This window comes from Vombatus ursinus, unplaced genomic scaffold (assembly GCF_900497805.2).
Source record: "Vombatus ursinus unplaced genomic scaffold, bare-nosed wombat genome assembly UNPS02014735.1, whole genome shotgun sequence".
Lineage (NCBI taxonomy): Eukaryota > Metazoa > Chordata > Mammalia > Diprotodontia > Vombatidae > Vombatus > Vombatus ursinus.
The window spans coordinates 3,296,348-3,368,436 of NW_020954513.1; the positions used below are offsets into that span (position 1 = coordinate 3,296,348).

The 72,089-nt window shown below is 42.3% G+C and overlaps 1 protein-coding gene across 3 annotated transcripts; it reads right to left on the bottom strand.

Annotated features, from left to right (window-relative positions):
• Positions 1–16,292: 16,292 nt before the first annotated feature.
• On the bottom strand, positions 16,293–53,920 carry LAMP2 (lysosomal associated membrane protein 2). 3 transcript variants are annotated; one of them, XM_027861382.1, is made up of 9 exons: positions 53,725–53,920; positions 48,730–48,848; positions 47,671–47,884; positions 38,130–38,291; positions 36,824–37,005; positions 35,426–35,545; positions 32,206–32,269; positions 30,944–31,108; positions 16,293–17,225 (listed from the first exon to the last, which is right to left on the bottom strand). In XM_027861382.1, the coding sequence occupies exons 1-9, from the start codon at positions 53,798–53,800 to the stop codon at positions 17,083–17,085; spliced, it is 1,245 nt and encodes a 414-aa protein (XP_027717183.1). In that variant the 5' UTR covers positions 53,801–53,920; the 3' UTR covers positions 16,293–17,082. The 3 variants fall into 3 exon arrangements, with proteins under 3 accessions (XP_027717183.1, XP_027717185.1, XP_027717184.1); XM_027861384.1 differs by lacking the exon at positions 16,293–17,225 and adding an exon at positions 21,486–22,107; XM_027861383.1 differs by lacking the exon at positions 16,293–17,225 and adding an exon at positions 28,280–28,582.
• Positions 53,921–72,089: the final 18,169 nt, after the last annotated feature.

The following is a 72,089-nucleotide window of genomic DNA, read 5'->3' on the forward strand; positions in this document are numbered from 1 at the left end:
AAGAAGACTCAAATAAGAAAGACAGAAAGAAAGAAAGGAAGAAAGAAAGAAAGAAAGAAAGAAAGAAAGAAAGAAAGAAAGAAAGAAAAAGAAAAATAGCATGCTTCAGTCTATATTCAGACAGTATCAATTCTTTCTCTGGAGGCATATAGCATGCTTCATCATGAGTCCTTTGGGATTGTCTCGAATCATTGTATTGCTGAGAATAATTAAGTCATTCACAATTTTTCATTGTACAATATTGCTGTTACTGTGTAAAACATTTTCCCGGTTCTGCTTACTTCACCCTACATCAGTTCAGGTAAGACTTTTCAGATCCCTCTGGGATCATCCTGCTTGTCATTTCTTATAGCACAACAATACTCCATCATTATCATTTACCACAGCTTGTTTAGCCATTCCCCAATTGATGGGCATCCTCTCAATTTCCATTTCTTAGTCACCACAAAAAAGTTACTACAAATATTTTTGTACAAATAGGTCCTTTTCCCTTTTTTAAAATGTCTTTGGGATATAGACCTAGCAATGGTATTGCTGGATCGAAAGGTATGCACAGTTTGATAACTCTTTGGGCATTATTCCAAATTGTTCTGCAGAATGGCCAGACCTGTTCACAACTCCACCAATAGTGCATTTAGTGTCCCAGTTTTCCCACATTCCCTCCAACACTTATCATTTTCATTTTTTGTCATATTAGCCAATCTGATAGGTATGAGGTGGTACCTCAGAGTGGTTTGTATTTCCTAATAAATAGGGATTTAGAGCATTTTTTCATATGACTATCGATAACTTTGATTTCTTTGTTTGAAAACTGCCTGTTCATATACTTTAACCATTAATCAATTGGGGAATGGTTCATGTTCTAATAAATTTGACTCAGTCTTCTATATATTTGAGAAATGAGGCTTTTATCAGAGACACTATAAAAATCATTTCCCAGTTTTCTGCTTCCCTCTTAATTTTGATTGCATTGGTTTTGTTTGTGCAAAATTTTTTTAATTTAATATAATCAAAATTATCTATTTTACATTTTGTAAAGCTCTCTATATTTTGTTTGGTCCTAAGTTCTTTCCTTATCCATAGATCTTACAAATAAGCTATTCCATGCTTTCTTAATTTATTTATGGTATCACCCTTTATGCATAAATCACATACTCATTTTGACCTTCTCTTTGTATACTGTGTAAGATGTTAGTCTACACCTAGTTTTTACCATACTGTTTTCCAGTTTTCCCAGCAGTTTTTGTCAAATAATGAGTTTTTGTTCCAAAAACTTGGATCTTTGGGTTTATCATATACTAAATTACTATGGGTCATTTACTATAATGTAATTTGTACCTAATCTGTTCCACTGACCCACCACTCTATTTCTTAGCCAGTACCAGATTGTTTTGATAATTACTGCTTTATAATACAATTTGAGATCTAGTATAGCTAGACCACCTTCCTTCACATTTTTTTTCATTGATTCCCTTTATATCCTTGACCTTTTGTTTTTCCAGATGAATTTTGTTATTATTTTTTCTAGCTCTATAAAATCATTTTTGGTAGTTTGATTGGCATGGCACTGAATAAATAGATTAATTTAGATAGAATTATCATTTTTATTATATTGGCTCAGCCTACCCATGAGCAATTAATATTTTTCTAATTGTTTAGATCTGACTTTATTTATGTAATATTTAAAAAAGCAAAGCACTTTAACATGCTATCTAATTTGATCCCCTCAACAACCCTGTTATCCTCATTTTAATGGTAATAATATTATAGATGAAGACATTGAGTCCTAGAGAAGGCGAGTGAATTGACCAGGGTCACACAGCTAGTAAGTGTCTGAAACAAGATTCAAATTCAAGTCTTCCTGACTCTGAATCTAGTACTCTCACTACCACACCATCACCTAACTGTCCACTTGTTGGAGATAGGATTCATCATTTGGGTAAGATTTAGACTATGGTAGATGACCTCTGGGGTCCCTTCCAATTCTGTCTATGATTCTATGACTTATAAGAAAAACTTATAATTTTGTAGCAAAATTTATTTGTAAATATTTACTGTTTGACTACCTTTTTATTAGTTATGATTGTAATCCACAGTCCAGGGTTCCCCAAAGCTCTGGATTCACATAGAACACGTCTAATTCCAGAGGCTAAGCCAGAAGGGTCATTGCTCCCTTTGGGTTCAATGTCCATACATCTATTTCACTCCAGGGAAAAATCTCCCCCTCTCTTTATAGAAGATTCCATTCCCAAACTCTTGAATCTGGGGTTACTAAGAAGGCAACACCCAAGGTTGGCACTGCCCATGAAATCATTCTTCAGCTAGAAAACTAGATTTGGGGATCGATGCCTAGGAAATCCAAATACCCCCTCTTCTCTACACAAAAGACTGGGGGTCATGAACATTGTCCATGAGCTCCCCTTTTAGGCCACATGGGCAAGAACAAGCCAGCTACTGCAGGAACATTGCCCCAGATGCTGCCAACTCTTAGCTGGAAAAGTCGACTATCAGGAACTCTCTTCTCAAGCCAAGTGGGCAGACATGTGCGACTTGCCATATGCTTCTGCTTCAAGTCAACATTTGTTGCTCCGGGTGAGGAGGAGAAATCCCCTCCCTCTCAACCCTGATGCACTCCAGAAGAAAGGCACTAGGGAGAAGGAGAAAAAAGTCAGAAAATGGACTCTGGGCAGCCCTAGAGCCTGGAAACCGTTCAGGAGTCATTCTGGGAAACAAGGTCACCAAGGAGCATGTCCATATCCTTCAAGGGAAGAGGTATGCTCAATAAAATTGACCAGGCAGGAATTCCCCTGATCAATTCCTCCTTGCATGCAACAAAAAGCTATTTATCAGCTCTGAGGGAAGGAAAAAGAGGCACCTTGCAAGGCCACCTCAGAAAGGGAAAAGTCACATGATCCATCTGGGGAAAGAGTTCTTGGCACCTATACCTGGCCTGAAAAGGGAAACTACTGAGGTCCCTTCCAGTTCTAAATCTATGGCCCCATATGGGATGATAAATGGTATGTTAAGCATTATTTCTTCCGTTATTCATTAATAGCAAAATTTCTTGATTTATGTACCTATCTAGCTACCCAGATGTGGAGAGCGGGTTGATGGTTGCCTATGCCCAACACTAGCCCTTCACCATTCTGGCTGCCCTTCCCTGGATATGGTCCAGAATACCAATGCCCTTCCTAAAACATAGTCCTCACAACTGAATTGTTATTGGGGCAGAGAGTCATGATAGAGAGTTTACCTGGGTCTGGGTGTGGGAGTTTTGGGTCGGGGAGAGGAATAGGGAAAGGAAGTCATTCCCCCAAGAGACGTTTTAATGTTCAAAGTTCAATGATGGTTTATTAGTCTAAATTTAGGAAGTAATAGAATGTGTATGCATATTGGTTGTGGAAAATCAGGGTGGCAAGGTAGGGGAGGCAAAGGTCAAAGTAACCTAGATTGGGCCAAAGAGACCCCAAAGGTCATCTAGTCTAAACTTCTTAATTTACCGATAGGGAAACTGAGGCCCAAGGAGGCGAAGTGATTAGTCTACAGTCATAAACAGGATCACAGGATCCTAGATCTAGAGTTGGGAGGGACCTCAAAGGCCATCTTTCCAACCCCCTCATTTTACAGTTAAGGAAACTGAGGTCAGGAGAGGTTAAGTGATTTGCCCAAAGTCATACAAGTAATAAGAGACAGAGCAAGGCTATGGACCCAGGTCATCTGCCTCCAGAGCTAGCATTCTTATGTGCAGAGGATTTGTCCAATCGCTACTAGTTTAGTAGAAAAAGACCCTGGAGAATTTCTGTCGATGGCAAAGCTCCATATGAGACTTGCTCTGCTTGGCCTCAGAGAGCAGATCTAGGAGCAATGGATGGAAGTCAAAGAGGGGCAGACTTAGGCCTGACAGAAAGAACTCCCTGCGGGTGTGCTGGTGCACGCCTGCAGCCCTTGCTACCAAAGAGGGTGAGGTTGCCAGACAGCTTGAGATCAAGGATTCTGAACTACAGTAGGGCTAAAGCAAAGAGGGTGTCTACACTGGGTCTGGCCAGCACCAGTGTGATGAGCTCCTGGGAACAGGAGGCCATCTGGCTGCCTCTGGAGGAGTGAACTGGATCAGGTCAGAAACAGCACATGTCAAAGCTTGTGTGCTGATCGACAGTGGCATTAGTCTATGAGTGGCTGCTACATGTCCAGCTTGGGTGAGATGGGGAGATCTAGTCAAGAAGAGGAGGAGAGGAGAAGGGAGGGGAGGAAAGGGGAGGAGGAGGGAGAGGGGAAAGGAAAGGAGGGGGGAGAGGAAGGGGAGGGCAGGGGAAGGGAGGAGAGGAGAAGGGAGGGGAAGAGAAGAGGAGAGAGGAGAAGAAAGGAGAGAAGAAAGAAGAGGAAAAGAGAGGAGAGAAGGAAAGGGAAGAGGAGGGGAGGGGAGAGGAAAGAAGAGAAAGGAAAAGAAAAGAAAAACTTCCTAACAATTTGCACCGTCTGAAAGTGGAATGGACCACTTCAAGAGGTTGGTGAATGGTAAGCCCCACTGGAACTCTCTAAACATAGGCTGGAAGGGCACTCACTGGCTATGTTGTGGAGTGGCTATGTGTTCACTGTATGAATTGGACTAAATCAATCAGTCAGTCAACAAACGTTTATTAAGCCCTTACTATGTGCTAAGCATTGGGGATATAAAGAAAGCTAAAAACTTGGTCACTGCCCTCAAAGAGCTCACATTTTAATGGGGAGAAAGGGAGGGAAGAGAAAAACCTGGTGCAGGCAGCAGGTACGTGCAGGCTATCCATCCAGTGTATGCCAGCAGTCATCTCTGAGGGAAGGCATTAACAGATGGGAGAGTCAGTGAGATCTGAGCTGAGGTTTGCCGGATGAGCTTCCTTCTCCCTCTGAGATTCTGGGAGATTAGTCATTCTCCCTTCTTTTCAGCTGCCTTGCTTCCCCACACACACCCAAACTATTCCAGAAATGGTCTCTGAGATTGACCAGAGGGCCTGTGGCACCCAGGCAAAGCCTTCTTCCAGCAGAGGGTGGTATGGACTCCTGAATGGCTTACTGCATGCAGAAAAGATCTGGGCCCTGTCGCAGAGGACCCCAACATTGAGGACCAAGGGACTGAGGCCCAGAGGTGGAAGTCTGGCCTTTCTCTAAAAGTTGCCCATTTCAGGGGCAGTAGGTGGCGCAATGGATAGAGCACTGGCCCTGGATTCAGGAGAACCTGAGTTCAAATCCAGCCTCAGACACATAACACTTACTAGCTGTATGACCCTGGCCAAGTCACTTAACCCCATTGCCTAGCCAAAAAAAAAAAAGTTGCCTATTTCCTCTTGACTTTCTCCAGGCCGTGATAGTCCCACACGCCCTCATGGTTTGGGCCACTTGGGGTCCCAAAAGGAAGCTTTTCGTTTCCCTGAGACAAGGCTTGCAGCTCTGACACTGGGAGGGCCCCAAGAACCTGCTTTGGGAAGAATTGCTAACGGCCCTTGTGACATCACTGAAGCCACCTCAGAGCAGACCAGCTAGTTTCATGGGGGTAGGGGAAGGGCGCCACGCTGCCAACACTTTCATCTCAAGATTTGGCTTTTAATTAGATTAAACAACTTTTCTGGATCCTGCTGGGGAAGTGGGGTTTGGGGTTCCCTGTCTTTTAATGGTTCATCCTCCTCCACAGAAGTCCTGCCTTGATGCCTTATTATGGCACTTATCCTGGGGTCCTGAGGCTAGACCACAGCAGCAGGCCTGGCGAGTCCTAGCAATCCAATCAAATACTCACTAGGAGTCTGCTTGCTACAGCCTGTGTGTGTGTTGTCTGAGTACAAACCTTAGCTAAGCCCAGAGAGGCCTACCACCAAAAGACCGAGTGAGAGGCGATGCATTTTTCTGGCCACAACAATTTATGCAGATGAGCTGCTAACAGGGAGAGGGGCTGCAATCTGCATTAGGAAAAGGGGTGCCTCACACTTGAAATCACACAGACTTCAAGTAGAATTATGTAAACTAAAAGTAAAGGCATTTCTTTCATCCTTCTTACAAGACAATTCTGTAGAGAGAGACTGAGTCTTGACAAATCTATGGAGAGAGAAAGAGACAGACTCAGACAGACAGACAGAGGCAAATAGCAATGAGAGAGAGAAAGAGGGGAGGAGAGATAGAGACAGAGACAGAAAGAAGGGGGGAAGGTGAAAGAGAGACAGAGACAGAGAGGGGAGAGAGAAATAGAAACAGAGACAGACACAAAAAGAGAATGACACAGGGAGGGAGGAAGAGAGAGATGGGGGGAGGAGAGGGAAAGAGAGAGAGGGACGGAGAGGGACAGACAGAGACAGGAGAGAGACGGAGGATGGAGAGGGAAGAAGGAGAGAGAGAGACAGACACTGAGAGATACACAAAGAGAGAATGACACAGGAGGGATGAAGAGAGAGATGGGGGAAGAGAGAGAAATGGAGAGGGATAGAGATAGGAGAGGGAGAGAGACAGAGACAGAGACAGAGAGAGGCAGAGAAATACACAAAAAGAGAATGACACAGGGAGGGATGAAGAGAGAGATGGGGGGAGGAGAGGGAGAGAGAGAGAGGGATGGAGAGGGACAGACAGGCAAGAGAGAGACAGGATGGAGAGGGAAGGGGGAGAGAGACAGAGATACACAAAGAGAAAATGACACAGGGAGGGAGGAAGAGAGAGATGGGGGGAGGAGAGGGAAAGAGAGAGAAATGGAGAGTGATATAGGAGACAGAGACAGACAGAGAGACAGAGAGACAGACAGAGAGACAGACAGAAAGACAGAGACACAGAGAAGAGACAGAGTGAGAATGGAGAGAGAAGGGGGAGAGAGAGACAGAGAGAAATAGCCAGAGACAGAGGCAGAGGGAGAATGAGAGCACCTAAGAACCGAGAAGACCTGGGTTCAAGACCTGCTTTTGACACAAATGACGTCATGTCTCTTCCAGCTGACTCGGATTTCCACGTTCTCCCAGTGACCCTCTCATTTCCATCGTCGGATCTATTGTGCATTCTGTTCTTTTACTCTGCAACAGTTTGGGCAAATGTTCCTATTTCTCTCTGAGTTCCTCCTTTTGTTCCATTTTTTGTTCACTGCACTTGCATCCCACAGTTTTTCTCCCCCCAGTCATTCTCAATTGATGGGCAGCATGTAGCTCTTTCTATTAAGCCTGTCTCTCTTATTATTCTATCTTCCTTTATGATAACATGATTACTAAGTGCTATTATAATAAAGTGAGTAGTTAGTGCTATTAAAAGGCCCAATCCATGCAAGAAATGAAAGGACAGTAATGAGAAACTCAGGGTAGAAAATTGCTGCTTATAACAAGGCGCCACCCCCTACGCTGGCCATAGTGAAGCCAAGGAGATACAAATGAAACTCCAGGCCAAGCCACCAGCCTCTTGAGCTACAGAGAGGAGAACCAGGTTAGGCCTGGGAACCCCACAGAGTCACTCTTTGGTGCCTTGTGTTTGGCTTATAGCATTATTATTCCACTGAAACGGCTCAGGGGATTTTCTTTTAGTATTTTCTTTTTATTTTTTCCCAGTTAGATGTAAAAAACAATTTTTAACATTCAGCTTCAAAACACCCACTTCCAAATTCTCTCCCTTCCTCCCTCCCCATCCCCACCCCCATTGAGAAGGCAAGCAGTTCGATATAGGTGGCACATGTGTAGTCTTGCAAAACACATCCATAATAGTCATGTTGTGAAAGAAAATATAGACCAAAAAAACAAAAAACTCGGGAAAAATGGAGAAAGTAAAAAAAAAAAAAAGAAGTAAGCTTCAATCTGCATTCAGACACCATCAGTTCTTTCTCTGGGGATGGATAGCATTCTTCATCATAAGTTCTCCAGAGTTGTCTTGGACTGTTGTCTTTCGAGAACAGCTAAGTCAGGGATGGGGAACCTGGAGCCGGCCTCAAGGCCACATGTGGCCTTCGAGGTCCTTGGGTTCAGCCTTTTGACTGAGTCCAAGTTTTACAGAACAAATCCTTTTACTAAGGGGATTCATTCTGTGAAGTTTGGATTCAGTCAAAGGGCAACCCTTGAGGACCTAGAGGGCCCCATGTGGCTTCAGGGCCGAAGGTTCCCCACCCCTGAGCTAAGTCATTCACAGCTGATCATCTTACAATACTGCTGTTACTTTGTACACAGTACTCACTTTGCATCAGCCCATGCAAGTCTTTCTAGGTTTTTCTGAGAGCATACTGCTCACCATAAAATGGCTCAGAGGATTAAAAAAAAAAACCACCCCCTAGTGATCCCAAGTCCAATGATGGGCGCCTCCTCCTTGGGCAAAGTCTCCTCTATGACTTGGGTGACACCGACTCATTCTCCTCCTCTCTTTCTCCTCCCACCTACTAAATGGTGGCATTGCTCAAAGGTTGTGACATTGTTCTTTTCCCTCTCCATGCTCTACTCTGGTGACCTTCCCAGTTTTGTCCCTTGCTCTCTCCCTTGGTGAAGTCACCAACTCCCATCACAATCATATCTATAGCGGACAGTGATCTCTCTAGAAAGTTCAAATTGAGCTTTTCTCACTGCCTTTCCAAACGCAAGTCACTCTTTCTCCTTTTTCTCTCCCCTGCAACCCATCCAACTTAATATCATAAAAAATAGAGGTCTGATTAAATCCCTACTCTGATTTAAAAAAAAAAGCCCCACAAATGCCCCAGTGTATACCATGTAAGGTTCAAACTTTTAAACCAGGTGGGTCAGGGTCTCCAAGCTCTAGCGCACTCTGTGTCCCAGCCAAACTTGACTACTTTTGATTCTGGAACCGCATTCTGTGCAATCCCGCCTCTTCTCCTTTGCTTATGTTATTTGCGCTGCCTGGGTTGCCCTCCTCTGGCCTGTCGAAATATCAAAGGTCATCTCATGAAATGACTAACCTCCTTCCCAAACATATGTGATCTCTCCCTCCTCTGGATCCCCATGACTCTTTGTATCTGTCTCTTTGGGACTTATAAATATCAGATTTCAAAGCACTTTAAAAGTCCTATAATTAGACATAGAGGTTTAATCTTGTACAAGTGAAACAGCTTGAGGATTTATGGATGGTTCTATAGGTGTGGACATTATGACCTCAGGGACTTCAAAGGTGTTGGTGAGCGTTTACTGAGAACACTTTAAAAATGCCCCAGACCTTGGAGTGAGGCTCAGGACTGTGTAGCTGGGGTACTGAGTCCTACAGCTATGCTTCACTTAAAGATAGGAAGGAGATCAGTCTAGGCTTAAGGAGGAGACCATTTAGTTTCTTCTTCTTCTTCTTTTTTTTTTTTGCTTTTTTTAGGCAATTGGGATTAAGTGACTTGCCCAGGGTCACACAGCTAGTGTCAAGTGTTTGGTCTGAGGCCGGATTTGAACTCAGGTCCTCCTGACTTCAGGGCCACTGCTCTATCCACTGTGCCACCTAGCTGCCCCTCATTTAGTTTCTTAAAGCACCAACACTAGATGTTCAACAACTATCCTGGGTAGACTTGGATGAACTGATGCAGAGTGCAGTCATCAGAACCAGAACAACCTCTAAGATGACAACACTGTAAAGAAAAACGATTTGTAAAGACTTAAGAAGGCTAGTCAATGTGATGACCAAGCACCACTTCCAGAGGACAAATGATGAAACACACTTCCTGGACGGGGAGATAAATGATGGACTCAAGGGACACAGTAAAACAGACATTTTCAGCCCTGGCCAATATGGATATTTGGTCTGTTTGACCACATATACTTACTACAAGGGTTTGATTTTTCTCCCTTTTTTCCCCCAATGGAAGGGCAGAGATGGGAGAGAGTGGGGAACTAGTGATAGGATTGCCAAAAGAAAGAAAAGAGGATCATTAAAAAATACACAGAAAAGAAGAAAAAATTCAGAAGGATACGGACAAGCATGACAGCTTTGCAAATTCTATGTTGATTTTATTATATATTTTAAAAGAAAAGCACACAGTAAAATCTTTTTCTGTTCTCCTTTATGAAAATGCTCATTTTATTTGGTGTTTGATAAGTTTAATATTTCTTAAATGGTCCTGTAAAATAAAAATTTTTTTTAAAATGATCCCAGGCTCAGAGTGGTCTGGGGGACAGGATGATTCTGGTTTAAGATCTGAAGGCTATGACAAGCTTGTCAAAAGGGTGACTTGCTAAAAAGGACTTTAATTACAGCTCAAATAGCCCTTATCTGTAAAAAAACAAAACAAAACAAAACAAAAACAGGTGGTCTGTGTGGAGCACAATATAAAGGGATATGAGGACCACATATGAGCAAGAGACATGATGGCATAGTGGAGAGTGCTAGAGGCAGGATGCCCTGGGTTCAAATCCTTACTAGCTGTGTGAACCTGAGCAAGTCATTTAACCTTGCTCAGTCTGAGGTTCCTCGAGGGTTGAGCCCCATGGCCTCTAAGCTTACTTCTGGCTCTAAATCTATGTTCCTACTTCAAATAACTGCATGGCTTTAATGTGGGGAACTAGGTACTTATAAATAGAGGTCTCTCCTCAGAAGTTTTTTTTCTTTTCAGGAGGGGAAATGTTTTTATATCACTGTAACTTTGCAAGAACTAACCTGCCCTGCCCCTAGTAGAACCCTTCTCTTCTTTGTAATAAAGAAGTACAATTAAGCAAAACAATTCAACACCTGTCATGTCCAACAATGTATGCCTCATTCACCATCTATAATCCACCATCTCCCTTCCAAAAAGCAGAAGAGATGCTGTGCCAACGGGGTGTTTCTTTTTCAATGTACATCTCTTACCACAAATACAACATATGCTAAGATTTCTTCCATTCCTTTCACACACTTGAAACAAGGATACTCAAAATTAAGCCAACCATTCTTATACACACACACACACACACACACACACACACAGTGGCAACAGACTAAAGCAAAAAAAAAAGTTACACGTGACCCAGATTTTTTATTCTCTTTAAAATTTTTATTGATATCTTTTGTTCCTTTATAACATTTGTTTCTGAACAAATCTCCCCTCCTCTGTCTAGCAAACCAGTCCTTGTAACAGCATCAAAAAGTTCAGGTAAGCAGCACTAACCAATACACATATAGTATTCTATACCCATAGGCCCCACCTCTTTTAATGGAGGGAGATAAGTACATTCTCTCAACTCTTTTCTGGGATCACACTTGTTCATTATAATTACACAGTATCCAATTTTTAAAAATTCTTTCTATTAACATCATTATAATCATTAAGAATGTGGTTTTCCAGATTCTGCTCATTTCCTTTTGCTTCAGTTATTTAAGTTTTCCCTCACTTCTCTGAAGTCTTCATGTTTATCATGGCGCCATTATATTCTATTACATTCATGTTAGTCAACATTTACTAAGTGCTTACTGTGTACCAGGCAGTACTACAATTTCTTTACCCATTCCCTAATCAAAGGACACCTTTGTTTCCAGGTGTTTGCTACCACAAAAAAGTGGTGCTATGAATATTTTGGTGCATATGGGAACTTTCTTTCTGTCTTTGACCTCCTTGGCCTAGCAATGGCATCTCTGGGTCAAATGCAGGGGTCAAAAGGCTGCACCCCAGGACCTAGAAGGCCACATGTGGCGTTGAGGCCACAGGTTCCCTACCCCTGGTAGACACTTTTTTTTTTTTTAAGCATAATTCCAATTTGCTCTCTTGGAATGATCTGACCACTTCACAGTGACTCCACCAACGATGCATGTCTTCCATCAGCCCCTCCAACATTGACTATTTCCATCTTCTGTCATCCTTGCCAAATTTTCAGGGTGCGAGGTGAAATCACAGTCGTTTTTATTTGCATTTTTTATTATTAGTGATTTGGGGCAATTTTTCATATGATTGTTAATAGTTTACAATTCTTCCTTTGAGAACTTCTTATCCACATCCTTTGACTACTGGGTGCCCCCATATTTCTAAGTATAGAAACTTAAAAACAATCTCAGCACTTAAATCACCACTACAATACTGAGAAAATGCCAAACATCAAAGTAAACTTATTAAAAAAGAAAAAACATGCACGCCATCATTACCCGATGATTATAAAAAATATGGCCTTTCTCCAAGTCAGAGGATCATATATATAATCACCCCATGCTACAGTAACCTTAAAATGCTTGTTTGATGTTGGCTTCTTAAACAGCCCCCACCCTCACCTTGCAAAGTATCCTCTGGACTTTAAAGAAGCCAGGCTGGAACTTCAAGTTGGGTGGGAGCAAGGAGTGTGCGGGGAATGGGTTTTGCAATGTGGTATGGAGGTGACTAAAGACCAGGGCAAAAAAAAAAAAGTTCCATTGAATCCCAGTTGGGTGCAATGGGTATTCCCTTTCTTTTCTCATCTAAAAGTTGTTCAAGTCTCTTACAATTTCATGTAGCTTCCTAGAATAAAAGGTTGTCATTCTACATGAATATGAACTCTTTCACCTTTAATGAGACTCCAAAATACAAAAACCACGAATGGGCTTCCAAATGAAATTTCTTCTCCCCACATGTAAATAATTAGTGATTTGGACAACCTTGTTACTTATCGTAAATATGTATGCATTTGTATATAAACATTTTGTGGTAAGGAGATTAGTCACGATAAAAGGAAGCCAATCTCAGGTCCCCCAACCTTTCTCTGAACAGAATGAATTGAAACAATGATATTCAAGAGCATCCACGAAGATGGTTATTACCTGAAATCACACTGGTCGAGAAGAGTTGATATGAGTCAAATCTCGGTTTGTGTTTTTATTTCTAGACTGCATGCCTGGTATTTCCATGGCAATGTGGGCCTCCTGGTCTGGACTAAGGTTCTGATATGTTTCTATCTAAAGATAAACCATGGGTCAGGCCTGTTATGGGAGGCTCCATACATCCACTTCACTTAGATTAGACTAAGATCAGCATGTGGAATAAACACAAAATTACCCAATGTGATGAACCCAGCAGCTGCTCAAGAAAAACATCTGTATCCTTTGTTCTAGAGCCACAAATAGCCAAAGTGCCTGACTACAGTACACTTTGGCTAAATTTAGCAGATAGATACATCTATCCAAACATTTTAGTAATAGGGCCATCCGTCTCTCTAACTAAGTCTGGCTGCAAAACCAACTGGATGTCAAAGACCCATCTATAGCCTTCTGATCCAGTATTATGTCACTGGCATCAAAATGAACCAGGTGAATAGAGCTTAACACTTTTCAAACCTCGTGGCCTGCAGGTGGGAGCAGGGATAGGATAGGCCTCAAGTTTCCATCCTGTTCTGATTCAGTCCTATTTGGAAGGTTATGATTAAAAGAGAAAGCTACACTATCTGCTAGTTTCTATCTAAAATGAAGCTGAGATACCTAACAGAGAGTTCCTGTTCTGAAGTCTCTAAAAAAAGATCACAATTTCTAAATAAAAATTCGATATTTGGGGATGTATCTATGACAGTTTCCTGAGTATGACTTTTTCTTTTCTTTTTCTTTTTTAAAGTAGGCTTTAATTATCAAGGTAAAATCTTGGCCCAAGAGAAGCAATGAGGAAATGTACCTTCTTTCATTGGAGAAGGGGGGATTATGGGTGTAGTCTGTTGCATACTCTGTTAGAACTTTGTCATGGTATCAGTTGATTTTACTTAACTATTTTTCTTTATTACAAGGGAAGGTTCACTGCATGGGTCTGGGAGCGGGGGTGGGGTGAGTAATACATCCAAAAATGACTGTGATGTAAAAACAAAATGCATCATTTCCCTTCTTTCATTGGAGAAGTGGAGGATTCTGAGTTTGTAATGCAGCATATGCTATCAAACATAATGGTTAGTTACAAGAGACACTGGATTTGAGTTGGAGGAGGAGGAAAGGGGTCTATCTAGAAATCACTGTGGTATAAAAACAAGGCATCAATAGAAATTTTTTAAAGCATCAATTCATTTTTTAAAAAAATTTTAATGTTCATTTTTAAAATTTTAAGTTCCAAATTCTCTCCCTCCCCCCAGTCTCTCCCCCTCCCATTGAAAAGGCAAACAACATGACACCCAGTGTCCAAACACATTTTTAAAAGTTTTATCAACATCAAAAGATGATTTGATTAATCGTGTTTCTAGGGCACCTATGTCACATATATTTGCTAAAACAGTGCTATCATGTTGACCAAAACCCTTAGCATCTTCCACTTGGGAACACTCTCAAAAAGGAGATTTCTGAGAGAAAAATTCTTTACCTCCGTACACTGGCAAGACAGATGCTGAAATCAGTAAGCCATAGCTAGAGTGCTCTAAAGGAGATATAATTAAACAAGCTAATGTTTTGTCCTAAATTGGGAAGTAGGCCTTTAAAGGGCATAAGCCAAGCAAAGTAGCAGAGAAAGATGCCTGAGAAACTGTGGTTTTTCAGCAGGAGGAAGAAACCATTTCCATAACCTCAACAGTTGACAAATGTTTTAGAACTGATTAATGGTGGAAATAAAAAGGTGACTGTGTATGTACTGTGCCGAGAGGTAGCTTCGGACTTAAATAAAAAGGAAAGTGCAATTCTGTCTTTAAACCAAGAGAAAGCCCAGTGGAGACATCTTTGGGGCTTTTTTGGGTCCTGAATTACCCACAGAGAGGTATCTGGGTAAAACAAACATCCTCCTTGTGCTACTGATAGACATGCAAAGCAGTCCTGCTAGCACTAATTTAGACCTGAAAGGGTCCTTGAAGGTCATGCAGTCCCTTCTCCCTCATTTTACAGAATGAGAAATTGGGGCCCAGAGAGATGAAACAACCCAATGTGGTATAATTCAATTCAACATTTATTAAGTACCTACAGTGTGCCAGGTACTGTTCTAAGCACTGGGGATACAAAGACGAAAAAACAAACAGTCCCTGCCCCCAAGGAGCGTACATTCTACTGGGAGGAGATAACATGGACACAGATAAATACGAAGTATATACAAAGTAATTTTAGGAAGGGGAGAGCACTAACAACTGGGGGCATCAGGAAAGGCCTCAGGTGGCACCTGAGTTGTGCTTAGAAGGAAGCTTGGGATTCCAAGAGGCAAAGGTGAGGAGGGAGCGCATTCTAGGCATGGTGGACAGCAGATGCAAAGGCTTGGAGGTGGGAAATGAAACCTTGCGCCAGTGTCACTAGAATGGAGAGTACACTAAAAAAAGCATCCAAAGCTCTACAAATTAGCAGGTGGTAGGGGATTTATGGGAGGATATAGACAAGAGCTGCACAGTCCAAGAAGATGTGAAAGGGATGTGTTCTATACAAAATAGCAGGAGTGAGATCACAGGCCCATTGTGAGGATAAGGCAAGGGAAACTTATAGGGATAAGGTAATAATCCATTAGTAAAGCAAATAGAGGGCTGGGAGTACCTTACCCCCAAGACTGGAGCCAAATAGGGTTGCTGCAGGGATATCTATCAAGTGAAACAAATTTCCAGGTCAGCTGGACCCTGAACAAGGACAATCTAGAGTACATGTCATCCCTGGAATTAGCACTAGCTGCTTAGAGAAAAGAAACCAAAACACATGCAAAAAAGGCCCTTAATGAAACAACTATTTGGACATATAGAATTATATGCACATGAACCACTGCATAAATAGAGAGAAGGGGACTCAGCTTTCTGAGTAAGCTGGGGTTCCAGGGAAACAGACTGCCTAAAAAACAGACAAAGGTCATTCTTTATTCATTGTTCTGCCCAGGGCATGTTTTTTCTTGTTAGAGAATGCAGTAATAAATCAATTTAATGTTTATTTTAAAATAATAATAAACAGCTAATATCACAGTAAGAAACAAAATAGCCAGACTTTTGCTATCAATCATAATATGGTGGCCAATGGTCCATTAATGGAAAAATAGCAATGATCTTCTTGGGGGTGGGGAAGGAATCATTGTCATGAACCAAATTTAGTCTAACACCAATGAAACTGACAAGATTCCATTTCTTCCTGCAGTAACTTAATTCTGTAACAGTATTCCTGTTCACTGTGGAGAGGGGAGTGTCAAAGTGTGTTGGGAAAAGTAGCAAGATTTAAATAGAACCATGAAATGTTCACTTTATGGGATCTTCAGATACAGCCCCCTCATTTTATACACAGGAAACTGAGGCTTAGAAAAGTGAAATGACTTGGTCCGAGTACACAGGGCTAGTAAGTGTCTGAGGTAGGATTTGAACCCACCTCCCCTAACGCCAAATCTAGACCTCTTTATACCATCCCACACTGGCTCATTTCCTCTCTGTGGGCTTCAGTATCCTCATCAGTAAGAAGAAAAGGTTGGACTCAATGACCTTGAAGGTCCCTTCCATCCTTAACTCTAAATAATCCATTAGAATATGAGTTTCTTGAGGGCACAGACTGGTTTGTTTGCCTTTCTTTGCATCACTAGCCTAGCACCATTGCCTGGCACATAGTAAGTGCTTAATAAAACGCCTGCTGAGAAACTGACTTAAGAGCTTAAATCTGCAATTAAGCCCCTGGATCAAATTTGGGGAATTGTGCCAGCTTTCACTGACTCCAAGCTTCTCCCTGAAATGAAACCCCATCTTCTTAATACCAATGCGCTATGATAGTGAAGCACGTAATCAATCAATTTCCAAGGAATCAGAATTGAGGGTCAACCAAAGGGGAATGGAGAGACAGACACAGAGTGGGTATAAATGGGCCACAGCACATTGTGAGCGTCGAATTCCATGCACAAAGCTGGGAAAAAGAGAAAATGAAACAGATGGAGGATTGGAAAAGGAGGTGGGCTGAGTATCCAGCAAGAACGAGGGATAAGTGATGGTGTTGCCTAATGTCGACGGCCAGAAGGCCCCCAGCGCGTTGGGTGGACCCTCTTTAGATTGGCCGAGAGTCATGCGTTTGGGCTCTGCAATACTGGAGAACACATCCATCCGCAAGATCCGTACAAGACAATATTTTAAGGAGTAAATCTTTCATTCTGTAATTACATTCCAGCTTGGACAGAAAGAACCCATCTGCTTTTGGACAAGGCTCACTTATACTAAAGCTGGCTAGTAGCTCATGGTGGGGAAGAAATTTTGACTAAAAAACAACAGCAACAACAACAAACTACTGAACTATGTAGCAAACACATTACTTTGGTTGGTTAGAAATGAAAGCCAATGAAGGATGAAGTGATTACACAGACTGATAGCCAGTGTGGCTTTTCCTTCTTCCAATTACATAGGAGATAAAGACAAGAATTATAAGGAAGCCAAGGGCCACACCCACTGCGATTGGAATAAGAAAGTTCAGGTCAGAGTCAGCAAAGCATTCTTGGGCTGTTGAAAAAGAACAAACAGAAAGCAGGGAAAGGATATTAGTAAAGAACCTGAGCATTTGAGCAATTAAGCCAGGAGCAAATACACTGAGATTAATCTTTTAACGACCTTGCCACCTTTCCCTTTTTCTCAAATCGGGTCATTCCATTTGCTCCGGTTCATCTGCCCGCTCTTATCGCAAAGAAAAACTAATCTCCAATTCTGGTTGGTTCTGTCCCATTCCCCACCTCCCACATCCACCCCTGCCTGCCCCTCTTCCCAAAAACCAACCAAACCAAATCAAAACACACGCAACCCAACAAGTTCCACCAAAACCAAGTCTCCACTAGGTAGAAAGGATGATTTCAAGTGGACGTGCGCACAAAAGCTTTGCTTAGCTCACACTGGCCAGCGCCCTGTTTCTGCCACACAGACACTGGAGAACAGACTCATCACCTACACTTCATTTCCTTACCCATCATGGCCCCCACCAAAATACAACACAGGGACAACACGAGGATTCAAAATAAGAGCTCCTGTAAGAGAGAAACTTGGAAAAGACAAAATAGGTTTATTTACACAAGGATTACCACTCTAACCAGTTTTGACCAGGTGGGTACTGGGTGAATGTATCCAGCCACACTGGATTGCTAACTCGGTTGATTTCACACTCCTCAATGGAGCACTGAAGGCCCTCCATAATCTGGCACAATTTTGCCTTCCAGGCCTTATTTTATGCTACTTCCTCTCTTGTATTTTACATTTTAGCCAAACTCGGCAGTATGATGTAATAGAGATGGCACAGACTTGGAGTCAGGAAGACCTGAGTTCAAATCCTGCCTCAATCACTAGCTGTGTGATCCTGAGTAAGTCACATAACCAACTTCTCTGTGCCTCAGTTTCCTCATCTGTGAGTGTTAGACTCGGCCTCTTAGGTCCCTTAACACTCTAGGTCTAGGACCCTGTGACTACTAGCCATTTCTTGAATTTGTCCTTTCCTAGCTCATATCCCTGCACCATACCTTCTCCCCATCTCCAGCTGCTCAAATCTTTTTTTTTTTCCTCAAAGCCTAGTCCAGGGAATACCTCCTCCATGAAATCTGCCCTAATTCCGATCAGCTAAAATCAAGATCTGCCTCATTTTCTTCCTTTCTTATAAAGCACTTTGGTATAGTGGGCAGTGTGCTAGACATGGAATCAGGAAGACCCGAATTCCAAAAGCTGCCTCAGAAATTTAACAGCTGTGTGACCTCGGGCAAATTACTTAACCTCCCTGTGCCTCAGTTTCTTCATCTGTAAAAGAGGGATAATAATAGTACTTTCCTCACAGTGTTGTGAGGATAATGTATATAAAGCAATTTGCAAACCTTAAAAAGTGATTATTATTACAATGCACCCATTTTGAGTTTAAATCCTTGAGGGGGTTACGTTGCTCTTCATCTTTGTATGGCCAATAGAGGGCACAGGTCATATGGGTAGTAACCACTCGATAAGTATCATAGGATACATAGATACCTTCAGTAAAAGTACCTAAAAGGCATTGTCAGAAGGCAATGTCTTATGAGAGACGAGGCCAGTGTTCCAACTGGGCCCCAGTGCACTATTGTTACACAAAGCCACCAAATGCTGCAGCACTTTATAGTGACTGTAGTACTGGCAGGAAGGGCAACATGCCCAATGTTTGTTTGTTTTTTTTAATCATGTAAAAGCTGAAACTAGTGGGTCATCTTCTTTGAGCGATTCTTAACCTTAGACACATCTCCCCAACCAAATACGGGACGAGTGTGGTCAGACAAGCTGGCGGGACGACCTCCAGAGAACTGTGCCTCACCACTCTCTAGGCAGCCCATTTCTTTTTTGGACAGCCTCAACCGTGAGGAAGTTTGCCCTGACACAAAGCCTCAGTGGGCCTCTTTGCAGCTCCCGTTCCCTGCTCCCACTTCTGAACTTTGGGGATTCTCAATAGCGCCCAGCACTGAGGAGACCCTTTACTAATTGCTTGTGCCAAACTGTCATGTCACAGAGAACATAAGAGGGGTTCGGGGGGGGGGGGGGTTGAATAACCTCAGTTGTTCCATCTCTTTCATCACATGGCTGAACTAGATGGCCCCTGAAGTCACCGGCAGGGATCTAGGCCCTAGGCCAAAGGTCATTAACATGGCAGCAATGAAGTCGGGTTTTGTTGTTTTGGTTTTTTTTTTTTTAATTGACAACCATATTTCAATATAATAGATTTCCTTTGCTAAATTTTTTTAAAAAATTATATAAATGCTTGTTGAATTGAAATGAATTTCACCCAAACACCGATAATGCAACTAAGAAAAAAAACAGGGACACATAAGGTGGTTTATACAAGGGTAATATATTTGCCATTTCCCCCCTGCTCCTTGCTATTTTAAACTCATAGCCTTGACTTGCATTTTAATTAGAAAGGCAGATGCTAAAGGACCTGGGTTGCAGTGTGAATCTCAATAAATTATTAAAAGGAATTACAGCACCTCCTGCCCTTCACTGAGGAAGACCGAATGAGATGCTGAACAAATAATCAATTTGTAAAATGATAAGCAATTCTTTATTGCTAATGTCTTAGATAGAAAACTAAACAAAAAAAAGATCAAAATAGCTACAATTTTCTGAAAACAGGCCAGTATCTTACCACTTATTAAAATAGATATTAATAAAACGGTAAACCAAGTCAAAGTGTGTCTCTTCCCAACTCAACACGCTACTGTTTGTCAAACACATACATCTACTCTCTTCGAAAGAGAAAATTCATATATTTCAAGCCCTGCCCCCCTTCTTTTTATAGAGGAAGTCACGTCCCCGAGGTCATGCCAAATTTCTGGGTTACTTCCTAATTCAATAGTTTGCCCATCACACCGTACTGCCTCTTGCATTTAGGGAAGATACTCAGTGAGTAAGGTGACATCTTCCAGCCTATTTTAGCATCTGGAGCTTCTAGCTCCACCTGGCCAACACCCCACCCTGCCTATATCTCGGATCTTTAAGTAGCTACAGTATGGCTGCTTAGGTTTGGGGATGGCAGGGAGAGGGTCTCCTTCCAGAAGCTGCTTAGTGCCCAAGGAAAACAAGCAACCTTGAACTAATTTTAATCCGCTAGAGATCACCCAAGTAAATGGAAAGAAATACAATTATCACAGAATGCCAGGGTTAGAAGAGACCTCCCCAGCCATCTCAGGTAATCCTTCCAACTCACTACCGGACAAGTGTAATTATCTCCCTATCTCACAGGAAGACCATCAGAGGCCTGACCCCACTACATCCCTCCCCCAACATAACCCTTTCCATTTTTGGACAGCCTGCTAGGAAGCTTTTCCTGACACAAAGCCTAATTTTGACTCGTTGCAGCTTCCCCTCCCTGCTCCTGGTTCTTCTGCTCCCTGGATCCAAATAGCAAATCTATTCCCCCTTGCCCACGATGGCCTTTTCAAATTCTCAAAGACAGCTCTCCTCACTTCTGCAGATTAAATCTTCCCAATTCCTTCACCTCATCCTTATATAGCATGGATTCAAGGTTTTCCACCACCCTCCAGCCCAGACTTGAATACAAAACTCCAGCTGCAGTCTAAACCAGTGCTTCTTAAACTGTGGGTCATATGACCCCATGTGGGGTCATGACCCAGTTTAAGAAGCGCTGAAGGGGTGCGAGTAGAAAAAGTTTAAGAAGCCCTGGTCTAAACAGTGCATGTTAGGCTCTATCGTCTACCAACACTGACCAGGCAAAGGCAAAACTCCAAGGAAGAAACCCATTATTAGTAAAAATGTGTTTGCACTCTTCCAATTCACAGTACTAAAAAGGGCAAATGAAGGTGTCCTAGAGAAACCAGCTCTTTCAGAATAGCCATTCTCATGCTTTGCTCGGCCTGCTGGGTGGGATTTTACCCGCAAGGTGCTAAGGCTAGCTTCATCCTTACTAGGATATCTTCTCGTTAACCTAGAATAATCTCAGCTGACATTTCTTTAAGAGGTTTCCAAAACTTTGACATTTCAATTGAGGCAGAGAGTTGTTCAATTGCCCTCATTTTAGAGGGGGAAAGAAAGGCTCAAAGCAGTTAAGAAGACTTTCCTAAATCACACAACTAGTAAAAAGCAGGATCCCAAGTCCAAGTGTGGCATTCTCAGCCACCCCCCACTTCCCCACAGCTGTCTCTGTTAAACAAAGGCAGCCAGCATAATGGTCCTGTATTCCTCTGAATGCCAGCTGGTCTGAGGACCACCATCTCTTATTTACTCAATGGAAAACCAAAGGTTGATCATATCTGATGGGCACTCGGGCCACAGCGTCAATATTTATTGTAATGAACAGTATACAGAAGGCATGACAACAAAGCTTTAATCACAAGAGCTCAAACATCAATACATTGAAAACACTGTCAGGGAAACAAGTCATCATTTCATTTATGCGTAAGTACATATTTTATTCAAATGGTGCCCACCTTCCTAATAGTTTAAGGCACTTGAACTTCTGATCAAAGCTTGGCTAAGATTGCAGAAGCGTTCATTTCAGCACTGAATGTAGATGAGCTGTGGAACCCAAGCTCCTATCTAAGGGCCAGTGAAAGCACGACTCTGATTTGCAGTTTTATAAATAGTACAGCTTTCATTAGAAATGTTTCCTTTTAAAATACTGGGTCTATTATTTCTCCCTAAAAATAGCTTGAACTAATAATCACTTAAGAAACCACTTTCTTTTGATTATGTGGTAAACATGCTGCTAAATTGGGACAGGGTCAATCCAGGTGCTAAAATCGCTCATATCTGGTACTCTGGTGTCTGTGACCAATAATATAAGCCAACAGCACCAGTATAACTAATCCTCCCAATGATGCTCCCACAGCTATGGGTACAACGAAGTGGTCATCGTCTGCACGGCAGTCTTCAGCTAGATGTGGAAAAAGGGCAAATTTGAGAGAGAAAAAAATAACTGAAAACCAATCAAAATCAAGAGTGAATGAAAAGTCATCAAATCATGTCAGAATACTCAATTTCTTTTTAACTTTAATTTTAAAAATAGGTTTTATTGATATCTTCTGGTTTGTGGGTTTTTTGGTGCTCCCCCCCTTCTTTTAAACAACAGTTTAAATGTAGGACCCTACTCTGCCCCCACTTTTTTGGTAAACAACACAGACACTACCACCATGCTGGCCACTTGTCCAACATTCTGTAGTCTCAGTTCCACTCCCTGCCTCTCTCTTGAGAAGAGGGAAGTGTTTTATCATCTGTTCTTGGGCTTGTTTTTTACTTCAGCTAATTTACCTGACCTCATTATGGAATAAATTGTTTCAACCTAAGTGAATTTTCTGAGATAACTGAGTGAAACATAGCCCTATAAGCAGCACATCTTTTTTTTAAAAAAAAAAAAATTTCATCCATTTTGGATTGAAAACTTTCTACAATGCATTTATTCTCTTCCCTGCCTTATTAAAGGGGAAACCGATGGTAACTGAAGTTTTTTTGGGAGGTGATCTTTTATCGAGAACGAGTATTGTCCTGGGTTGTAACACAACGATGCCTGTCGGGACCACTTAAGTCTGTAGGACTGTTCTGCCCCTACATAAAATGTTGCCTAACTATTATACAATGGGAATTCCGGTCTCCTTTAATATTAGGCTGTCAACTGCCAGTTTTCCCTGCCTTCAGTTTGTTTCTAACAACCCTTCCACCCATTTCTAATCTCTCATCTGGGAAACCAAATAAAAAAGTTTGTTAGAATTATGAATAAAATTCAAGGCAATAGGCTGAGTGAAGGCATCATCTACTCCATTCCTAGAAATCAAGCGCATGACCTTGAAGACTACCTTCCTTCTCATCTATGTTCAGATAAACTAAGGGCGCCAGATCAGTGAAACACTGTTGAGCCCTGTATCTTCTCTACTCCTTACCTTACCCAAATCCTCACTCATTGTTCTCCTGTTGTTAAGCACCAGACCTGACTTGTGACACAGTCTGAATTCTTTTGCTTTGTTGGTGAAATGAGGTGCCAAAATGGAGTCTAGCTCATATTAGTCTTCCTCCAAAATTAGAAACCTACTCATAATGACACCTAATTTAACAAATATTACCAATTCAGTTTTCATCAAAAGCCATAAATGAGCAAAGTGGATCAAAAGGGCAATTCAGGCAACAAAGCATCAAGAAAAAACTTTATCACCTACTTCAAATGCTCTCAACTAGAGGAAAAAACTAAGTTCGAGTAGCTCTTGACTTAGGGGAAAATACTTCACTAGAATCCAATATTTTATTGAATATAATTCAAATTTACTTTTGCAGTTCTATAAGCAATGGAAAGGCCATTATTTTAATGAGATCGCAACCTAAATCAAAGTTAATTTCATTCTGAAAGTCTCTTGATGACCCGCCACCTGGTAAGGGCTTAACACCACCTAGTGCTGAAAAGAAGACAAAAAAATTTATTTTGGGATTAATTTTAAAATCACAAAAGCAGCACAGATTTCTCCATTTCCAAAAAGCAATGTTACAGGGCAAAGGTGAATAGAATAGAAAAGAATGAATAGAATAGAATAGAAAAGGCCCAACAGAATAAATGGGCAAGGCAGAAGAGCTTTGCAGCGGAGATTTAAGGACAAGTTTTAACTAGAGTCTTCAACTTGTTACTCTTAAAATGCTAGCCAATTAAAGAATGCTTCAAATCAAGTTTCAACACGATTGCTGGGATGCAAACCTACACTTGGAATATGCCTGTTACTCAACTAGAAAGAAAGGACCATTCTATTCTGAATTTGTTACAAAGCCCCAAATCCCCTCAAACCAATTACATGCCTATCTCTGATACCAAGCTCTGCTTGAGAAACTAGCATAAAGAATTACATTTTGGTGTGATAGCTTCAATTTGCAACATTATCAGCCTGTTCTAATGACATTTGTCCTCTCATTTAAACTGGAAAAAAAAACCTGATACCTGCTCAGTTCTATCCTGGTACCTAAGAAGAAAATTATATTTTATTGATAGATGCAGACAGTTTGTGATAAAGAAGCGAGAGGACTGAAATGGCCTTCTTGGAGAAAAATGCAGAGAAGAAATTTTGGAATAATCAATCTGTAAAACAGTAAGAGACTGAAGATGCTGCCTTTTCCTGGTGTACCATGTTAGAAGACAAAGGGCGAGTCGCTATATAGCTTAGCCTAGTTAGGGTTTAGGATGCTCAAGTGTTTGAGTGGTTCATAGTTATTCAGTTGTTTCAGTCATGTCTGACTCTTTGTGACCGTATTTGGGGTTTTCTTGCCAAAGATACTGGAATGGTTTGCCATGTCCTTCTCCAGCTCATTTTACAGCTGAGGAAACTGAGGCAAACAGGGTTAAGTGACTTGCCCAAGGTCACACAGCTAGGAAGTGCCTGAGGTCAGATTTGAACTCAAGAAGATGGAGCTTTCCACTGTGCCACCGAGCTGCCCCTTGGGTGGTTCATACTTAAATGAAAATTAAGCATCCCACAAAGCCAAAGAAAACTCAAAGATTCAGAGCTGGAAGGGGGAGCAAAGAGATCATTTATCTAGTCGACTCTCTCAATTTGCAGAAGGGGAAACTGAGAACCCAAGTGGACAAGTGATTTATCCAAAGTCAAACAGCTGGTTGGTACAGAGTCAGGAGTTGCTCTTCATAAAAGGCTTGGTTAGGGCAAAATGGAGAAAATTAAATCGAGTTATTGAGAAAAAGTCTCCAGTGATCAAATGATCTATTGAGATAACAACTTTCTTATCTCAAAATTTGAGGGTTCCATTCTTTTAAAAAGAACTGAGAAGTGAATTACAATTATATGTGTAATACAGAAATGAAGACTACTTAAGGAGAATGTTCACGGTTCCGACCTACCCTGAGCTTCTGAACAAGAGGTACTCCCTCAACATTAAAGACCCATGATCAACCTTAGAAGTCAGAAGAGAAGCTATGTAAACTCACAAGAGCTACCTTTGGTCTAAGATATATATAAGCTCTAGATACTGGAAGAGAAACACAGTTTGCATTTTGTCTAGTTGTCAACCAGCACAACTAATCCCTGAAAGAGCCTTTGGCTTTTGATAAACCTAAGTGGTGGGATAGACAATGCAGAACAGTACCAGCACCACTTGGGTTTCAGAAAGGTTCACAAGATGATAGGCTCAGAGATTTGGAATCATAGATTTAGAGCTGGAAGGAACCTTAGAGGTTCCCCACCTCTGAATTCTAGTCCAACTGAGGCTCAGAGTTCAAATAACTTACACACAACCAGGAAGTAGGATAGCCAAGATTTGAACCTGGCTCCTTTAACTCTAAATCAAGCAGTACTTCGATTGCACCATGCTGCCCCCTCCTAATATCCGAAGGAAAGAAATTCAATGCCGAGAAGCCTACTCACTCCCAGGGTCCATCACGCCCTAACCTCCCACTTTCCCCACACATACACACCTTGCCACCAACAAAGTCTCCCTGCTCTGTAACTTTATCCATTGGTATAAGGAACGTAGAAACTCCCTTCACCTGGCAACTCACCAATAACATGATGAAAGCATGAATGGAGATGGAGGTGGGAAAGGAAGTGGGACCCAGAGAGAAAATAATTTGATCTCACTTCCACCAACAGAATGTCCAAGTTTCTCCTTTAGAAAGGAAATTACACAGTGTGAGAAATCTTGGCTTGAACCATTTAAACAAAATGTGACCAAGTTTCCTTAAGAAAGGAAAAAGAGCTTTATTTTGCAAAGCAATATGAAGGTTAAATTGACAGTGGTTCAAATAATTTTAAGCAGAAACACATGAGAAAAATATTTACATAGACTAGTTTTTCCTCTTGTAAACTCTCTTTTAACTACAGGTAAGTTACTATGAAGGTATTTACTATCTTCAAATCTGACATTCAGTTCAACCTTGTGGTGTGAATGAGTTACACACAAGGTGCAAAGGACACACAGCTACACAAATTAACAGCTGAACAACTATATATAAACCAATCCACATAAAAGAAGAGAGTCAATGAAATTGCAAGTCAACCCTTCTACAAAACAGTGGTAATTAGAGGTATTTTTAAAATACAAGGCAGGTATATAATCTGGAGATCTAAATCTTGGTTCAACTGGGTCGAGTGCCATGTCTCCCTCCTGTGCTTCCCAATCTGTAAAAGCTTCAGTTTGGAATTGAAGGCCCAAAGACTTTTGTGCATTATCTTTCCTTATTGCGTCACCAATATTAAAACCCGATTGTAGATTAAGAACTCTCGATAGACTTTCTAGATTTCTTTTCACGCTCGACAAATGACAAAAGTAGTAATTTACAGTCTTTGCTACCAAGTATCTAATTCAACTTTAGGAAGTGTTTGAACACCATGGTGCTACGGCTCTGTACAACCCTCAACTAAGTACCAAGTCAATTCTCTGCCAGCTGAGTGAAAGTGCCAACTAAAAGGCCAAGGATGGGTGAAAAACAGCCATCATTTCAACAGGCTTGTTAGAGCTAGACCTAGCACGCATGGGTTACTATTGTGTAGGTGTCTGGGGAAATCTCTCAATCTCAAATTCTTTTTCACTCTCTCTCTCTCCCAATCCTCCTCTCTCAATCTGTTTCTCAATCTTCAAATCTCTCAATCTCTCCCCACTCCCTCTCCATAGATAGAATGTCCCAAAAGTCTGTGCTGTTTTCAGCTACTTAAAACCACACAGACTTTTGGGTCACCCTGTGTATATATAGTGCAGTCAGGATTTGTGGCATTTAAATACCCACCCAGATCATTTACGATGACTGGATTGCAAAAAATAAAAATAAAAATCTTCATTATAATAGTAGTTTAGCAACATCATCAGAATGTCTCCCTCTCTCTTCGAAAACAAAACAAGACAAGGAAAAAGGATGCTCTATTTTGGCCACCAACTTGTGTGCTCTCTGCCACCCACTAAGCCCCGATGTTTTGCTCTACCCCAAAGCATTTGCTCCACCCAAATCATTCTTCATAAACATTAGGTGCTGCCCACGAATGGATAATGGGCGCATCTCACCACAAGGCACACAAAGGAGCACAAAATAGACCAACGGACCCTGCCATCAGAAACAACCACAATGCAAGTTCTAATTAGCACAGACTCATTTCAATGGGAGGAAAGGGGGAGTAGTTAAAAAAAAAAAAAAAGGTCGTGCTGGCTCAGAAACAGAGATGAGAGCATCTTTTGGGATGGCCATTGCTCCAAGAAGACAGTGACATTCAGGCCCTGCACAGGACACTATATGCACAGATAAAAGGTAAGTGCATGTCATCATGTAGATGTCAAGCTAATTAATCAACTTAGAATTTCCTTTTTCAACCCAATACCAGCAAGGATGCTATAACAGCCAAAAAGAAACTTCTGTTAGTTTTACGATTGCAGATACAAGAAGTCAGCCTACAGAGAGTATACTAATGAGCACATGACAAATAGCCTGTGAGCTAAAGGACTTAGAAACAAGATTGAAAGAACTGTTGAGATTCTGTGTTTTCAACACTATCCAGTAGTTTGTTTACAACCAAAGAGAAGCCACACTAATAAAGGGAGAAGTGAGAGGGGAGGGAGGGGAAGTGGGAAGAAGAGAAAATGAAATCTTTCTGTAACTCTGGGTTTTACAGCTACTTTAAACAAACACATTCAAAATGCTTTAAAGGGAACATTCAGTCCTAAGAGTGAGATATTGCTCGGCACTGGCCACATCCATTCGTGAGTATTTCCAAGATCGAGATGTACAGAATTAGCAAAGGTTGCACTAAGTTTGTCTTCCAAACAGATCATCATAAAAACACAGAAGAAGCAAGTACAAATTTCAGTAGAGAGAGGAAGGGGAGAGGGGGAAAAATGCCCCAGCTTGCTATATGCAGGTAATTCCTTTTATTATTAAACATTTTCCTTATCTCTAGCCATAGGAGTATATAGCTCAAAGGCTGAAATAGTAACAAGAGCACAAAAATGGGATCTTTAATCCATTTGGTTATGAATGTCTTTTTTTCTCTCTCTCTCTCACTCTTTTTTTTTTTCGTTGAAGAATGGAGACCCAATGAGTTTACTTCTTAGTTGGGAAAGTAAAGCCACATGACCATGCATTTGCTTTTTTTTTTTATTATTGTTGTTTCGTTTGTTGTTGTTGTTTCTGTTTCAATTCCCACACCCCCTAGGTTCTGGGTCACGGCTAAGGGTATTTTAATCGAATGATGTTTAATTTTGGAACTTGCACTTGCTTCATCATACTGTAAACAGTGATTTGGTTTACAAGGTCTGATATCCAGCATAGCTTTTTCTTCTGCCAATTATGTAAGCAACCACTATAATGAGAATCAAGCCTGCAAGCCCGGCACCAACTATAACTGGTATTAGAATGCTGTCATCGTCCAGTGAGCACTCCTGGGCTGTAGATAGAAAAAGTGTGTGACAAACAGTAAATACAAGCAAAATCCTTGATTTGTCTGTAACTGCTTATACTGAGCTTAAAAAATATTGTTTTTGGCTTAGTTTTCAAAAGGCAAGTTGTTTTAAGCAACCAGCTTTTGGAGCCAGATCAAAGCCCCAGAGAATTGGAGATGACCCCAAGCAAGGAGTTGGCAAACATGGGCCCAAGAGCCACCCCTCAAGGCTGTCTGCTCCTCCCTAAAAAGCTGGTGCTTTATAGGAAGTGTATGGAGACCACGGTTCCAGGATGGAAGCTTGATGGGAGGGTGAATGTCTACCAGGTGGAGTCGGTTTTCCTTGGGGTTGGGTGACTTGGGAACTCCAGAAGAGGTGAAGAAAGTGGTACTCCCTACTAACTCACAGACAGGAACCACATGCCTCAGCTGCTTACTTGGAATTGGGGCTGGAAATTACCAGAAATGTTGGACCAAAGCAGCTTAGGCTGCCAGGTCTCATCCTCCCCACAGAAACAAACAACTGAGGGACAGATCACAAATACCCAAGAGTCAAAAAGATGGGCCGTTTCTCCCCACTCCCAAAGTCACAGATAAAAGTTCTAAATCACTCTGGCTCCAGAGGCTCCTGGATCAAGAGCTGGATGGGACTTAAGGAGCCATGTAGTTCAGTCCTCTCATATGACAGGTGAGGAAACTGAGGCCCATAGAAAAGAAGTGACTTGCCCAATGTCACAACATAGGATCACAAAAATATAGGGGGAAGGGACCTCGGAGGGTAGCTAGTCCAGCTGCCTCATTTTGTAGAGGAGGAAGCTGAGGCTCAAGGGAAGAGACACAAGCAGTAAGGAACAGAGCCGAGATTCACACTCAGGTCTTTTGCCTCCAAATCTAGGACTCTGTTCTACCATATACCACAATGCTCCTTTTTCTGTGACCAATCCATGTTCCCTGCTTTCCACCCCAATTCTTCCATCTTGCCCTACTTAGCCAAGCATAGCTGGTGTGATTTTAGGCACCTGTGGACAAGAGTCTATTTTCATGAATGGATTAATGTATCATGTTACCAAAGTTTACCAGGTTTTATGTTCTGGATGGGTATTCTTAAACCTTTGTACATGTGAGGCCAGAGTTCCAAATGAGAAGAAAACATAGCTCATTTCTATTACAAATAACTGAGTTATAAACACATTTGAATAGACTCTTAAACCCTCAATGGAAATCTGAGACCAAAGCAAGGTTAATAACACACGAGGTCAGAAAAAGATACCCAAAATAAAGTTCTCAAAGAATCCAAATCATTGAAGGATTGACAGGGGGGAAAAATTAATTTCAGAAGTAAACATTTGGGTTGCAATGATGTGAAAAGCTTAATTTTCACAGAACGAAATCAAATTCGAAATTCAACCCTATTGCAAAATCACTGCAATGTTTCATAAGAGCACGGCTAGTTTTATTTACAGTATACTCTAAGGCTTATGGGTTATATTTAACTGTGAGAATTCTGTATGCAGAAGAAGATGGGGATAACTGATATGGTCTATTTATCCCTAGTTGCAAAACAAAATTAGATAGAGAGAAAGGGCATTTTAGTGAAAGAAACATGTGCATGACTTAGAATTAGTGAATAATCCTGCAATGCCGTTAATGTTACTTTTTTTTTTTCTAACACATCTAAAAAATTGGCATTGCTTTTGGGATCAGTGTATGTAAGACTGTGCTGTTTACCACTGAGGATACTCCCCAAAGCCCACCTGGACACAAATCCTGTGCTTTGTCGAGCTGGTCAAGATAATCCAAATTTACCATATTTTTCAAAGACCTCCATTTAACTGGTGGTTTGAAAAATAAAACCAAGGGGGATTTAAACGATTCCTGTCTGCTGACCTTAGTTATCAAGTTCCTATCACTTACTAAAACTTGTCCTCAAAAAGGGCAGGGGGAGGTCTAGCCCAGGGGTCACCAAACCAATAGGCCAAATCGGGCCTGTTGCCTGATTAGTTCTTACATTTTTAAATAGAATAAAACTTAATTTTAAAATGTAAAAATCATCCTTAGCTCACAAGCCATACAAAAACAGACCTGTGTAGTTTGCTGACCTGTGGTCTAGCCCATCGACTAAGTTCACTAAAGCTGCTCTCATTTTTTCCATACATTTTCTTCTTCATGTTTGGCTCTTCTTGAATTCTACCGGTTTGATCAACTTAGTCTGAGCAAAGTGAGTGCAAATTTCAGTCTCATCTGCAGTATGGCTTATGCCTGACGCCCAGAAAAATGTGTACTTTCTCTATTGGACTGTCGGGTTCATGACTTCTGTGATTATGTGTCCACAGAAGAAAGTTTTAAGAAAATCTGGTTTATTCTTACCTGTAGAATACTTTCCTTCCACCACATTGAAAGGCTGCACCCTTAGATCAAAAGTATTTATTTGAAATGTGTCAGAAACTGCAATAGTATCCTCTTTGTTGCACATGTAAGAACTTCCTATTGGGGCATCCCAACAGTTAAGGTTGTTATTCGCAGCAACGAAATCTTTAAAGAAAGATAAAGATCAGTTATTTCTTTAAATATCAACTTCGAGCTTATGGAAGGTCTTAAGATTCTCAGTTAAATGTGCTAGCTTGGGACACATAGAATTGCTTTTCATAATTTACTATTTGTAATGGCTAATGGGCTTACTGAATGTCTTTAATATTCTCCTTAGAATCTTAGAATCATAGACTTGGAGCTGGAAGGGGGCCTTAAAGGCCATTTTTTACGACCCCTTAATTTTACAGAGGAGGAAACTGAGAGAAGGGACTTGCCCAAGGTCACACATAGAATCCTAGTTCTAGAGCTAAAAGGGACCACAGAGACCATCTAGTCTAACCCCCTCACTTTACAAAGAAGGAAACTGAGGCCCAGAGAGGGGAAGGGACTTGCTCAAGGGCACATAACACAAGAGAGCTAGAGATGGAACACAGAGCCTCATAGGTCATCTTATCCAACCCTCTCATTTTACAGAGGAGGAAATTGAGGCCCAGGAAAGGGAAGGGATTTGCCCAAGATCAGACATGGGATCACAGAGCTAGGGGTAGAAAGAATCTCAGGGACTTTCTAGTTCAATCCCCTCATTTTACTGAAGGGGAAACTGAGACCCAGAAAAGTGAAGTGCCTTGCCTAAGGCAGGTTCTCTGACTCGAAGTCTGATGCCCTTGTCTCTCCACCACTCTTAGCCTTTAGCCTTCTCTACAGTCCAAATACGTCTGATCCTTTTGAGCCATACTATGAAATAATATTTATAAAAAGTGCTTAGCACAATGCCTGGCACATAGTAGGTATCATAGAAATGCTTATTCCCTTTCCTCTTCCACTTCCCTACTTTGAAAGGACTTAATGCTCTGCCTATCTTAGAGTTCCATCCATAAACTTTAATTAAGCAAGATTCCAAATTTTAGATGTGACTTCATTTCTAACTATAAGCTAGTATTTGGTCTCAAGGAGAACATCAGAGGAACTCGAAATAGTTAAGTATTTGCTAAATATAGCTAATCCAAGGTCAAGTGCCAGGTTTCTAGTAACCCTTGGTTATCCTCTCCCCCTGTCCCCTCCCTCCCCTCCTCAGGTCGAGAGGACCCGACTTGGCTTACCAGAACTGTTTACAAAAGTCAAGCTGACATTCACCCCTTTCAGATAGAACCGGTTGCCATTTTTCTGTTTGAAGAAAGCTTTCAGTTAAACAACACATAAGATCATCTCACAACTGTCTACAGAGAACATTAAACATCCAGAGGGAAAAAGGCAGGCCAAAGCCCAAGATAACGGAGCAGATGAAAGCCAGGCACAGATCAATATCGTTGAAGAAAAACAGAAACTGGACATGGGTGGAAATGTGTGATGAGGTGGGCAACTACAGCAATTGAGGGAGGCACCCCACCCCCCCACTCAACATGAGATCCTGAATCCATGGGAGCAACTGGATATAGGGACAGGGCCTGGGCCCAGGATTTCATTGGCCTGAGAAACTTCCAGCTGAAGAAACACTTTCTGCCAGTGTAGGATGGAACCTTCTATGCAATTTCTAGTCTTCCATAGTCATCTAGGGCATTGAGAGAGGTTAGGTGACTTGCCCAGGGTCACACACCAGTGTATATCAGACGTAAGACTTGAACCTGGGTCTTTTTGGCTCACTATCTCTCCTAGGAGACCTCAAAAGAAATACCAAAGGCTCTTCATCAATGTTTTCCTTCTCCTTCCTCGACACAGTTTTGATGACATGGCCCTTAGCCACCTAGGGTTCCTCTATCTTAGCATTATGGGGTAAATAAATAGGATTCAAAAACCCAGCAACAACAACAGATGGCATTCTTTCCTCTATGGAGCTAAATGAGTCAAGCCTGAAGGTGGTATGGACCACAATTAGGTCTTATGGTGCTGATATAACAGTGGGTTTTTTAAAATCTTATTTCATTATTCAAAGGGCTTTATTTAATAGTTAGATTTAAGCATCAAACTACTTGGGAGTATTTTTTTAACTTTTTTATACCAAAATGTTATTAACTTCGTTTTCCTAGGACAGTCAGTTTTGATTGGTATAAGAAGCCATACATACATACATACATACTTTAAACATATGGTAACATTGGACAAATCAAACAAAAATTCACTAAAAAAAAAAAATCTTCACAATAAAGCCCTAACACTGTCCTGTTACCAGACCCAAAGAATATACCTTTTACATCTGGCCCATCACAGCATAGTTCTATGCGTGTTTAAAAAAAAAAAGCAAAACTGGGCAAGCTAGGTGGCACAATGGATAAAGCACCAGCCCTGGAATCAGGAGGACCTGAGTTCAAATCCAACCTCAGACAAATAACACTCACTAGCTATATGACTCTGGGCAAGTCCCTTAACCCCAATTGCCTCACAAAAAAATTTAAAAAAATATTTAATCTACTTTATATCATAGTACACATGAAAATGAATCTAGAGCTAGCCTATATAACTTAAATTAGTCAATATGGTCAGGGCTGCCAATGATAAGCTTAAGGAGTAATTTCAAATACAATTTCGTAGTCAAAGTAGTCAAAGTAGTCAAAGATAGGCCAAATAATGGGGGCAAATTTCAATAAAGGGAGAAAAGGTATATTCTTATCCAAATGATTCCTAATAACTTAACAGTTAGTCTATGATGAGTCCTCAGACTAGTTTACACATGACCATCATTCTAGGGGGGGGGGGGGAGGCTACAGATTAGAGAAATACACAACAAATGTGTTCCAGTAAGAACCAATTTGAGGGGTGGAGGAGGGGGGTTGGTCGGGATCTGTGACATCTTCTGGAACTCCTTGAGTGTGCTTTGGCAAATCATCAGTCACTGAGTCTTACAGAGCTGCCTGGGTCAGCACGAGGTTAAAGAACTTGTCCACAGTCATGCTGGTATGTGCTGGAGGCAGGATTAGAACCCACCACTTCCTGACTCCAAGCCCAGCACTGTGACAGGTTAGCTCTACAAAAGTGGAAATAGTGGTCTTAAAAATAACCCCTAATGTGAAAACCGCTCTTCTATACGGAAGATTCTCAAATAATCTCCATTCACAGACCACTCCGGAAAGGGACAAGACTCTCAAAGACTACTGATTCCCACTTGCCACAACACTGCCAAAATTCATGGGAATTCTAGAATCCATGCTGGAAGGGACCTTGGAGGTCATCTAGTCCAACCCCCTCATTTTACAGATGAGGACACCAAGGCACAGAGAGGCTAAGTTACCTAAACTGGCACTAAGACTCTGAGAATACCCTGCATAAACAGTTAACACCCAACCAAAAGTAAAGAGCAGGGTAGCCAGCCTACGGCCTTCCAAACTGTGCGGGTGGCCTGTGAAGTTAGTGCACAGGGAGGAAAATTGCCATCATGGGCTGTATCGATGTCAGGATCGAAAGTGAGAGTGTTCTTTGAAAGTCCTAAAATATTTCTAGAAAGCCATAATGGGGTTCTAGCTAGCAATATTAAAAACACATGTGCTTAGCAAAGGCTTTTAGAAAAAACCCATCTGGAGTATTTTAGGGGGTCCTGGCTCCTCCCCTTTACCAAGGCGGTTACCTTTAGCATGAAGCCTACCATAAGCATTCATACAAGAGACCAGCTCACAGATTCCTTAAAAGACCCCCACAGGCCACATTTTGGGGAGGAGCTAGAATAGAAGGGTCCCCTCGAAGGCCTTCTCCTCTGATGCCTCCTCATTGTGACATGGGCTCTTGACAGCTATACCAGTGGAATGCAAGCTGTGGTGGACCTTATACCAAGCTAGATAAACTCGGGGATGAGGCAATTTGCCTGCTGTTCCAGGACAACCAGCTCAGAGCAACTCATGACCAGAGTGGTTACAAGGGGATAAATCCTTTGGCCACAGCAGTTCGAAAAGATGGTCTGCTAAGTTGCAATCTGCACCAGTGGAGGGAAAACCCACACTGACAGACACAGATCCTTGAAGCATATAGCATGGGGCCTCTCAGATAAAGGTCAAAGCCAGAACACTGAAAGGGAAAGCTGTTACTTTGCCCAACCTAAGTCGCCAGGAGAAATGAATTACATTTTGATAGAATCTAAGCTCCTTGAAGGCAGGGACTTGTTTTGGTTTTGTCTCTGTATCCCCAGCACCTAGTATACAGTAAGTGCTTACTACAAGCTTGCTGATTGATGCTCTTTCCCCCTGAGGAGAATGGAAACTCCCTGAGGACAGAAACTGTTTTGGTTTTAGCTCTGTATCCCCAGCAGCTAATAAAATGCCCAGCACACAGCAGGCACTTAATACTTGCTTGTCGAACAATTAGGAACCAGGAAATTAATGCAAAACTGTTACTTACTATAGCAAAGAGAAATTCAAGGTGCTCGTTGCTGTCATTCAACCAAAACGTGGCTGATTCCTTAAGACACTTGCCACCATAATCCGTCGTATTGGGGTTAATGTTCAAAAGTGAAGTAACCTTTAGAGAAAGGAAGAAGGTACTAAGACCTTATATGATCTTTGAGGGTGAACAAAATAACATTTGCCTGGATTCTGCCAATTTAAAAAAAAATGGATCATTCTACTTCAATATATTTGGTTTCTTTTGTAATCCTATCTATTTTACTTTACTCATTGAAAAACCTTATTCTGAGAAGAGGTTCACAGGCCTCACCAGACTGCCCAAAGACTCCAGGACAAAACAAATGGATTAGAACCTGTGTTCTAATTAAATCTAGATTTTTTTTAGGCTGTTCTGGGCCTGTGAGCCACAATTCAGAAATCTACTTTTACATCATAGCAAAGGAAGGAAGTGTTCCCCAGTTTAAAAAAAAAAAAAAAGAAGCCTTTTCAATTAAAAAGCTAAGGAAGTATGCCCTTTTTTTCTGGAATACAAGAGCTCCATACATCTGGCTTGCTTTCTTCCCACACAGAGCTCTGCGAAGAAGATTCATTAGCTAGTAGTCCTGCAGCACTGGACAATGATGCATTGGAGCAGAGTTCGCCAATCTATGCCTGTTATTCTATATTTCAACCCCTGCTAATCTAGAGATCAATGCTCTGGATGAAAACCTATGATTAGACATTAGCTGCCTGGAAATAAGGACCAACTATTTATACTCTGGGTTGGTGATGCAGAATCGCAGCAACTAAGCCATTTTTAAGAGTAAGAAGGATTGCTACTACTTGAGAGATGAAGGCATGTTGGGCATTATATTTTGCAAGTTACATTAACTCTTCTTCATGGCAAATGGGAATTGATCCAAATAAAAGCTAAAAGACAAATGCCAGGAAGCCCTTTGAAGTCCACATGATTCCAGGGCCAATTTGTCAGCAGTTGAAGGTAAAATGACCCATTAAGAAGGAGAGACCAGCAATACAAGGATCTAAGACATCTCCAAAGGCCTCGTGATGGAAAATGTCATCCACATCCAAAGAAAGAACTATGGAGTTTGAATGCAGATCAAAGCATACTATTTGCTATTTTTTTTTCTTCTGTTTTGTTTCCTCCTTCTGGTGGTTCCTTCTATTGGTTCTAATTCTTCCTTACAACATCACTAATGTGAAAATGTTTAATAGGAATGTATATGTATAGCCCATATCAGATTGTGCGCCATCTTGGGGAGGTTGGTGGGGAGGGAGGGGGAGAAAAATTTTAAACTCAAAAGCTTATGGAAGTGATGGTTGATAAATCAAAATAATTTAATTAAAAATAAAAAGGAGAGAGGTTGGGGACAACAAGAGGAGACAATTGTACCTTATCTTTGGTGATGTTCAGCTGCAGCCCCATAGTAGCCAAGAGACAAATAGCACTCCCATTTTTAACAGAATAGGTACCAGGGTGGGGTCTTTCTTTAGGGATGGGTTTTGAAGTAGGAACAGGCACCGTAGTAAGGGTGGTTGTTGATACAATTGACTCATCTTCATCACACGTGAACTCTGAAGGGGAAAAAAAAGATGACTTCACCTTGCTGTTTTCTTGACGTTGAAGGCTACGAAAAAAGAGAAGGTTTCTTCCCAAAGGAGACCAAGTGACTTCTAGGATAGTAGATATAGAACAGAGGTCATCAACCACATCATTTTACAGATGAGGAAAAATGAGGCCCAGGGAGGAGTGAAGTGACTTGTCCAAGGTCACACATATTATTCAAGATCTAGAGCTGGAAGGGACCTCAAAGATCATCTAATTTTACAAAGGAGGAAACTGAGGCCCAGGAAGGAAAAGGGACTTGCCCAAGCTCATACAAAGTATCAAGTGGCAGGGCCAGAATTTAAATCTGGGAGTTAGTTATCCACAACAAGTAAATGAGCAATTATATGGCTAGGAAATTTCATGAACTACCAAGTCAATGACAAAAACAGATACTAGGGGGCAGCTAGGTGGTACAGTGGATAGAGCACTATCCCCAGAGTCAGGAGGACCTGAGTTCAAATCCAGCCTCAGACACTTACTAGCTGTGTGACCCTGAGCAAGTCACTTAACCACGATTGCCTCCAAAAAAACAAAATAAAACAAAACAAACAAAAAACCAGATACGGGAATTTAGAAAGTCAAGATCAAAGAAGACTTGGAATGTGCTGAAGGGTCAGCAGTACCACTGCAGCATCTGTCGGAGCCCTCAGCTAAAACATTATCTAGAAGTAATTAAGTTTTTATTGAGCCCATCACAAACTAGACTCCATGAGTTTGTAGGGTCACAAGCATCACGGTAACGATTACCAATATAAACTTTAAGCATTGAAGATAACAGGATAAGGCTAAGGACTGGGAATACAGAATTCCCGGGTGAGGAAACTCCCTCTACCAAAGCAGGGCAGTGCCCTCTTCTCCAACTTCTAGTGACAGAAAGCTGCTTGGAGCACTGAGTGATTGACTGGCTCACCCACAGTCACCCAGGCCGTGCTTGTCAGAAGTGGGACATGAAGCCAGCTCTCCATCTACTATGCTACTATGCTCTTAGCCTATCTCTAGGATAAGAGGCCTTAAGAAATGCTTTCAAATAATAAATCCAACAAAAGTCTTAAGTTTCAAAGCATCCTATGGTGTGCTTTTGGCACATTACCTTTGGTGCTGACTGTGTTGTTCTGGATAAAAGCTTGTACAAGGATATCCCAATAGTTGTGGGTGACATTTCCTTCTGTTACTGTCATGACGCTACGGCATCTGAAGAATTCATCCAACGGGACCCCAATTGTGTTGACCTCAAAACTGGTGCTAACTTTTCCTACAAAAGAGGATGGATTAGTCTGGACATTGGTTTTCTACCATGTAAAAAAGACAATATATTGCCAGAATTCTGAAGTAGCATATGCCTACAAGTTATAGAAGACCCTCTTTTTATCAGGATGCCTTCAAAAATATATTAACATCTGTGAACAAGAACAAATACTCAAATCACAAAGAAAATCAAAATGATTGTGGATGAAGCCATGAACTTGCCTGAAAAAATCTGATTATTAACTTTAACAACCAAGAACTAACATTTAGATAGTGCTTTGCATTTTGCAAAGTTCATCACTTATCTCTTTTTTAAATTATATATTTTATTTTTCCCCAATTACATGTTAAAAGAATTTTTAAATTTTTTTTACTTAATAGTATTTTATTTTTTCCCAATTACATGTAAAGATAGTTTTCAAAATTCATTTTTGTTAGATTTTGAGTTCCAAATTTTTGTCCCTCCCCCCCTCCCCAAGATGGCAGTCTGATATAGGCTATACATGTACAGTAATGGATAACATTTTTTTTTAAGTTTTGAAGTTCCAAATCCTATCCCTCCCTCCATCCCTTCCCCTTCCCTGAGATGGTAAGCAATCCGATATAGTTTATACATGTTCATCGCTTATCTCAATCCAACTCAGCAACAATCTGGTGAAGTAGGTGCTGGGATTATCTCCATTTTACAGATGAGAAAATGGAGGCTAAGATAAATTTAGTGACTTAACCCACGGTCACAAAGCTACTAAGTGTCTGAGGTAGGATTTGAACCTAGGTCTTCCTAAATAAAAAAAAATCCAGCGTTCTATGTACTACTCTAATTAGCAGCCTGATAGGTTTCTCTGTGTCAGCTAAAAAATTTTTTCTCTACCTTCACAACATAAGTGATGTTAAACATAGTGACCTTCAAGGAATCTCTCATATACAGGGTTGGTTTTTTTTTTTTTTTCTGGTGGAAAATGGTATCACACTTATCCCTAGTAAGGGGTGGGGAACCTGCAGCCTCCAGGCCACACATGTGGCCTTCTAGGTCCTTGGGTGTGGCCTTTTGACTGAGTCCAAGTTTTACAGAACAAATCCTTTAATTAAGGGGATTTGTTCTGTGAAGTTTAGATTCAGGCAAAGGGCTGCACTTCAGGACCTAGAGGCCACATGTGGCCTTGAGGCCAAAGGTTCCCCACCCCCACCCTATATAGATCCTTAGAGATGCTTTAGCTTGTGGGATCTGGCAACCTGGTCTGTGGATAGATTTCAAGCGGTCTGTGAATCTGATAGGAAAAAAACTGAACCTTTATTTTCACTAACCTCTAACTGAAATTTAGAATTTCCTTCCATTATTAAAAAACATTATCCTGAGAAGGGACTCATTGGCTTCACCAGACTGCTGCCAAAGGGGCCCATCCAGCCCTCTGATTAAGGTTAAGAACTACTGCTCTACATTACCACTACCAGGTCTATATCCCAAAGAGATCAAAGAAAAAGAAAAAGGATCTATTCATACAAGAATATTTATAGCACAGTGGATAGAGCACCGGCCCTGAAGTCAGGAGGACCTGAGTTCAAATCCAGCCTCAGACCAAACACTTGTCACCTACTAGCTGTGTGAGCCTGGGCAAGTCATTTAACCCCAACTGCCTAAAAAAAATATAGCAATTCTTTTTGTGGCGGCAAAGAATTGAAAATTGAGAGGAAGCCCATCAACTGGGGAATGGCTGAACAAGTTGTGATATATGATTGTGATGGAATACTATTGTGCTATAAGAAATGATGAGCAGGATGCTCTCAGAAAAACCTGGAAAGACATGAACTGATGCCAAGTGAAATGAACAGAACCAGGAGAACATTGTACAGCAATATTATATGATGATCAACTCTGAATGACTTAGTTCTCCTCAGCACTACAATGATCCAAGACGATTCCAAAGATGGAAATTATTATCTGGCTCCAGAGAAAGAACTGATGGAGTCTGAATGCAGATCGAAGCATACTCTTTAAAACTTTCTTTATCTTTCTTGGGTTTTTTTGTGTTTTCTTTCATAATATGGCTAATATGGAAATATGTTTTGCATGACTACACATGTATAATCTATATCTAGTTGCCTGCTGTCTCAGGGAGGGGAAGGGGAGGGAGGGAAAGAATTTACAACTCAAAATTTTAAAAAACAAAAGTTAAAAACTGTTTTTGCATGTAATTTTAAAAATAAACTATGAAAATTTTTACACTAAAAAAAAAAAAAGAACCACTGCTCTAGATGGAAAAAAGTCAGTAGAATATGGCAGCAACGTATGAATGCCATTTCTATATGCCCACATACAAGGATCACAAAAACCCTTGCTATATAGAACGCGCTACACAACTGTCTGGCAAAGAAGCCAATGAATGTGGCTGTTGACCACATTAATGAGCAGAAGGGAGAATATTTGAACAAGAACAATTCTCCTAAACTAGCAACTGAATTATTTCAATTACTAAGTAACGGAAATGACAGAATGGTAACTGACTACATTGCTTTTATGTAAAAAGAATCTTAAAAACCATTTTAAGCCCAAAATAGTTTTAAGTACTTTCTCATAATAGTTATAAGCCACAAGGCTTTCCTTCTGGAAAACTAGAAGTGTTAAGTGCTGACTTTTTTGAAGTCCAGATTTTCATCTTTCACAACACGTCTTAGTTACTGCTTATTCATTCCACATTGCTCCCCTTCCCCTACTCTGTGGTCTTGCCAAATTGGCCTTTTCTCTATTCTATCTCCCATCTCCATGCCTTTGCACTGGCTGTCCTCCACACCTTCCCTCTCCATCACTGCCCCACAGAATTCCTCCCTTCTTTCAACACAGCTTGAGCATCACTTTTTACATGAAGCCTATACTGACTGGGGTGTAGGGTATGTTCAGGGAACACTAGGACCTCTGGTGTAAGGGCTGCTTCCCACCTCTGGGGTCTACCTGATCCACCCAACTCTCACCTGTGGCTCCAAGAAGCTTTAGCATGTACAACGGCCACATCCCAGTAAACCATTTTGGCAGATGGGCTAAACTAGATTGGAGTGTAACCAAGGGGTCTCAAACCCCTGTCGGTGAGTTGGGGAGGTGTTTACCCCAAGCAAGCAAAGACTTCCCTGGTGGAATGGGTAGACGAAAACAATTTGTTCCAATGGCCATGAAGGCGGCTGAAACAGATGCTGTGGAGTACTCAGAGCTTGGTTAGACATTGAAGATGCCAAGGCCATCCACTGCATCTCCAGCCATCACCAGTCGTCTTGACTCTGTCCCGCCACTAGACTGTGGCAGGACTCTGGAAGAGAGAGTGAGGCTGACGACTTCGTGTGATTCTGCCTCACTTAAACCCAATCTATGCATGAATCAAAAGACATCACCCCTACCATTTTACCATTTTTACCTATCTCCAAGTCCTGTGGTGACAGGCAAGTGACAAAGTAGCAGGTGTGAATACACTGGGAGCTGCAGGCATATCCTTACACACTGGCAGCCTAGTCCACAGGGTTGTCTTCTTACTGGAAGCAGCAGTGGGATTCAGCAACCCCTTGGGTGTCTGAGCAGACTTTTTTCTTTCCTTTTTTTTTTTAAAGGCAATTGGGGTTAAGTGACTTGCCCAGGGTCACACAGCTAGTGTCAAGTGTCTGGTCTGAGGCCGGATTTGAACTCAGGTCCTGCTGACTGGGCTCTATCTACTGTACCACCTAGCTGCCCCTCTGAGCAGCCTTTTAAGAACTGCACTGCTCACCTCCTGGTGTGAAGAAGGGGCTAGAGAAGGTGCCCTACATATTGTCTGCTTGCCCAACCCTGGCCTATTTACCATAACCGGCGGGGATCCTACCCTGTAGTTGAAACACAAAAAAATGGACAAAAACTTCCTCAAAGCTGATTCCCTCACCATTGGTACACGGAATGTGTACACACTTATAGATGCCACAAAATCCAGTAGACCTGAAAGACGAACAGCTCTCGTTGCGAGAGAACTCAGCAGGTATCACATCCAAATAGCAGCCCTGAGTGAAATAAGGCTGGCAAACGAAGGCCAGCTTACTGAAGTCAAAGCTGAATACACATTTTTCTGGAGCGGCCACAGTGAAGGGGAGAGCTGTAAAGCTGGTGTAGGTTTTGCAACCAAAACTAATCTAGTCAGCAAGCTCATATGCCTCCCAAAAGGAGTAAACGACAGGATCATGACAATGCAATTGCCACGTGCAGGAAAACACCACACCACCAACATCAGTGCCTATGCTCCCACCATGACGAACCCTGATGAAGTCAAAGAAAAATTTTATGAAGACCTGGAAACCCTCATCACCAATGTGCCAAAAGAGGACCAGCTTATAATTCTGGGTGACTTTAATGCTAGAGCAAGCTCAGACTACCAGACGTGGCAGGGAGTCCTTGAGAGGAATGGAGCTGGAAACAGTAACAGCAATGGTCACTTACTACTGAAGATTTGTGTATCTCATGAGAACATCACCAACACTGTCTACTGTTTACCTAAATGCAATAAAACTTTGTGGATGTTTACTATGAAAACATAGAAAAATCTATGTATCTATTAAAATAGACTGTCATTATAAGGACAAGAGACAGACAGGATGTGAGAGTAACCAAGGCAATGGTGTGGTGCAGTGTGCTGGACTGATCATAGACTTATCCTCCTCACGCAAATATTCGCATTCAACAAAAGTGGTGGCCCCAAGGCAAGATGAGACTACCAGAAGACTTAACGTCAACAGATTTGAGCGCTTCTCTGAGCAAGAACAGTTCATTGCTAACTTGGGGAGAAAGTTGAGCCAACACACAGTTAGCAACGAGTGGAGCAGAAAAGGAGTGGGTAGCTATCAGAGATTTGGTGTACAGCACTGCATTTACTCATCTAGGCCAGAACACTGGCAAACATCAAAACTGGTTTGACGAAAATGATGGTGAAATTCAGAAGCTGCTAAATGAAAAATGAGAACTCTACAGGGTTTATCAGCAGGATAGTTCATCTCTAAGAAGGCAGCATTTAACTCCATCAAAAGTAAAATACAAGCGAAGCTGAGAAAGATGCAGGATTCTTGGCTCAGTAAGAAGGCAGATGAAATTCAGTTTTACACTGATAGCAACAATCTGAAGCACTTCTATGACGCCCTATTTATGGGCTAAAGACATATGGTACACCTCAACTACTCAGTGCTGACAGAGCTACGTTGATTAGTGATAAGGGTATGATCCTGGAGGGATGGGTGTTCTCAACAGACCACCATCAATCAATGCTGAAGCCATTGGCTGTTTACCTCAGGTTAAACTCAGTCCCTGTCTAGTCAAATTTCCAACTGAAAAAGAGGTTTTGAAGGCCATTAGGCTCCTCTCCTGTGGCATAGCACCTGGTGCTGATTCTATTCTAGCTGAGATTTACAAGGTAGGGGGTCTATTGCTCATACAAAAGCTGGTGAAATTTTCCAGGTTATATGGCAAGAGGAGATTATCCCCCAAGGAGTTCAAGGACACCTCCATCGTCCATCTCTATAAAAGTAAATAGACTGTCCTGTGACAATCACAGGGTAGGTCTCGCTCTTAGTCACTGCTGGCAAGATTCCTGCCAGAGTCCTCATTAATAGGCTGATCCTTGACCTGGAGGATGGTCATCTACCTGAGAGCCACTTCAGAAAGGGCCAGGAACAGTCGATATGCTGTTTGCTGCCTGACAACTCCAGGAGAAATGCTAGGAGCAGAACAGAGGTCTATTCATTGAGCTAAGCAAGGCCTTTGATGCCATCAGTTGTGAGGTCTTATGGAAAATTATGTCAAAATTTGGTTGCCTGGAGAAGCTGATCAGTATTGCACATCAAATTTACGATGGCATGCTAGCCTGGGTTCTGAATAATAATCCGTGGAATGAAGCAAGGCTGTGTGCTTGCTCCCATGCTTTTTAGCATGATGTTTCCAGCTATGTAGTCAGATGCCTTCAATCAGGACAAACATGGCATCAAGGTCAGCTACCACACTGATGGTAAATCGTTTAAGGTGAAAAGGCTACAAGCCAAGACTAAAGTGGAGGGAGAGTTGGTGCATGATTTTTTGTTCACAGATGATTGTGCACTCAATGCAGCCTCTGAAGCTGAGATGCAAGAAAGTGTGGATTGATTCTCTGCTGCTTGTGCTAATTTTGGCCTAACAATTAAGACCATGAAAACACAGGTGCTTCAACAGCCAGCACTACACCATCCATTCATAGAACCATCGGTTACGGTAAATGGAGAAGTTTGGAATATTGTGGACAAGTTCACTTACCTTGGCAGTATACTTTCTAGGGATGTACACAGTGACAATGAGGTTGACACTCGCATTGCCAGAGCCAGCTCAGTGTTTGGGAGGCTCCGAAGGAAAGTGTGGGAGAGAAGAGGCATTAGGCTGACTACCAAACTGAAGGTCTACAGAACTGTTGTGCTGACCTCATTGCTGTATGCCTGTGAAACCTGGACAGCATACCAGTGCCATGCCAGGAAACTGAATCGCTTCCATATGAATTGTCTTAGGAAGATTCTGATAAGGTTCCAGATATTGAGGTCCTTTCTCAAACTAAACTGCCAAGCATTCAAACTCTATTTGCAGAGAACACAACTGCAATGGGCCAGCCACGTTGTTCAAATGCCAAATGTATGCTTGCCTTAAAGACTATTTTATGGAGAACTCACTCACCCATGGCAAGCGGTCACATGGTAGTCAGAAGAAGAGATGCAAGGACACTCTCAAGGTCTCTCTTAAGAATTTTGGAATTGATTATGTGACATGGGAGATACTGGCACAGGACCGCCCAGCATGGCATGTCCACATCAGAGAAGGTGCTGTGCTCTATGAGCAAAGCAGAACTGAAAGTAGCTCAAAAGAAATGCGAGATGCACAAAATTAGAGAATTCACTCCAAATACTCACACTGACTATTTGTGCCCAACCTGTGCTGGAGCATTCCGATCTCGTATTGGTCTGACCAGCCACAGTCAGATACACTGTAACTTGACTCTAACATAGCGATGTCATTTTGGTCCTCTTCGAGAAGGAAGGACAACATTCAACCAACTGATTCCCCAACTGCTAGCGTTCTCTAGCCTCGTATGACCTCTACTTTGTACTTAGCTATCTGGTATTTATTTTATATTTATTCTCTTTATATGTATTCTCTAAATACTTATTTATTAAGTACTCGTTATCTCCCTAGTTATAATGTAAGCTCCTTGAGGGCAGGGGCTGTTTCATTCTCTTGTCTCTGTAACCCAAGGAATGAATGACAACACAAGTTTTTTGTGAAAACACAAGTACTAAGTACTTAATACGTGTAATTCAATAAATGCTTATTAACTGATTTACCCTCTCTTCTCCATTCCTACTATTCTATTTCCAAGCCCTTGGTCCTTTGGTCCTTGGCTGGTATCCCTGCTTCTAGATGAATTCATCCTACATATTCTATTCTGCTCTTGCCATGTCAAGCCTGTGCTTAGGAACCCACTATGGCTCCCTATGACTTACTTATAACAAGGCTAAACTACTCTGTCTAGCTTTTGAGGCCCTCAAGCAACAACAACAACGACGATAATAATAATAGCTAATATTTATATGGTGCTTACTTTGTGCTGGGCTCCGTGCTAAGCACTTTACAAATATTATCGTCTTTGATCCTCACAACAAACCTGAGAGGTAGGTGCTGTTATGATTAGCCCCATTTTACAGATGAGGAAACTGAGGCAAACAGGAGTTAAGTCAGTTGTTCAGGACTATACAGCTAGTAAGTGTCAAGAGACTAGATTTGAACTCGGGTCTTCCTGACTCCAGGCCCAGCACTCTATCCACTTTAGAGCCCCATCTACCTATCCAATGCATAACTCTTCGACTAGAGTCAAGTAAACTTCTTGCACACACCATGTTCATGGCTGCCTTCCTCAGGTTGCTCTCCCCGTGTGGGCTTCCTTCTCCCTAGCCAAGTTCCACCTTCTCTGTGAAGCACCAACCCACACTCACCCTTCCATTTTCTGCCATCTTATCATCCTTCTAGGGAGCAGCATTGGTTTTCTCCATAAAGTACACATCGGTTTTATCTAGCTATCCCTAGCTAAGCCACTTGAGAACAAAGACAAGTGTCTCAGGAGTTTTCCCCCTGCCACCCAGAGCACTTGCTAGGCACATAGGAGGTGCTCAAAAAAGTACCTGCCACTTTAGGGGTCTAGAAACTCTGGCTTAATAATGAACAGTCAGACTGAGGAGATAAGAGGGAAGCTGAGCAAAGGGCCTTTCAGTGTCTAGTCTGACATTCCCTTCAGACCTTTACACTCAGATCATTCACTTCTAGATGTCGGGAAGTACAGCTCTGTAGACTAGAGGCAACTATGAATTATTCATTAGCAAGTCTAAAAGGCTGCTTCCAGATGGCCGTTATGGCGAACAAAATGAAACGTTTGCTATGTCTGAGAAAAACAAAAATATTGCCCCCAAAACATGCGAGAGTAAATCATGAGAACTGAGCGCTAGAGCCAGAAGGGACCTCATAGGCCATCATTTTACAGAGGCAGAAACTGAGGCCCAGGGAGATAAAGGGACTTGTTCAAGGTCATACAAGTCATAAGGATAAGAGCTAGGATTTATACCTAGCTCTACTGACTCTAATAGCAGTGAGGGCTTTTTTTTACCCCCCATGTACCACAGTGCCTCAGGGGTAGCTAGGTGGCGCAGTGGATAGATCGCTAGACCTGGAGCCAGGAAGAGTCATCTTCCTGAGTTCAAATCCGGCCTCAGACACTTACTAGCTGTGTGACCCTGGGTAAGTCACTTCACCCTGTTTGCCTCAGTTTCTCATCTGTCAAATGAGCTGGAGAAAGAAAGAGCAAACCACTCCAGTATCTTTGCCAAGAAAATCCCAAATGAAGGTGACAAAGAGCTGGACACAACTGAAAAACAACTAAACAACAGCCACAGTGCCTCATTCCCTTTTAGTTTAGACAGGGTTTTGGTTCACGTACAAACTATTTTTATTAATGCTATCATTACATCCTGCATACAGATCTGGCTGAAATGTGGGCCACAGCTGATGTTTCAAACAGTCACAGCTTTAAAATACCAGGAACTTCTTTTAGTTGCTGGGATTAAGTCATTCCAAATGGGACAGCAACTTTAACAAGCCACAAATGCTACATCCATTCTACAAGTCTTTCTTGGTCAATTTTGGCCGGACAGGGTGGTCAACAGCAAAAGGGCGGGGTGAGGGGTGGGGGCTGAGCATCAGCTCAGTCATCATTCAATGCCTAAAGTTTTGGTAAAAAATGCTATTGGAATGGCCCAAGAGGTCACAGACCACTCCACCCAACCTACCTGATTCTTCTCAAAACAATAAAACCCTAAATGCCTGTTACCTTTCTCTTTGGCATCAGGAAAAGTGTCATTATCGCTGGTGTCATAGGAAAAGGAGATGATGTCAATGAAATAAGCAGAATTCTCTCTGGTAAAGTTCACATTCCAAAAGAAACCCGATCCAAACTGGACTTTAATTTGGGAGACATTGTCATTAGTACCGCAATCACTTCCACTATACGATGCGTTGCTGGGGACCTGAATTGTTACATTTTTCTAAAATAAAAAGTGGAAAGAGATAGGGAAGGGAGAGAAAAATATAAATGTACATAAAAGCATTTCTCCAAGGTTTGGAGTTCAGTGTTAAGACTCTCATGCCCTCTGTTTACCTTTCCCTAGCCTGCTATGTTAAAAAAAAAAGGGGGGGGAGGTAGGGCTCAGGTGCTTCCACATTTTTTTATTCCTCTGGGGAAATGACAAAACTGATTATGGGTTAAGATCAGCAAATGTTGTTCAGCAGACAGCTCTGTCTTTTTCCTCCCCTTCCCCCACCCCTCCCCCAGGCTGCACGAGAGATTCAGAAAGACGGGCAGGACACAGTAGATAGAGACCTGGCCTGGTGAGCACGGCCCTGCCCCTCCCCCCATCTCTAATGCTGGAAATTGGAGAGCAGGTGTTAATCTGCACTGGCAAATTACAATGAAAACATAAATCTAATCCAAAAAAAAAAAAAGAATATGGGGAGAATGGGATGGGGGAAGGGAGAAGGAGAGGGAGAAAAATAACCCTTAACCAACCAGAAAGGAAATAAGAGAAACCAAGAATGGAGGGTGAAGATGAGATAAGGGTTTACATGAAAAGCGTTCATCAAAGTACTAAGTAATTAGAAATGAGTAGCTTACTTTTCATCATTTTCCCTTAATCGATCCTGAGAAACCCAAACAATTCATGACCTCAGAGAAGTAAAATACATAAAACCACAAAAATTAAATGCCTTCAAGTACACAGGAAAAACCATGGACAGACTAAGAGGTAAGTCAATCAACTTCTGAGACTTTTTAGGGGAGGTAGGGCTAACAAAAGCACAACGATTCCCGGTCGTTTGCCGAATGTCTACTTACAAGGCCATGGTTTACAGTTTCATAGTCTATTGTGAAATTCATCTGCCATTGGGCATGCAGGCAAGTGGCATTGTGAGAGTTGTTCAGGGTGAGATTCAATGCATCGATCTCAAGGGTTCCTGGAGTTAAAAAAAAATGTACAAAATGAAATCTCATTTTAACTCTCATAACTGCAAAAGGCACATTTATAAATATAAATGCCAGGTGATGCTTGCATTTTTGAGCAAGATGGAAATTCAGAGTCCATCTGACCCATATTATTTCAGAGTCAACCAAAATTGTCCGGGCAGCCTGGTAGAGAGAAACAGCCTTGAAGGCAGGAGAATGCAGATTCAAGCCCTCGCTCTGACTCAGTCTAGCTGTGTGACCCTGGACAAATCACTTAATCTGTTAGTGCTCTCTAATCTAGGCAACTCTCAGACTACATACATTGAAGAAAAGCTGCTGACCTGTACTGAGAGTGGGAATTTCCTCACTTGGACATTCCTTATACCAGTAAAATCACACATCCAGTCCCTACCCTCTGCCTCCTAAATTATTACAAAGCCTCCTTAGCTAACTTCTCTCTCAGCATCTCCCTACTCCAAGTCATCCTCGCAGATTTTTCTTCCTTAAACTACTTTTTCTCAAATTATTTCCTTTCTTAAAAACTTTCAATGGCTATATGTCCCTCTGCTGGGCCTTGAAGGCCCTCCTTAATTTGTCCCCCCTTTCATATCGTCTCAAGTACCAACCTTTTTTCTAATCACCGCCCCCTGACCATATGATGCTCCTTTCTGCCTCTCCATCATCCCTCCTATGGCTATTTCTCATTAAGGGAAATGGTTGTCCTATGGACATTCTCTCCATCCTTCAAGGCTCAGCTCAAGTCTCAGCTTATCCCAGAAGCTTTTACTGAGTAAGCTGTACTTAGACTCATTATAGTCCACAATATGCTGTCACAATCAGATAGCGTTATGTTACAGGGCCACTGATTTGGAACCTTGGAATTCACTGAGTCCTTTGTTTTGGAAATCTAAGTGACTTGTTTAGAGTCACCTCCGTAAACATCCAAGGTGGGATATGAACCCAGGTCTTCCTGACACCCAGGCCTTCTCAACTAGATCAACAGGACATTAGTCTCAATCTAGTTTCCCCAACAAGACAACAAGTACAGAAGAAGCCTATCTCCATTACAGCCTGTGGGTAGAGCATTAGCATAGGATTAAGCAAGAAATATGCCCTTGACTACCACTTCGTTGATTTTTATCACAGCAGCAATAATGTTGATCCCTATCTTGATCTGAAACCAGTAAATTAAGTGGACAGTTAGTTCTATATTTCAGTCAAGTCTCTAATGGGATGATTCTCAAGGTATCATTGTTTACTCTCAGGACGCCCTATTCTCTGAAAAGATAATACATACACGCACACATTTTCAATCACTATGTTCTGTCTTTATTTCACCTCCATTTACCAATATATCCCTCCCAGAGAGCCATCCCTTATAACCAAAAATAAGAGGGGGAAAAAAAAAAGTCTTATGAGACTATATATGCAGTATTCCATACCCATTGTCCCCCACCTCTGCAAAGAAGCCATGGGAGGTGCCTCCTCACAGCTCTTCTTTGGGGCCAACCTTAGTCATTATCATTTCACTATACTATGCAGTTCAAAATTATGGACATAGGGGCAGCTAGGTGGCGGAGTGGATAGAGCACCAGCCCTGGAGTCAGGAGGACCTGAGTTCAAATTTGACCTCAGATACTTGACATTTACTAGCGGTGTGACCTGGGGCGAGTCACTTAATCCAGATTGCCTCACCAAAAAAAAAAAAAAAAATTATGGACATACCCTGGGATGGCAACAAAGCCAAAGCTTGGAATGACAGCTCTAAGGAATCCAAAGGAAGCATGCTTTCAAATCAGGGGTTCTCAAATTCATTTCCCCTTCAAACCCCAGTATTTGGAAATGTTTTTGCAAAGTAAATCTGCACAAGCCCTAACATCTCTAACTCCCTGCTCCCCACTTCCATTCCCATTAAGATTACCATCCCTAAGTCCAACTTCCCACCTCCAGACTGTCTGGGACAGCAAACAAACTGTAACCCATACAATGATTCATTCCAACATTACCCTTATTGGCATCATTTCCTAGTAAGGGGAAAAAAAAAGAGGAGTAGACAAAGGTGAAGAAACAGCAAAGGGGATACAGAGGGGAGTTTTTTAAAAACATTTGAAAATCAAATTACAATATGAATTTCTCAAAAGATATCTTTCAAAAATATAAGTCCTTCAGAGTTTCTAGAGCAGGGGTGGGGAACCTGTGGCCTCAAAGCCACACGTGGCCCTCTAGATCCTCAAGTGCGGCCACAAGTTTCCCACCCCTGTTCTAGAGCTTACAGAAAAACTAGGAATGGAGGGAGAAGATCCTCTGTAGCAAATCTCTGCTGGGTTATTCTGATTTACTATGTGGCACTAACTCCTCGAAGACAACTTTGTTGCTAACAATTACTCTCTTCACACCAAGTCTAGGATTCTCACCCCAAGCCGACATTAACTTTGATTTATGATGAGAAATCATAAAGGTTCTTTGACTCTACTGATATGTCGTTCTCCATCTAATTAATCTTTTTTCAATCAAAAGAAAGTTTCCCCTTGAGAGAATTAACTAGTACCCTTCACTCACTGTCATGAATGGATCCACATCCCAGAGACTGACACATTTGTTAGGTGTTTAAAATGATTGAAGCTTAAATAGCAATATGATTGAAAACTGTAGAGTTTAAACTTTTTTTTTCCAATCAAATGTTTGTTCATTCTGAGAAGGAGCAGAAGAAAGAAACACACTACCATGGGAAGAGTTGTCCATTTGGCCAACCTCCAGGGCTGTCTCCCTCAAGACAGCCTTGACTCCAAGCAAATCATTTCATATCAGAACAATCTGTAACCACTTCAATGTAAGATTATGACAAGAAGGCTTTGTCCATTTCAGAGGCTCCAGGAACCAAGGTCTAGAAGTATAATCTATTGTGATATTGCTAAGTTGATCCACAGGAAGCAGGGGACCAAGAAAGCTATATTATAAGGAATTCATGGGGAAAAAAAAAAAACCAAACCTAGCACAAATAAAAGAATGCTTACGTCTGAAAGCACAATCCTGGCAAAAGTTTAGTTATGCCAGGATGATTTACAGTTATTTTGTTTTACTGTTACATATTTGAATGCTTCTTGCTGAAGTTAAAATGATTCATCAACAACAAAAAAACTTAAAAACAATTTTTAAACCTCACAAACATATAAGATGTGAGGATTAAATGCTTACTTAACTAAATACTAAACAAGTCATTTCAAATGCCTATATTCTAAATGGAATTCAAGCAAATTCTTGGAAAAGCAATTCTGTTTATGAGGACCGTAAAGTCCTCACACGCCCAAGGTCTTTCTAGTTCATCATGACAATCCTTACCTGTTGTCATACCTAAGAATTGATATGAGGATTTAACATATCAGTGCCTACACATTCATTAATCCCTCTAACAGCATGTCCTAAGGAAACATCTATGACCACCCCAGTATTCAATTAGATGCCTCAACAAGTTGGCTTTACAGAGATCTGTTTTTACCACTTTCATGGAAGTTTTCAATCCAAAGCCCTTAGAACTGTTCATCATCTGTCTAAAACAGTTGAAATGTCACAGAACTTGTGAGCTCCATCCTAAGGCTTACAGGAGAGTTTAGAAAGTGGAGGGAAAGAAGAAATTGTGACCTTTCTGGGGGCAAATGGGGAGAGAGGTTAGCAGATTGGATGACAAGATTAATTCTTCTACCAGTAAAATATATGGGGGTTATTTACAATCCACTGGCAAGTTTGGTTTTTTTTTTTTTCCTCCAACCCTCATTTAAAAACCAGCCTACACCCTCCTCTATATGAGGCTGAGTGTCTGAGCTAAGTTAGTTATGGAACTCTGGAATGTTTTCCTCATAAAACATCCCTGGAAGGTAATAATAGAATGAGGGGGAAGGGGAGAAGCCGGAAAAGAGACAGATAGACTGAGGAGCCAGGTAGCAGACAAGATCCCTAAACTCAACTCAAGCTAGGGGAAGCCACCTCAACTGAGTCCAGGGTAGGGTGGCTCCCTTCCTAGCCACTCAGGGAAAGAGAAGTGACTGGGGGGAAGGTGTCTCCCAGATGAAAGAATTCCCTTCACACTAAGGCCTCCTCAGCTTCAGGGTATGGGTTCAAACTGGTCCTAGTGTCGCGGCCTCCATACCATTTTCCCACCAGACCCAGATCCCCCTTGAGTTGACTATCTCACTCTTACTTTGATCACTCCTTGGCCCCCTATCCCCCTCCCCCCATTCCACCTAGGCCATTCTTCAGTCCTTGACACCTCCTCCCATTCCCATTTTTGTCACCCCTCTGCTCCTCCCATCCACCCTCTCATTTAGGTTAGTCCAAAGCCCCCATTCCCATCTCTCTCCTAGATTACCACTCAACTGCACACCTCCCCCTCAACTCCCACTTTGGTCATTCGTCTCCCCCTGGCATCCTCCCTTACATTCCCATCTAGGTCACTCCTTTGATCGCTGCCCCCCCTCATCCTGGTCACTCTTTGGGCCCCCCAACAGCCCCTCATCCCATGTAGGTAACTCCTTACCCACCCCCACCACCGAGGTTACTCTTTCACGACAGCCCCTCCCCTCCAACTCTCACCTTGGTCACTCGACCCCCACGAACCCCCCCCCCATTCTCATCTTGTTCATTCTTCATTCGCTGCCCCTCTCTCATCTCACAAGCTCCTCTTCTCCCCAGTTCCAAGGGGCCAGGCCGCTCCCCACCTCGGGCTCCCTCCGGTCCCGGCCCTGGCCCCGGCCTCGGCCCCCCTCCCCGCGCGCTGTCATCGCTTCCGTGCAAGGGGCCGCCCCGGCTTCGGCCTCGGACCCGGAGCCAGGGTAAGAGCTGGGCCCGGTCTCCCCTTCTTGGTCTCCCCACCCCCCGTCAGCCCCCACTCACCCAGTAAGAGACAGAGCAAAGCAAAGGCCGAGCCCTGGGTGACGAGGGAGAGATGAAGACGGCAGCTACGCGACATAGTCCTAGCCCAGGGGAGGCGACGGTGGCAAACAAACTCCCGGTAGAGTCAGATGGTCGAGACCCGGGAGGCTAAGGACGCGGCAGCAGGGCAATTAGACACGGACGCCTCGACCCCAGGTCTTATGATGAAGTGAGGCGGAGCTCCGCCCTCGGCCAATCAGCAGGCAGGGCAGTGGTGATAGGCGGGGACAAGGCGGGGCTGAGGCTAAGAGGCATGGCTTAGGCTGTGGGTGGTCTGGGCTATTGAGGGGAGGGGCGAGATAACCAAGGGGAGGGGTGGGGCGGGCGTTAAGAGCGCCCTCCAGCGTCTAGAGAACGGACTGGCAAGTTGGGCTGCAGGCCTGCTGCGCCAGTGTAAATGACGGGGGAGGGGCGGGGGGCGAGGAAGAGAGACGCCCGGAGCAGGGAGGGGGAATGATCGAAGGTATGATTAATTTACCACCACCTCACCTTTGTGAACCTCGCCTAGTCCAGTGCCTGGTTCCTGGTAGCCGCTTAATAAATGAGTGTCGTGAATGATTAACTGTGGGAGGCAAGAAGAAGAGGGTTACCTTAGCGTAGTCAGTTACAACAAACCCAGCCCTCGTGGTAATAATTGACATGTCTTATCTCCCCGTTTCCTCTCTTGCTCCAGAGTCAAATTAGAGTAGTCGCTTACCTTCAAACGGCCTCCTCGCACCAGCCCCATCAATGCCTCTTTAGAGTGTAGTGGAAAGAACAGTGGACTTTAGAGGCAGAATACCTGGGTTCAAATTCGAACTCTGCTACTTGCTAGCTGTTAGACCTTGGGCAAGTCACTTCCCCTCCATGGGCCCTCAGTTTTGGTGAAATGAAGGGGTTGGACCAAATGACCTCTAGGTCCCCTCCGGCTCTAGATCTAGGGTCCTAGGTGTGACCTGGGGTCAATCACTTCAACTCTCTGAGCCTCAGTTACTCATCATGTGTAAAAGGATGGGGCTAGACCGATGAGCTCTAAGGAGCCTTCACGCTTAGATCAAATGAGACAATATTTGTAAAGCACTTAGCACAGTGCCTGGCACATAGTAGGCACTTAATGAGGGCTTCTTCCCACCTCCACCCTCACACCCCTTACTGTCTGATAGGCCTGGCCGGTTCCCATGTCTTTATTTTTTTTTTAATTGATGGGTTGGTAGGGTTTTTCTTAATGTCATAATCATTTTCCCACATATTTATCCTCCCCACCCTGCATCGAACCCTCCCTTGCAACAAAGAAAAGCAGTTAAACAAAGCTCACAAAGCAACCACAAACTTGTGCAATGTCCCACACCCTCTCTGGAGGAGAGAAATGTCTTTCATCTTCTGCTCCCTTGAACCAAGATTGTTCATTGCAGTTACTCACATAGGAATCAAAGATTTAGAGCTAGAAAGACCTCAGAGAGCATCTAGTCCAGTCTCCTTAGTTTACAAATGAGGAAACTGAGGTCAGGAGGAAAGTGACTTACCTCAGCTTACACAAATAGTAAGTTAAGTGTCCTTGGTGAGATTTGAACCGGGGTTCTTTGACTTAAAAGCCAGTGCCCTTTCCCGTTCATCAGATGTGCTCAGTGTGCCCCCAGCCTGCCATCTCATAGCCCAGATGTGCTCAGTGCGCCCCAGTCTCATAGCACTTTGTTCCTCCGCTCCTGTTCAATGACTATATTATTGTGTAGTATAGTTATCTGGGTTCATATTTTAGCACCACTAATGGATTGTAAACCCACAGGGAAAGGGCTCGTGTCATTTATCTCTATATCCCCTTCAGTGCCCTATACTTGATACAAGCTCAATAAATGTTTGCTGACTGAGGGAACCAATCAATAAAATACACTGACAGGAGCTTAATACATAGAAAAACATCATCTGAGCTTTCTCCACATTCAATTATTAACTATGGCTTAGTCAAGCTAGGTCAACAAGTGTTTATGAAGTACCTACTACGTGCCAAGCCCTTTGCTAAGTACTGGGGAATACAAAGAAAAGAAAAAGGCAGCTCCTGCTGTCAAAAAGCTCAAAGTCTAATGGGGAGAGAATGTGCAAAAAGCTAAGTACAAACAAGCTACAGATAGAATTAATCAGAAGTAATGCCAAGGTAGCAGCTAGGTGGCACCACAGTGGATGGGGGGGTGTGGGGGAGGACCCAGACTCGGGAAGAGTTCAAATCCTGCCCCAGAAACTGTGTGACCATGGGCAAGTCATTTACTTCTGTCTGCCTTAGTTTTCTCAACTGTGAAATGGGGATAATAATAGCACCTACCTTGCAGGGTTATTGTGAGGATCAAAAGAGATAATAATTATGAAGTGCTTAGCACTGTGCATGACACATAGTAGGCACTATATAAATGTTAGCTATTATTATTAATATTATTATGATCTCAGAAGAATGCGGGATTCTTATAGAAGGTGAGATTTTTGCTGGGGCTTGAAGGAAGCTAGGGAATCTAGGGAAGCCAGGAGGCAGAGATGAGGAGGGAGAAGGTTTTAGGCACAAAGGACAACCAGAGAGAATGGACAGAATCCAGAAATTGAGTGTCATGTGCAAGACACAACAAGGAGGCCAGTGTTAATGGTCATAGGGATAAGAAGACATAGAGGTAAGTAAAATTAAGAAGACTGGGAAGGGGGGCTGCTAGGCTTACTAGCTGTGTGACCCTGGTCAAGTCACTTAACTCCAATTGCCTCGCCAAAAAAAAAAAAAAAAAAAAAAAGGAGGGGGGGGGGGGGGGGGGGGGGGGGGGGGGGGGGGAGTAGGAACAGGTTATGAAGAACTTTGTAAATCAAACAGAGGATTTTATATGTGAACCTGGAGGTTATAAGGAATCACTAGAGTTTACTAAATGGGGGAGGTGAGACCTCTACTTTACAAAGATTAAATTGTCAGCTGAGATGGACTGTAGTGGGGAGAGACTTGAGGCAGGGAGACCAATCAACATGCTATTGAAGTAGTCCAAGTGTGAGGTGATGAGTATTTTTGCTGTTGTTTTAAGTCATTATTCAGTCTTTTTCAGTCATGTCTGACTCTTCGTGACCCCATGTGGGGTTTTCTTGGCAAAGATACTGGAGTGGTTTGCCTTTTCCTTCTCCAGTCCATTTTACAGATGAGGAAACTGAGGCAAACAGGGTTAAGTGACTTGCCCAGGGTCACACAGCTAGTAAAGGTCTGAGTCAGCCTCAGACACTCTAGTCTTCCTGACTCTAGGCCCAGTCCTCTGTCCACTGTGCCACCTAGAGGCCTCTAGAATAAACAGATACAAGTCTCCTGATTGTTGCCATCATTTCTTTGGTCTGAAATTGGGCCCAGAGTAGTTTCATGTGTGATTTGTATCCTGAATGAGAAGAAGTCAGAGCTGCTCCCCTCTTATTTGCTTCCCTTTTGTATACCAAAGAAAATGATCTTTGTACTAAAAAGGGCAGAACAACAAAAAAAGACCAATGTTGTTGTTGCGTTGTTTTTTCAGTTGCGTCCAACCCTTTGGGATCCCATTTGGGGTTTTCTTGGCAGAGATATTGAAGTGGTTTGCCATTTCCTTCCCTAGCCCATTTTATAGATGAGGAAATTGAATAAAACAGGGTGAGGTGACTTGCCCATGGTCATACAGCAAATAAGTGTCTGAGGCCAGATTTGAACTCAGGAAGATGAGTCTTCTTGACTCCTGGCTCAGTGCTCTGTGCACTATGGCGCCACCTAGTTGCCCTGGATGAGAGTCTGCAAACTGGAGGCCGATGAACTTGATTTCAATTCCTGGCAAAAGTCTATGACATATTATTAAAGAGATGGTTAGTAAACTTCTAAAAGAAGAAGTAGTGATCATAGAGAGCCATGCCCACATTTCAAACTTAGTGATGAAATACATGTGTCTCCCCTTGGCACAGAGGCAGGGGACTACAGGAGATGCATTGTGTGAACACAGGAGGATAATTACAGGTTTTTGACTAAGCATGTTGAACTTATGTCTTGATTTCTATTCAAAGAATCACAGAATTTGAGAGTTGGGAGGGACCTCAGTGTCCAACCCATTCATTAAAGGAACCTCTACTATGTTGTGGCCCAGCCTCTGCAGGTGGTCCATCCCACTCATGGACAGTTCTCCAGAAGAGACATCTAGCCTGCATGGATCTCCCTGTAACTTCTGACCATTGTTCCTGGTTCTGGCCTCTAGGCATTATGTCTTGATAGCTCTTCAGATACTTGAAGACAGCTCTCCTGTCCTCTTTCAGTCTTCTCTTTTCTAGGTTAAGCGGCCCCAGTTCCTGCAACCAATCGTCACAGGCCACCATTTCAGGAGCCCTCCTTAGGACACTCTCCAGTTTATCAGTGTCCTTCTTAAACTGTAGTGCCCAGAACTGAACACAAAACTCCCTATGTGGTCTGACCAGGGCAGAATGCAATGGGTCTTATACCTCCCGATTGGGGTGGGAGCAGATTACTGACTCTCTGTGCCTTTTCATCATGGGACAGTATTGACAATATTATATACGGGCAGGAGCAGTATAGTGGAAAGAGCATGGCTCTAGAGTCAAAGGACCTGGGTTCACATCCTGGTTCTGCCACTTAATACTTGGATGACCTTGGGCAAGTCCCTCCCCTTCCCTGGACCTCAGTTTCCTCCTCTGTAAAATGAAAGGGTTAGACTAGATGGCTCCCAAGATCCCTTCTAGTTCATGATCTAGGATCCTACAGGTGACTTTAAAAGTTCCTTCACTTCCTTAGGCCTCAGTTTCCTCTGCTGTAAAATGAGGAGACTGGACTAGATGGTCCCCAAGGTTCCTTCTAGTTCATGATCTAAGATCCTATGGGTGTCCTTGGGCAAGTTTCTTCCCCTTCCCGGACCTCAGTTTCCTCTGCTGTAAAATGAGGGGGCTGGACTAGATTTTGACTTCTGAGATCTCTTCTAGCTCTGGATCTAGGGTCTTAGGTGTGACCTTGAACAAGTCCCTTCCCCTCCTGGACCTCAGTTTCCCGTTCTGCAGAATGAGGGAGTCAGACTAGAGGGCCTTGGAGGTTTCTCCCAGCTCTACATCTGGGATCCTCTGGCCCTTCCCCAAATCCTCAGTGTGGTAGCCACCCACAGTACTCTATGCCTTCATCTGGGCCATTCAGTATTTCATGGATATCGGTGCTGTGCTTGGGCTCTTACCCCTTCCTCTTCCTACAGGACAGAACCACCTCATTTGCCCATCATACATGCGCTTGAGCTTATCTCTTGCACCACTTCTCACAAGCAATTTATGTCTGGCAGTGTGCTTGAAGCCCACCCTCATCCTCTCCCCGTTCAAGTCTTTCCATTGCCCTTTGTGCTATCGTATTTAGAATTCTCCTGAGATCATAGTGTTCCATGATTTACAGCTGCATAGCCTCCTCCAGGAATAACTGGTGCTGTTGAAGAGATGGCTCTTTTGGTCATGGAGAAGTTTGGGATCACTCCAAATGTCATGTAGTTTTCCCAACATAATCCGGCTGTCTCCTGCATCTTTGTTCTGGGCCCAGCTCATTGTCACATTGCTTTGCAGTATTTCGGGGTTCAAGGCCATTAATATCATGTCATCTGTTGAACTTCATCATGAATAAAGATGCAAACACCTGAGGTGAACGTATGTTTTACACCTATTCGAACCTGCCCTTGATGTCAATTTTCAGTGGAATATTGAACTGCTATCTCCACATTTGCATCTATCATGGAGTATAATTTTGACATGTATTGGATACACTTTGGGGAGATTTTTCAAGTTCAACCAAATCCAGTACTTAAAAAAAATTCAAAAGTAACAAACACAGCTGAATCTTACATTTCCTACATCCTCAGGCATTTGTGTGACCGTAAAATTGGAGTCTTCTACAGAAATTAGACTGCAAATGCTTACCTACTCCCTTCTCATATTTTCATAACGGATGCTCTCAATATACACGTAGACTATTCTCTTAAAGTTGTCTAAGGATGAGAAAGCAAGCATATGGGTCAGTAACTGCTGATGTCTTCTCCGTCGTCCAGAAACCACCTCAGCCAGCAAACATTTAATCTCCTTGCCAAGTGGAGACACATGGCAGCCAAGGACAACACCAGTTTAGAGTAACAGCCGATTGTCAAAATATTATAGAGGAGGAATGTAGAAGATTATGACAAGCATACTTCAAGGAGTAGTTGTGAAGAGAGTGTTTTGCAAACCTTAAACTGCTATAAAAATGTGAGTTGTCGTCACTTTCTCCAATCGTCCATTTATCTATCTAACTCCTACCCATCTTTCAAGGGCTAACTCCTCCATGGCAATACCCTCAGTGCAATGATCCCTCCATCCTCCAACCTCTGATAACATTATCTTAGGGCCTCTCTTAATGCGCTTTCACATTTCACCTTGTGTTGTAGTTATGTGTGTAAGTACTACCCCTACTAGACGGTGAACTTCTAGAGGGCAGGGACCATAATCATTGTCATGTTTTTATCCCCTAAAATACTTAGCCCAGGCACTTGAACACAGTGTTGTGTTCAGTCATCTCAGCTGTGTCCGATTCTTTGTGGCCCATTTGGGGTTTTCTTGGCAAAGATACTGGAGTGTTTTGCGTCCTTCTCCAGCTCATTTTACAGATGAGGAAACTGAGGCAAACAGGGTGAAGCTACTAACCCAGGGTCACACAGCTAATGAGTGTCTGAGGTCAGAGGTCTTCCTGACTCTAGACTCAGTACTCTATCTACTGCAGCACCACCTAGCTGCCTTAGTAGGTGCTCAGTAAATGCTTATTGAATGGTTCATGCTTCTTTCTGTCCCACCCTAGAAAATATTTCCTAGTCCCTTCACCCAGATTCATGAAAGCAGTACCCTAAATTATCTGAGGGTGTACAAGCCTTCTACAGACAGATTCATCCAAATTAATCCCTGAAAACCAGGCAGGATGAAGAGAATGAAGTAAATCAACAACATTAACTAAGTAGAGTGTGCTCCTTCCTGTCACGGTGTACAGCCCATGCATGTACACTGGGGCACCATTAGCACACATATCCTATTCTTAACACATAGTCAATGTTCCATAAATTTCTTTCACTAAGTCACTCAGTGCTTCATTGTGCAGTATCGCATCATGGGAAGAAAAAAAAACACCTATTTTATAAATGAGCTTCTCTTAGTTCAGTAACTAAACTCTATGGATATTGTTCAAGATGGGCTTATCCATACTGAATGAATAATTTATATAGAGAGTACTTTTAAAAAATAACAATAATAACTCAAATTATAATCATTCCATTCCTACCAACTTACTTCTGCGTTGGAATGGGAAGAGTGGTAGAGGTGAAATGTACAATTGGACTTGGAGTCAGGGGACCTGGGTTTGAAACCTAGATCTGTTACTTACCAGTTTTGTGTTCCTGGGCAAGTCACAGAATTATAGATTCTCTGTAAAGGTCCTCAGAGGCTATTGAGTCCAACCTACACCTGAATAAGCATCTTAGCTTCCCCAGTGAGTGGTCATCTAGCCTCTAGCTGTTTGGCCTGGCTTTTATGTCCTTATCCAAAGTCTTTCAAGATCTACCCCAAAAGCTATGCCTGGCAAGCCTCTCCTCATTAGTTCAGATCACATCAGTTTGCAACTTCTCCCCATACAATTCAGAGTTTGGTTATAGATTGTTATGAATTGTTTAGGTTTTATCTCCCCAACTGAATTCTAAACTCCTGGAGGGCAAGGAACAGCCATGTCTTTAAAGGATTTAAAGTATTTGGGAGATCATAGGATTTAGACCTGGAAGTCTAACCCCCTCATTAAACAGATAAGGAAACTGAAGCCTAGAGAGGTTATGTAACTTACCCAAAGTCACACAGCCAGTAACTGGCAGACCTAGATTTGAAATCAGATCCTCAGATTCAAAATTCAATGCTATTTTTCACTCTAGGCTTGTGATTTCATCAGTGTAGGAAACTCCTGTTAGAGAATTTCTTCTGCCAGCACAGATCAGCACATGCTCCATAACTACTAGTATTAGAACAGATCTTATTAACCTTTCTTTGTGTCATGGACCCCTTTGGCAATCTAATGAAACCCAGGGGACTCCTCAGAATAATGTAATTGAGGGAAATGCTAAATTTCAATTAGAACTTAGCAGGGAAGGGAAGGGAACAAGCTTTTATTAAGTACCTACTATGTTCCAGGAGGCAGTTAGATGGAGTGCTGGTTCTGGAGTCAGAAAGACCTGAGTTCAAATCCAGCCTCAGACACTCACCAGCTACGTGACTCTGGGCAAGTCATTTAACTTCTGTTTACCTTAATCCACTGGAGGAGGAAATGGCAAACCACTCCAGTATTTTCGCCAAGAAAACCCGATACAGAATCATGAAGAGTTGGACACAATTGAACAACAAAAACATACCAGGTACTGTGCTAAGCGCTTTATAATGATCTCATTTGATCCTTACAACAACTCTGGGAAGTAGGTGCTGTTATTATCCCCATTTTACAGATGAGAAAACTGTGGCAGATGGAGATAAAGTAACTTACCTAGAGTCACACAGCTAGTAAGTGTCTGAGGCTGGATTAGAGTTCAGGGCCTCCTGACCCAGGCCCGGCACTCTAGCTTAGCTGCCTCTAGTTAGTGGAAATAAAGATATAGAGTTTTTTTCCCCATCCAAATTAATAGACCTTTTTGAAATCTAACCATGGACCCCTTAGCCTCTAAGTTAAGAAGCTCTATCTTAGCAAGTTACTTAGAGCAATGAGAGGTTAAGTGACTTGCCCAGAGTCACACAGCCAGGCTATGCCTCTCTCTAATGTTTTGTTTTGTTTTTTTAACTGTATCATGCTCCTTAATATACCTTTATAGGTACTTACACATACCAAAGACTTACAATCTAAGGCTGGAAGGGGTCTTAGAGATCTTTAACTTTATCCTTTTTTTTTTAACATAAAAGGAATTGGAGGCCCCAAAAGACCACCTGGCTTGCCCAAGGACAGATAGCTAGGAAGAAGCAGAGACAGCTTTCCAACCCAGTCTCTACTTCCTTTCCAACCTCCAGAACTCTTCCAGGTTAGGAAACCCAAAGGGCACAGATGCCAACAAAGGTATATGCTTCTCTGCGTCAGGTTCTTAACATTTTCACCCAGTGTTTCACCCAATGTTTTTCCTTGAGTTGATTCCTTAGTTCGTCATCTTGGATTTCCTCTAAAAATTCCAGGACCTAAAGTATCTGTCTCTTTTGATCATTGCCACTGGAATTTCTCAACTGCTTCCCTTTCAAGAAGAAACAAACACAATTATGGTAAATTCATTTAACCAACCAGCTTTATGGCTTTCTTTCTGAGGATCATGAAATGCTCTATGAGCAGATAAAGTGATTTCCTTCCCCCTGACCCGACCCACTGAAGAGGCTGGACCTTTGAGCCTCCTTAGATGCAGCCAAGCTCCAACTCCTCCACTCCCCTCGGTCCCTTCTACTAGCACCACATAAAGTTCTATGTTTTCTCGAAGGCTAACCTCACTGCAGCAATAGCCCTGGATGGCCCCATACCCACATCCTTTACCTGGAAAGTAACCAAATTTTGCATAAGTGTGGATACTAGCTATCTGGGTGCACATCGCTTTACAAAATAGCTAGATTTCTAAAAGGCGTGTGGGCATTGGAGTTTTGTAAGTCAGGCCCCTTTTTTAAATAGACTCGCCTACTGAAAGAAGGCCATAGGGGAATCTTTTCTTGGAAACAAAGAGGGCTTTTGCCAAGGGAATGCTCACTCCATAGTGGATCAATAGCATCAGTCGGAATGGCAAGTGGACAGCCCCAGTGTTGCCCTAGTGCTTACAAAGTGGCACAAGACCTAGAGGAGGGCTTCCTCCTTGATGGAAGGCATAGACAAGAATCCCACAGCATGAGCAGGCACGGATGGGTGGCAATCTGCACCACTGGAGGGGGTCCCCATCAAGGAGACCACAGATCCACTGAAGCCAACACTGAAGCACTTAAGACAAGACATACTCAAGTTAACTTTTTTTTTTTTTAGGCAATTGGGGTTAAGTGACTTGCCCAGGGTCACACGGCTAGTAAGTATCAAGTATTTGGTCTGAGGCCAGATTTGAACTCAGGTCCTCCTGACTTCAGCTGAGTTAACTCTTTGAAGGCTAGCAGGAGCCAAGGTTAAAGCTTCCCATCTACAGTTGTGTAAAAACAACAACAACTACTACGACATCTTCTGGAAAATTTGCTTTTCTCACCCAGGCTCAGAGGAACACAGAGTTTTAGAGATGGAAAGGACCTCAGAAGCCAATTAGTCCAATTCCTAGTTGAAAGGTATCCCTACTGACAAGTGGCTCGCCAGCCTCTGCTTGAAGGCCTCCTGTGACAGGGAGATCACTCCCTCCCCAGCCCATTCCACTTTAGGACACGTGAGAGTTAGAATGGACAACCTGGATTCTCCTCTTTATAATTCCTCCCTCACCCCCATTGCTCCCAGTTCTGCCTTCTGGGGCCAAATAGAACAAAGACTTGAACACAGTTCTCATGTTCCCCCAGAATCTGCTCTTCAGGCTCAACACCCCCAATTTCTTCAACCACTCCTCATATGAGTGGGACTCAAGGCCCTTTACCATCCATATTACTCCCCTCTGGTTGCTGTCTAACTTAGCAATGGTTAAGAGTTAATTAGTCAATTAACCCTTTTTAAGGTATGGTCCCACCGAGGCAGAGGGACTATCATGTCCTTATCCCAGGAAGCTCATTGTTCTTGTTGTTCAGTTCTGTCAGACTCTTTGACTCCTCATGACCCCATGTGGGGTTTTCTCGGCAAGGATATTGGAGTGATTTGCCATTTCCTCCTCCAGCTCATTTTACAGAAGAGGAAACTAAGGCAAACAGGGTGAAGTGACTTGCTCAGGGTCCCACAGCTAGGAAGTGTCTGAGGCAGGATTTGAACTCAGGTTGTCTTGATTCCCTGCCCAGTACTTTATCCACTAAGCCACCTCTGGGAAGCTAGACCTCCCTCAGTGCAGCCCAAGGTCACATGAGCTCTTCTTTGTCTGTCACAGACAAACTAGTTGATCATCTGAATTTGTGTTTGACTTTATATTTATCCATATTGAATGGCATCCCACTAGATTCAGCCCTGTGCTCTGGTTTGCCAAGATTTTTCCAGATCTTGACTGTCATCCAGTGGGGTCAGTGGTCCTTCCCAACATTGTATCATCTGCAAATTTCAGGATGCCTCTATCCAAGCTATTGATAAAATTATTAAACAGCACAGGGTCCAACAAAGATTCCTAGGGCACTCTACTAGAGACCTCCTTCCAAGGTGACATTGATCTATTAATAAATGACTACTCTTTGAACTAGACCATTCAGACAATTGTAAATCCATTTTTCAGTATTATTACCTAACTCAAATCTCCCCATCTTTTCTTTATTTGTAGGAAAAGACTCTTTATAAACTGCTTTGCTAAAATCTAGGTAAACTGTTCCTCATTATGCCCCTAATCCTTATAATCTTATTAACCCTCTCAAAAAAGTAAATAAAGTCAGTCTGTCCTTGCTAAATAAATCTATCTTTGGTGAAGCTGTGCTGACTGTTAAAATCCCCCCAGTTCACAAACTGTGCCCTGGACAAGCTATACTAGAATTTCCCCAGGATTGGAAGGCAAACTTACCAGCCTATAATTTGCATTCTTGCATTCTGGTCTCTTCCTTTTTTCTCAGCATTTGTACTTTTCCAATCTGACAGCACTTCTACTCTGCCCAATATTTCACAGAACCCTGCAAGTGGCCCAACCATCCTGCCTGCCAATTCTTTTTGGAGTCAAGGATGCCCTTCCTCTGGGTCAGGTGACTTCAGCTCATCAGAGATGGTCTTTAACCACATCCCCTGGGGCAAATGGCTCTGGAGTCCTGGGAGTTCTGCAGCAGATGTGCCTAGCCACTGAGCCCAGCCAGCCTCCTCATTCCCCCACCACCAGGACCTAGATTCTGCACCTGGAAGGGGCAACCCCGAGAAGTGATTTTCACCTTAGTGTGCCCAGAATCAGACCTCCAGGTCACTTCCTGGATATTTCCAAACCATGCCATTGCCTGCATAACTCCTCTTCCCTCTTTATGCTTTGCTTTAGGTCAATTAGAATATAAGCTTCTTGAGGGCAGACACTGTCTTGCTTGGTTATTTTTGTATCTACAGCATTATTCCAGTAGCACCCCCTTAGAAGCCCATGAAGAGCCAGTTGTCTTGTGTGTGAGTTTGTTACATATCTTTCTATTTTTTAATATCAGTGTTAACACAGATGCTCCCATGAAATGGAGTAGAGCACTCCCCCCCCCCCCACTCCTTTACATAAATACAGAAAGTTTTTCAGGGAGAGGAAACTAACCCAATCACAAAAGGTTTCTCCTATGAGATGCTAGTGGAGCTGAGTCTGGAAGACTAGGACTCTAAGAGGATGAGATGAGAGGGGAACAGATTGTGCGTAGAAGTGGGAGACTTAATGTCATAAATGGGCATGTTTGTAGGCATGTTTGGCTGGAACATAAAGTGTGTGAAGAGAAGGAATGTGAAATGCCTGAGAAGACAGACCAGAGTCATAATGTGAAGGGTTTTACCTGTCAAACAGAGATGTTATTTTATCCCAGCAGTCACAAGGAGCCATTGAGGTTGTTTTAAGCAAAGGAGTGACTTGGTCACACCTGTATTTTAATAATATCAATTTATCACCTTTATTTTTTGTCTTTGAATTTTAAAAAAGCGATTTCATAGAATCTCAAAATTGGAAGGAACCAAGGTTGGACTGTTCAGTTCAGCCCCTTCCCTAATGCAGGAAACCCCCTTTACAGTATGCCTGATCATCATCCTGCCATTGCTTGAATACTTTCAGTGACAAAGAGTTCACTACCTTGCAAGGCAGCACCCATTCTTCCTCAAAACCACTTCAATTGTTAGGAAGCTTTTCCTTACATTGATTATTGAATTGAATTGAACTGAATTCAGCCATTCCTAATAATGTTTTTCAGAACCCACATAGTCAGTCTCTAGTCTGTCAATGTCTATCTTAAAGTTGACTATCAGAATTGAACAGAATACTTCCACATATAATTTAACAATATCAGGAGCAGCAAGACTATCTCCTCCCTTTATCTGGATACTATATTTCTCTCATTAAAAACTAACATTGCACTGGTAAGTTTTTTAACAGTCATGTCGTGATTGAGAAGCAGGGTGATGTAATAAATCAAGACAGAAAGATCTGGGTTCAAATTCCATCTCAGATGATTACTACTTGCATGACTTTGAGTGCTTGAACTCTCTGGGCCTCAGTTTCCTCCTCCGTGAAATGAGGTGGTTGGATTCAACCTCTAAGTTCACTTCTAGATCTAACTTTAGGATCCTATGATCTTCTACCAGTAAACTTATATGGAGCTCACTGAAGCCCCATATTGAGCTTGTGGTGACTAAAACCTTCTTAATAATGAGTGTTATAAACAAGTAGATTGGGTTGCCTTGGGAGGTAGCAGGTTCCCCTTCAGTAGGCTTCAAACCAACAATGGATGACCACTTGTCTGATATCTTGTAAACTCTTGTTCAGTTGATTTTTTGAGCCTAAATGCAAAACTTTACATTTAACTCTACTAAATTATGTTGTGGGCAGCTAGGTAGTGCCTCAGTGCCATGCCTGAAGTCAGAAAGATTCCTCTTCCTGAGTTCAGATGCAGCTTCAGACACTTATTAGCTGTGTGACCCTGGTCAAGTCACTTAACCCTGTTTGCCTCAGTTTCGTCATCTGTAAAATAAGCTGAAGAAGGAAACGGCAAACCACTTCTGTATCTTTGCCAAGAAAACCCCAAATGGGGTCATGAAAAGTCAGACATGACTGCAATGACTGAACAACAACAAATTATATTGTAGTTTAGATGCATCATTCTACATTGTTGGCATATGTTTGGATGCTGCTTTTGTTAGCCAATGGCACCCACAAATCTGATGCCCAGCAGACCTGTGATTTCATTGGCATAGGGAACTCCTGACAAGGAAACCCCCTCTACTCACTAAACTGTTTAAATTAAAATGTTATATACTTAATCTGCTCCATAATAAAAATAAACACATCTACCACTAGCAACTAACAAATAACTCCAATGCTTATGATAGTACAAAAATGTTTTATAGAGTGGTACATTTGTGCAATCTCTACACAGTCACCCCACTGAACAGTGGCTCTCATTAGCTATGTGACCTTATTTTTTACCTAGCCTTAATCACTGAATGGGCGTTGCCTCAGACAAACTGAGACATGGGGAAGACCTTAGCTTAAAAAGGCCAAGGTCTCCCACTGCATCCTGGGCCATCTCCAGTTGTCCTGATCTATATCTGGCCACTGGACCCAGATGGCTCCGGAGGAGAGAGTGATGCTGGTGACTTTTCACAACCCTCCCTCACTTAAATCCAGTTCACTTACAAGTCATGGTATCACCTTCCTGATGTCATGGTCCTTTTCAAGAACGAAGGACAAACCACAAGAGTTACGTGATCATGGAAAACCACTAAAGCTCTCCGTTTCAGTTTTCTCATCTGTAAAATGGGAATCATAATACCTATAGTAACTACCTCACAGGGTAGTTATAAGGATCAAATGAGATAGTGAATGTAACTAATTTTGCAAACCTTAACATGCATCCATTATTATTATTAGCCCCAGTTCTACTTTTTTACTTTTTATTATTTCATATAGACCTTTTTCATATTTCCATTGCGGCTTCATATTTGTCATTTTTGATGGTAGTATAACTGTCCACTGAAGCATTAACTCATTGCTAGCTGCCTTTCAAATGTCATTCTTTGATCATGGGACTCAGAGACTGTTAGCAGCTTTCCCTGTGACATACACATGCATATGTACATGCATGTGCATGTGTATAGTTACATACATACACACACATACATACATACATACAGTGTACATAGAGGAGACACAATTCTGAGGGCATCAAGGGATCAAATCTCAAGATATGTGGGGGAGGGGGGAGTGACCAAAGATATGGAAAAGAATCTTAGACCTTAGTAACCAAGCTGCATGATGCCCCTAGGTGGCATGGTGGACAGAGCTCTAGGCTCAGAGTCAGGAAGACCTGAGTTCAAATCCAGCCTCAGACAGTTACTAGCCATGTGACCCTGTGCAAGTCACTTAATTTCTGTCTACCTCAGTTTCCTCCACTGTGTGACCCTGAGCTTATCACTTAACACCTATTTGCCTCAGTTTCTCTATCTGTAAAATAAGGACAATAATAATAGCGCCTACCGCCCAGGGTTGTGGTGAGAATCAAATGAGATAATAATTGTAAAGCATTTAGCAAAATGTGTGGCACGTAATAAGTACTTTATAAATGCTAGGTATTATCATTATTATTATTACTTCCCAAAAAGGCAATGGAGAGAACATTAGTAACTGATGTTACCGACCCATACGCCTACTTGTTCATCAACAGACTAGGGAGTAGACCTGGGATTTCATAGATTTGGGGATCCCTCCAGTGAAGAAACTCCCTCTGCTGTTGTAGGTAAACAGTTTTTCTGCAAATTCAAGCCTTAGAAAGTGGTCTAGAGCATTGAGAGGTTAAATGACTTGCCCAGGGTCACACAGCCAGGATGGGTCTGAGTCAAGATCTGAAATCGGGCCTTCCTGCCTTTGAGATGGGCACTGTATCCACTACATCATGCTGCTTCTCATTTCCCCACAAATACACAACTTTATTAGAATAATCTGCACACAACAAGGACCTCTGAGATCAAGGATCTAATACAGATGAGAAGAGGCAGGCTTTTTAAAATGATATTTCACAGTAGAGTGCATCTTTTTGACTTAGTTACTCCAATCAAGAAAATGACCCATGACAATTCCAAAGGACCTGTGATGCAAAATGCTGTCCACCTTCAGAGAGAGATCCAATAGAGTCTGAATGCAGACTGAAGCATATTTTTTTAATTTTCTCTATTTCTCTTGGTTTTACGTGTGTGTATATGTATGTGTGCTTTCTTTTGCAACATGACTAACATGGAAATATGTTTTGCATGACTTCACATGTTCAGTTATCCCCTCCTCATCGTGACTTTCTCCATTGCTGTTTCGATATATCATGGGTTGGCATGAGAAATTAAATGCGAATTTGGGGGGAGTTTTACAGAAGGCGCAGACAGCACAGAGCTTATGACCAAAAACGTAACCCAAATGTTACAGTAAGGTACTGTAAACACCCCACAAAAGAAACAGAAAAAATTCAGACTTCTTCTCTGGTATGAAGGGAGGGCCAAAAAATTTTATGTAGATTTTCCAGATTGCGTATAATCTTCGCAATCTGTACAATGAATATAATATTGTTTACTTTCTCAAGGAATAGGGGAGGAGGAGGGGGAGGAGGGAGAAAGAGAATTTGAACCTTAAAATTTTTAAAAAATGAATATTAAACATTTTTTAAAATGTAATTGGGAAATAACAAAATAAATAAATATACATATTTTTAAGTGCATTTTTCTTGTAACACAATTGACTGTAAGATGTAGAGAATAGAAAATCATATTGCACATATTTTTACTGACTATAAAAAAATTTTTGATTTGGTAAAACAAAATGCCAACCTTCAAGACTCTCCTCCAATGAAATGTCTCACCTGCATATGTAACAAAATGATCCAAGGCTCCTTGAAAGATCTACAAGGGAGAACTCTCTCATCATTAATATCAGGAGATGCATAAGGCAGCGAGGCTTATACACACAATAGGTAATTGGCAATGTCCCATAGGAGATCCAGCACAGAGCCCACAGTCCAATTTGCAGGAGGAGTCTCTAGGAATGACAGCATTCTCTAGATGTTCCCATTTGCAGGTGACATTGGGCTGAGTACAACAAGTCCCAGGACACTGCAAAGGACCTTAAATGAGATCCATAATCATTCAAAAGAATTTGTTCTAAATAAAGAAAAAAAGGAAAAAAGAAGTACCTTTCCCTAAAACAAAGGCCCATTTTAAATGAAAATATTCTTCCAGTGTGGGTAATATGGCCGCAAGGCATGGAACACTATGTAGTCTGAAGAAATGGGAGGAAACATGATGATGGTACAATGGAAAGACCATTGGCCCCGTAGTAAGAGAACCTGGGTTCAAATGCCACTTCTTTTTTTTTTTTTTTAAGGCAATTGGGGTTAAGTGACTTGCCCAGGGTCACACGGCTAATAAGTGTCAAGTGTTTGGTCTGAGACTGGATTTGAACTCAGGTCCTCCTGACTTCAGGGCCGGTGCTCTATCCACTACACCACCTAGCTGCCTCAAAATGCCACTTCTGATGCTTACTATTTGTGTGACCTTGGACAAACTGCTTCCCTTCCCTGGGCCTCAGTTTCCCCCTCTGTCAAATGGAGGGGATTCGAATAGGTGGCCTTTAACACCCCTTACAATTCTAAATCTATGGTCTCATGGTCCTAATTACAACTGAAAATCACCCAAGGGGCAGCTAGGTGGTGCAGTGGATAGAGCACCAGCCCTGGAGTCAGGAGGACCTGAGTTCAAATTTGACCTCAGACACATAACACTCACTAGCTGTGTGACTCTGGGAAAGTCACTTAACTCCAATTGCCCTCACCACAAAAAAAAAAAAAAAAATCACCCAAAAGGAAATGGTGGGTTTCCAAAAATTTCCAACATGGAATTTCAAAGGAGAAACAGAATAAAAAATGTCAACTTAGAAAGCACAAATAAAAAAAAGAAAAGATGCACTAGTCATGTGACAACAGTAAAAGAGACCTGTTGGACAGCCCCTGCATTCCACTGGTATCATCTCAACATCAAGAAATAATGAGGCAGGCTCCCAGCCTTGGGACAGACCCCCTGTGAAGAGCCTATAGAAGAATCTGGGCATAAGTATCATCACAGGATGGGTGGCCAGGGACAATGCGTCATCAAAGGAAATCCTCACATTGATGAGACCACTGATCCAGTGGAGAGTTGAGTTTTTGAATATGAGTATGCATACAGATTACAGTTACGTGGAGCAGTGCATAGAGTGTTGGGCCTGGAATCCAGAAGACTTAAGTTCAAATCCAGCCCTAGACACTTACTAGCTATGTGACCCTGGGCAAGTCATTTTACCTCTGTCTGCCTCGGTTTCCCTAACTATAATATAGGGATAATAATAGCACCTCCCTTCCAGGGTGTTGTGAGGGCCAAATGAGACAAGATCTGTGAAGCACTGAACACAGTGCCTGGCACATAGTAATCACTATATACATGCTAGTTAATATTATTATTATTAGATGCCTCTGCCTCATGCTAGCTGGGCGACCCTGGGCAAGTCTCT

What these genes read in the sequence shown, in the direction of transcription:
- LAMP2 (XM_027861382.1), bottom strand. Translation starts at nt 53,800, where the DNA reads ATGTCGCGTAGCTGCCGTCTTCATCTCTCCCTCGTCACCCAGGGCTCG. An exon ending in TTTGCTCTGTCTCTTACTGG is followed by an intron (nt 48,849 to 53,724) that starts GTGAGTGGGGGC and finishes TTTTAACTCCAG; the next exon opens with GAACCCTTGAGATCGATGCA. An exon ending in GGAAGGAAAGTATTCTACAG is followed by an intron (nt 17,226 to 30,943) that starts GTAAGAATAAAC and finishes CTTTTTCAACAG; the next exon opens with CCCAAGAATGCTTTGCTGAC.